We start from the raw sequence: 72089 nt of genomic DNA on the forward strand, positions 1-72089 counted from the left end.
ACAAAAAGATAGAAATCCTGAACTACTGTTAGAGGATAGGACAAAAATATATCATATGGGCTCAAGCAAAAAGCAAATGCTGCCACGCAAAAATAACTAAGTGCCTGAAGCACTGTACACGGAGCCTCCATATTGCTATTTCATTGTCGGTGAAGATCACCCAGCCTTCTCCGGAAGCCAGAGAATAAGTGCTTGGGAATTCGCTCCCGGGCACTCGGTTTATCTCAGAGATACGTGTGTTTTTATTATACTAAATATATAACAAATTATAAGAATAGAACGGCTCCCACCAAGACGCAAATTAAACGACGCTCTGGCTGCCACATCCCATTTCGTTCCTCTTTTGTTTGGCGCAGTTTTAGTTTTCACCAGGTTGATTGGGGAGACATGGGAGAGGCCTTTGCCCTGCAGTGGGCATAGTCAGGCTGATGATGATCATGATGATGATGATGATGACCATCGCGACTAAGTTACCATCAAACTCTTGAGTCGAAATTGCAGTTATATTTCAGACTGAGATATCAAATCGTATGCGAACGCTTTGAAAATAAGGCTCGACCCGTATTCAGATATTTCTACTTTTCGCATGCCATCCCTAATATCTACACAATGCTCGTGTGTGTGGATGTGCGCGCGCGTGCGTGTGCGTGCGCGAGTGCATGCGTGCGTGCGTGTGCGGTGCGTGTGTGTGTGGGCGGGGTTTGGTTTGGTTTATGAGGTTTAACGTCCCAAAGGTACTCACGCTATGAGGGACACGGCACTGAGGGAATCTGGAAATTTCGACCATCTGGGGTTCTCCAACGTGCACTGGCATCGCACCATACACGGGCCACTAGAATTGCGCCTTCATAGAAAGTCGACCGCCGTGGCCGGGATCGAACCCCCGTCTTTCTGGTCAACAACCGAATGCCGTAACCACTAAGACACCGTGGCGGCGTGTGTGCGTGTGTGTGTGCGCGTGTGCGCGATTGCCTGACCCAGAAAATAACTTTATTTGCCCTTAGGTGCGGTTTTTCTTTCAGGATAGCGTCCCACCCACATCTCTCTCAGCGCACTTCCCGCCGTTTCCTATCTTCCATGACCATGACATACATGCTTCTGTTGGTGATGGTGATAAAATTTTATAGTGCAAGGGCATGTAAGGCTATGTGGTGGATCAAGTTGGGACTTCAATTCGGTGACGCTAGATTAATAGGAGTAGTTGGAGAGTAGTTGGAAAACTGTACCTACCAGTGGTGCAGGTTACAGTTTCACTTCGTTCGATCAGCCGTTTACCACGCAAGCAATGACAAAGTTTTCAGGCAGTGCATTTATTTTCAATACAAACATCTGTCAAGCACAAGGTCGTCTTCTGACGTGTACGTCTCATGCATTAGTTTCTCAATAAAGAAAATGATAATATGCAACGGCAAAAAAAATACCTTTAATGGGAACTCACCTAGTCACAGACATTCTGTAGGTTGGGGCCGACTAAAGAGATTGAAGAATAATAATCCCTCGCCCGCACCACATACACATAACAGTTTCTGGTACCCCAGAGACACACTTTTCGATGACTTTGATAGGAGAGCTCGCCGGCACCACTAAGGGATAGCTGGCAATGAAGCAAATCAATTGGGAATGAATGAAACGGGTAGCGTGTGGAAAAATAAAATAAAAATTTGGTAAAAAAGATTAAGGGGATTAAAGTAGGAAAGAAAAGTAAGGTTAGGCTACCAACATAGCCCCCCAGCGAAGAATGAGGGGCGGTCTGTGTTACTGTACTGTATTACTGTACTGGTTGTTTTATAGAATCGGTCTGCGTTTAAGTCAATTTTATACTTGCACCCACTCCTATCTCTTCCAGATTGGACGGATTGCACGTACAAATAAAAAAAACTAAATAAACATATCTTTTTTTAATTCTTCCTTGGCCAACAGTCGACCACGAAAGGTTAATCCCGAGGACAATCCAGTCGAAAAATACAAGCCCTGTCCCAAAACACAAGAAATTATCTTGTCGTCCTCTCACTACCACAGATTTTACTGAAGTATTGATATGTTGTCTGTTGCCGGGACCGAACTGGACCTGTCGCTACGATAAAATACTACCGAAAAATCTGTTATCAGCGTAAAGTTTTCTGCAGTGTTTTTCGATACGGCAGGTTTTACAGTCACAGCGTCCTTTGTCTTTAATCAAGTGTGCACCTTCTCCCCGCATGCCACTCCATTCCGCGCTATCACCCAAAAAGAAGGAATAAAAAGAAGAGTAGCATGTTGTGATCACGTACACAAGTTATGTGAGCAAGAGCGATAGTATCGCACCCCATTTCATACTCAGGCGGTGTACCGCCTTCGTAATATTGCCAGACACACTTACTTATTTAGAGGACTTAGGTAACAAGTTTACTGTATCCAGAAACCTGGGCTCCAAAACTTGCTTGCATGTTAAATAACTACAGACAACGCCACATCATCCACATTTGTCAACGTAGGAACACTGTTGCCCATAGCTTACTGAGGGAATTCCACAAACATACATGCGCAAACAAACACGAGCCGCTAAATCTTGTGCTATGGCTGAGTCGGCAGTCTGTCGACCTGACAGCGCGAAATACAGCACTCTTTCTTCTTGCTCCTTACTGCAGAGTCCACTCTTCATAGTCTTTGCGCAGTCCACTGGCGAAAGCTTCTTGTAGCGTAGTGTTCACAAAACACAGAATGCAGGCGAAATGTTCAGACCCGTTTCGCTTAAAAGGACCATAAAAGGCAAGAAAGGACAGCCTTGATGACCACCACAATGAGGATGTTCTTAATATACTACACCATGTTCATAGTATTATTTACGCACAGGCGACTCAGCAGACTATGGCGAAATTCTGAAAGAGGCCCTGCAATGAAGGGCTGCGTCAGCTGAAGCAGTGTCACTGGCATTCGTCTGAATGGGAGTCGAGAACACTGTGAATACCAAGATTTCCTCTCTTTCTTTTGTTTTGCACTTCCAGTCGGACATGCGACTTTTGGTATCGGCAGCTGGATGTTTTGGTCGGCACTCCTCTGCGTTGTGCACCTAGGACAACGCGAGTAGCGTTACAACCTGTAGGCCATCCACTGAGAGTTCCACGAAAGCCCACGCACCGCACCATTCAACGGGTCAGGAAGCCCGTAGCCGCTAATCTTGCCGTTGGTAAGCGTTGAAACAACGCCACCGCCTTCTGCCCTCTTCTCCGGCACACCGTTCACACTATCTGGATGCGACTGTTGGCTGCGGGCATTCCCTCTCCCTGTGAGGCTCTGGAAGGCCAGCTTGTCCAGTGCAGCAGTGGGGGCTTCGCAGGCAAGGTACGCCATGTAAGCGAGAATGAAGCTCCAACAGAGCACACCGAAGAACATCGTAACCTGCGGATGAAGCAGAAAGACGCCGTTGCTGTGAGCGGATACACCATGGAAGACAGCATGCTAGCTGCTACAGCATCACCCCAGTGACACTTGTATGGCGAATATTACCAGCCGAATGAAAATGCTCCATGTAACTTGCTGCGACGTGAACCGAAGGCAGCCCCAACTCAAACGCACCCTGACCTTACTATCAGGTTACAGTGTCAGGGTACTAATGTAGAATAAAGTAGTAGTATATCGAAATAGCGGTGATTTGCATCTCCCTGTTGAGTGAAACGTTGCTTGACCTCATTCGCTTCATTCACCAGACAAGCTCCTAAAGTCTATAGCGATTCCGCTACTGCTAGCTGCGAAGAGGCGATAACGGTGAAACAGCAGACGGTTTCGTTTCTAGAACGTGTGACAGAAACAGCCTGAAGAAAATGTCTAGCCAGCCTAGAAGCAAGCGGAAATGGCCACGCAAGTGCAGAGAAAACGCCGCAGTAGGCGGCAATCAGGGCATCAGTTTCCAGCAGCCGAAAACCCATAGAAACAAGAAAGGCAACCTTCTTTTTCTGCTTTTTGTTAGGGGGGGGGGGGGGGGGGGGAGAATCAATAAAGGGACTTATTTAATCACCATTCTACAGTCATGTTTCAAAGCTCTAAATTACAAGACGACAGCTGTTTCCCATTCATGACCTTTTTTTAGGTTAAATAAAGAAGATTAAGATTCTCGCGACCCATAGTTGTCTAAAACGGTAGTTTCGTCTCTGCAACAAAGTGGCTGGTTTTTTTCATGAATAATGTGCTTCCAATACTAGCACCATACGGGAACAAAAAGCGTATCTTCGCGCCGAAATAAGCTACATGCGTCGTATTATCTGTCGCGTAGCTTCTTGGAATTGTTTCACAGCTCAAGAATACAGCTCTACGATTAGTTATACCGAAAGAACGGCCTCCACTCATTGAAAAAAAAAAAGAAAACAAAAACGCCTGTGCTTTAAGCCGGGCCCAGAACAACCTTCATTTCGCCCATGCACAGGTAAGCTGGTTCCGTTCATGAAAAGCCGAAGCTACTGACGCATTAAGAGCCTCACAAAGAGTACAAGTTCGGTCGTCTGCAGATTGCTAGTGTTCCTCTGGGCCCAGCCTACCCATATGTGCTTCCACATTCCCACTCTCACTGTTATCATTCTATACAGCGTAACTGCAATTACCTGATTAAAGTGTGACCAGAACAACCGCTCTCTGGCAGCATGCAACATAATCTCCATGAACGGGTAGTGGATGAGGTAGACGCCGAACGACAGCCTGCTGAGCGGCACGAATACCTTCAAGGACAGGAACCGTCCTAGAAATCCTGAAAAAAAAATCGCAACGACTTCGTCAGAGATAGCCAACACAAATATGGCAGGATAGGTATGATGGTGTTCTTGCAATAAGACAGAATCGTGCTATATCTGGCTCATGCTGACATCACGTCTGGTTGCAGAGGTCCGGGTACAACAAAAAGCCACGGCAGGAGGGACGTGCAAGGCTGGCCAAAAGTCACCAGGCCATAGGGTCTTCGTTTGAGCAAGTAGAATGCGTAACTTGTGGCAACTATGAAGCTAGAAAGCTTCATGCCTTGAAAGCTTCAAAGCTTGAACTATAAGGCTCAAATATCAGGCGTTCTGGCAGGGGAACTTTTCACGAACCCTTTACACCATTGAGACCAGCGCGTCCCTCCCTACCATTACGCGTTTCACATAATTCTACGCACAACACGGTCCTCGCTAGTGTGCGTTGCTGTATCACGAATAAAAATTCGTGGTACCGCTGTTCCCCGCAAAACATATATTTACTTAAATAAACCTTGCTAACGAAGTAACGACTATGCTTGAATTCAAAAGTAATATTAGAAGTGTTTTAGAGCGTGTGGTCTTATCAGCTCGTTCCTAAATTCCGCGCCGTCGTCGCGGTCGGCGGCGTCCGCAGCACCACCTGCCACTTTCCACCTGCTGTTTGCCATCTTCCGCCTGCTTCTGTTGGCGGGTAGCTCACCATTCCATCCTCCTTGTACGGCAACCCTCCTCCTTCACCTTCCAAGGTAAATACCCTCCGGGTGGTTGCCGTGCAAACCTGCAACCGGTTGCGCCTTACGATTCGCGCCATACCCTACTCCTTCCACGATACCCTCTTCTGGTTGGCGATTCCTCCACTTTCGCCACGCCCTCCTAATTCAACGGCAACCACCTTAGGACAGTTACTGTGGTAACTACTCTCCTCTTTCCACGGCAACTCTTCCCTGCCTTCCAGGCTAGCTACCCTCCAGGTGGTTGCCATTACCATTGCCAATCTCTATTTCCCCTCCCTCGAAATGTGGCCACACGGACCGACCACGATAAAGAGCCTGTGCAGCGTGCAGCAGCACGTCGTGATCACAATGCCAACTGTGTAGCATGCCAGAATTCATTAAGTACCTGAAGCCAAAAGAACCAAACACTCCGAACTAAAACGAGCCACGAAGGAAGCCGCGAAACCCTCTTTGCTGAAGACGCATATCCTTGTCCTCTGAGGCCACCATGTCTCGAATCATCGCTCCTGGAGGTATATACTCTCATTTCGAGCTCTGCCTTTTCGATCATGTGTTCGTCGCTTGCTACAAATGTCTATCCATTCATGAATGCGATGCGCAAACCTGAAGCGCTCTTGCAAACGAGACAGCCTCCTAGACTCGTCTGCTGACTGCAGATGCCCAAATAGGCTTTTTCGGAGGTTCAAACAGATAGCGTTCACGTCTAATATGAATGCAAGTTCTCTATATATCACCCCCTCAACCTGCAGTGCCGCATGTGTCAGCCACTGTCCCAGCTCTTCTATCCATATTCACGTCCACCCTTGAGACCTATACAAGAATCTCCCTAACGTCATCACCCTTGAGATCAGCCCCACCATACAATTTATATATAAACCTTACACTTCTTAATACTTAGAACTTATAACCTTTAAACTCTCCGGCACGAAGAACTACACTATCTCCCAAGGCGCATTACGTTGCATGCAGAGCCGCACCGTCAAAGCCGCTCTCCTCACGCTACCCTCTGCCTCTGTCGTTCTTAAGTGGATCCCTGGTCATGTAGGTATTTCCAGGAATGAGCTGGTTTATAAGCTTGCCCGTGAACTTTACAACCGGGTTCTGTTAATCCCCAGGGTCGGCCCACTGACGAGCGTTGAGGCATGGCTCTATGAATGAACCATCACTGAACACTACTCGCGGATCCGAAGCGACATGACTCAGTTATACCGCCAACAGCCACCAACTTACCGCCCACGGACACACGTACTCCAGACATTCCGAACCAACACTCTCTTTAACCCCCGCGAAGCTTCACTTCTACAGATTCTGCGCCATCCTCTGTACGTGAACCTGGACCTGCTCCTCTACGAGGTGCCATATCAGATCCCAACCTTCGGCCTGCATCCTGGCGTGCTTGGATGGCGTAGTCTCTAAGGGACAGGAGCGGCTATTGCATGTTGGTGCGGCAACCTATGGATGTTCGTGATGCTGAATAGGCGTCTAAAATGAAGTGGTTCCTTCTCCCAGTTTATTTCATGCTACATTTGCTACTTACGAAGATCGACGTTTCAGCGATGCTTTTGGCAGCTGATCCCCCATTCATGTATTTGCCCCTTCCTGACCCGCATAGGTAAGAAAAATTTCCAATGCTTTCCCACCCACAGCTCTTAGAAGCCCTTGTATCCTAACGAGGCTACCTTCTTCGTTGTCTACCAACTCTTCTATGTTCACCTGAATAACGTCAACAACCATAATCTTACTTTCGCAGCCATGCGTGCAGTGCAGGCATTTAAAGACGTGGGCAATGCGACCGCAGGTCATCTCGACCTCGAGTGTTATCCAGGTATGTTCTTCAGAGCGCATGCAGAAGTGTTGGGCGAAGTGTGAACGAATAAGTGCGAGTGAATAAGTGGGTGAAAATGCGTCCTGCGTCACCGCAGGTAGCCTATGCCCTCTTTCTGGCAGTGCCAATCTCGATGGTTGAGCACTCAGAATACGCTTAACATATGGTTTATGGTTTACGGGGGTTTAACGTCCCAAAGCGAGTCAGGCTATGAGGGGCGTCTTAGTGAAGGGCTCCGGAAATGTCGACCACATGTAGTTTTTTAACCTGCACTGACATATGGCGGTGCTGTGGCATGTCGCCAGCGAACTCAAGACAATATGTCATAAACTTAGCTCCATTCTGTATTCGCAACTTCAGACCTGTCAAAATGAGTCAGAACTGCTCGAAATGCCATCATACCCAGCAGTTCTGGACAAAAGCATTCTTAAACGGGAAAGAGTTGAATACAGTGTTTTCATATATTCTAAGGTTCAGATATAACAATCGAAATACCCGCAGATCTCCTGTAAGCCCGGTTGCATTTGTTTGCTGTCAATGTTTTTTGTTATCGTTGAAAACATTGACCATTCGTTTTTTATGGTAGTCTTAACTGCTAGATGCGAGCGATAAAAAGCTAAAAAGAAAGATTCTGCTGCGCATCGAAACAGTGGGCTATTAGCTTTAGTATTTACATAGATGTACCTTACAATATTCCAATATTCAAAATTTTTGAACAAGACTGGTGGACATGCCTAAATTTTTTTACAAATTTTGTTGGCCTCCAGTCATGTCGATTGATTTGAATAATTTTATCTTATACTTGGAGCAAAATAAATGGTAGTAGGATATGTATACAACAGGAAGCCCAGAAGCCGATTCTTTTGGACCAATTGTGCTGCTTCCAAATTTAATACTCCCAGCCTAGTCAACTGCTTTAGCTGAAATATGGACTCTTTTCTCTGTTTCTTTTTTCAGGCTAAAAAAAATGCGCTGTTTAGGCCAAAAATGCATTTCTCTGTTTAAAAAAAAAGGAACATTTGTTAGGGCAGCCTCACCGCCTCGGCAGGTGGAGCACGCCAGCGTGATCCACGTAAGGAACAGAGACCATAGAATCCGGTCGAAGAACGCCCCGAAAAGGTCCCCGGCTTGGGAGGTTGAAGTCGCAGTCGTGTACCAGGCGAGCTTCATGAAGACGCAGCTCAAGCAGCAGCCTATGGCCACGCACCACCCCACAAGCTGCTTGGCCTAAAGAAAGTCGGTAGGGTGACATGTGCAACACCAGTTATTTCCAATTTCAGAGCCTGCGCGCAGATTACGCTAGTCACGTACCCGGCATCGGTTTTCTTTCGCACGCTCGCGTCGCGTGTGTTGGCGCGTTCCAGCGCTAACCTGTCAGCCAACAGGCATTCCCGTGTTTTGCTCCCAGAGCGCTGCTGCCGATTAAAACTCACGTTCGAGATATCGCAGCTCTCGTATACGTGTTTGGGAAGCAAGACGAGAGAACAGCATCGCCATGGTGTCTCAAAAACAAGATGGGGAAATAAAACACAGCTGTTAATCACCAGCTGTTGCGAAACGGAAATGCCGATACGCACAATTTGTGAAGGCGATTTGTCGGCTGCAATGCACAAAGGGTGCAAATATTAAAGTGCCGCTGTATTTCTATGCCCTTCGTAGTTGAAAGTTGGTAAAATATATATATATATATATATATATATATATATATATATAAATGAATATAAGGCTCCTGACTACCAACATCAACCTTCTGCGGTGCGTCAAAGAGAGGCCGTCGCTTACCTTGTATTTCATTTTGTTTTTATTGTTTTCATGCCACACCACCATCTCACTTACGTCACTCTTTCATGACTGTTTCTTTTCATATACTTGACATTTTGCAGCTCTCGCGTGTTCCGCTTTATGTCACATCAACGAAACAGAAGCCATATAGAGCCTGCCGCGGTGGCTCTGGTTCTGGCGCTCGGCTGCCGACCCAAAAGACACGGGTTGGATTTCAGCCGCGGTGGTCGAATTTCGATGGAGGCGAAATTCTATAGGCCCTTGTACTGTGCGATGTGAGTGCACGTTAACGAACCCCAGGTGGTCGAAATTTCCGGAGCCCTTCACAACGGCGTCCCTTATAGCCCGAGTAGCTTTGGGAGGTTAAACCCCCATAAACCAGAAGGCATATAGCAGTGCCGTTGCCGAGTAGGACTTTTGTCGTGAAAGTGGCGGTGAGGCGAAGTTTTAAAATCCTTACCACACAGTGTGCCGGATGTCGCATATACGCGGGAAATGGAATGTATCATTTCTTTCCTCGTGAAAACTCTTATCCCCTTTTACAAGGGCAGCGTTAACAGCGGTTACGCGAAACCTTGGTTCTTCCTTGTTACACTGCGAGCGAAACCGTGGTTGCACCGCTAACCACGGTGATCGCGAACCAAGTTCCCCTGTAGAGAATATGTTGACTTGGGGCGGACAGCTTGCGCGAAGCGTGACAGTGGAGGCAGTGCTGCCACCGCACGGCGCCGTCGGATGGCACTCTAGGCTCTACCAACACTGCGTTATAAACATCTAAGGCATTCACAAATGCATCTTCGCTCTGCCGCTCATCGCGTCACATCGCTTCTTGCACCAAAGGATTGGTTTGGTTGGGTATATTGGGGTTTAACGTCCCAAAGCGACTCAGGCTATGAGGGACGCCGTAGTGAAGGGCTCTGGAAACTTCGACCTCCTGGGGTTCTTTAAAGTGCACTGACATCGCACAGGACACGGGCCTCTACAATTTCGCCTCCATCGAAATTCGACCGCCGCGGCCGGGATCGAACCCGTGTCTTTCGGGTCAGGAGCCGAGCGCCATAACCATTGAGCCACCGCGGCGGGTTTGTTGCACCAAAGGGGCCGCTCGCTGCTGTAACAGCGAAAGATGGCGAAGTTTCTAACAAGGGCGTATCGTGATTTGCGGTAACGTAACTAGGGCATTACAGGCGTCTGTGCTTACTCCGATAGGACTATGATTCGTACCACGTCTTCGGCGCGTGTAATGGCTTCTTGCGATGCCGCGCTTGCCGCGTATACCGACAAGCTCTGCTTCCGCCTGGCTTCCGGACTTCCGCCGATAGCTTTGGCTCCCTGCCCTGATGGGGTGAATCCGCCAGCAGACGCGACCGAACCCTTCGATCACTTGCTGAGTTTCTAGACAAGTGAGGACTCGTCTCGACCTGGACTCGCGATCTTGGATGCTGCTGCACACAGCCTTGATGTGTCGGCTTACATCCTCGTCTCATGAAATTGTGGCCCATCATGCTCTCAGGCACCTTGGTCACACGTGGGTGTTTGTCTCCCCTTTTCCCTAACGTCATTTCTAATTTTCTATTACGGTCAAACTTTCTTCATTCAACACATGACCGCACACGCAATGTTCGGGTGCAAGCCTCGCGCCATTTGTGCAGTTAGAGTGCAGTTACCACTTGGTGTTCTGTATTAATCCAATAACCATATGCATACACTGTTCACTGAAACACGCACGCTCTTTTGTTTAGTTCTTCAGTTCCACTATAAATGGTGCAACCCCAAATTTAACCCAAAAGATCAAATACAAATTCAAATTCCTTATTTTTTCTGAAATCAGCACAACAAAGATGGGTCCAACACTGTCTCAGACACTTTTTTAATAAAGCTGTTGCAGCTAAATTCGGACATGTCGCCCGAATAAAACTGCGCGCTCTTTATGGTAAATATCAAGTGAAAACAGGCGCATTTTTAGCATTGCAATTACAGTATTACTTAAACTTAATTCTGTAGCTTTTGCATGCTCTGGGAATCCCAAAAACTTTCAATTATAGAGTTTTAGAGGTCAAAGAAACAAAACGGGAGCTATTTTAGATGAGGTAGCGGCATTCAGAACGTGTTTACCATGCTCTGAACGAAGCGCACAACATGATGCACTGGAACAGTTTTGCCGCTGTTCACAGGCGCGGATAACGGCAGCCAGTTCGCGCCTTTGTGCTGCGGCAACAGCCCGTAATAGAACGCTAGCAGGCGGAAATTGTTCCGTGCATGCGCTGCTGCTGATTTCGTTCGCTTCGCTCAACGTCCTCAAACGCTCTGTCATTAAACCAACTGCAAGAAAATTCCGTCACTCTGCACAGTTTTCATTTGAACTTTTTGCGTACCTCCAATGGTTTCTGCTAAGGCGAACGCAAAATATACTGCCTCGATTTCACTGCCGTAACTTGCAGCAGATTCTTATCCTTTGCTGCAGGTTAGCTACGACACCTTGAATAAAAATGCTTCAATGCACACCTCATTGAACTTGCTTCTAGTGAGTGGCTTCAACCGTAGACTTCATCTACCGTGTTGTCCGAAAAAAATTTCCTGAAACTCATCCACCTTACTACTTGGAATATCCCTTTCGTTTATCGCTGTGCACAAGAAACCATATTGCAGGGCTTTCGATTGTAGCAGACGTTCGAAATAAATAAAGCATGATTAGATTTGTACCCAAAAAGGTAAAACAAACTATAGAAAGAATGTCGGTCTTTTTCGTGAGCCCTGCTAACTGTAAACCACAGTCTGGGGTATCGAACAAGGACAGATAGGTACAGTCGTGCACAAAAGTAGAGAGACCACGCGAATGACGGCGATTGCAATTTTTCTGTGTGCAATGGCTTGCCTGGCAGAAGTATGTGGCAAACGGTAACGTATATGGCCAGGCAACTTATGCATATCACGAAAACAGGCGCTCTTCCTTGAAAAAGTGCTGGCACGCAGTTCTGTAAGCTCGCGTTCTCTCCGCTTTTCCGCGGGGTTGTACGTCTTCGACATGAAGTGCATCATTCCAGGTTTTACTGCTGTTAGCTTTAGTCGATGTCAAAGTTAAGCGATTGCTGTAAACTTACTTTCGACAGTTTTCGTTCCCTGAAGTCTTCGATGACGAGGAACGCCATGCAGCCGCTGAAGTAACACACGGCGTGATAGAAGGGACGTATGTAGTATTGATTGGCGGTCTTCATTGTCATCCTAGAGGAAACGGGAGCGCCATACATTGATACAAATAATTTTTTTACATTGCAAACTCCGCTAGAGACACAATACACTACAGTATTCTGGAGCATTCATTTAACTAAATATCATTACCAGCGATTCGGGACAAGGACTTCTAGTCCCCTTGGCTACCACCGTATGGCGCATTCTGTAGCATTAAAACATCACGCGAAAACAAATATTGCGGCAGCAGCTGAGATTCGATCACTTGATCTTGCGGTTCGCAAGAAGAATATTTACACCACTCGGCCACAGGCCAATGGGCGCGCAAATGCGGACAGATTGGCTTTTAACTTACTGTCCGGGATTTTACCCCTGCGTTCTCAAAATGCCAGTTTTGGTTTCCGTTGCTCTGACAAACAAAGGGTTGAACAGTAGAAAGCTGAGTCTCTCCTCTATCTGTTTCCTGTGGCAAAAAGCGGTTGGATCAGTCCATTCTAGACTAATAAAGTTCTCGTGTTCCAAAACACCTTCAAATTTCGGCCATTTGCATTTGCCTCCATTGTTGAAATTAACAGTGAAGGGCATGGGGTAAAAATCTCGATCGGACAATGAGGCGTCGCTGCCTTGAGATGTTCTAGAAGAGCACCAAGAAATCTAAATCATCTCAGAAAATCCAGGCCGATTAATGTGCGATTATTTATTGGAAAATATCTGTCGCCTCCCACTGAAGCGCCATAGACCGATAGGCTCAGCGGCACTGCCGGGCGCTGTCCCGAATTACTGCTAATGATTTGTATCTGGCACGCGTGTACCTTTCTGTGTGTTCTATGAGCTCAAAGTGAAGAAAAATTGCGTTTTCCACTCCATGCTTTTGAGCATGCACTGAGAGAATCTGACATACACAGATCCGTGGTATCGCATAAAAGCTTGCGTTTTCTCGGAGGGCGAACTCTTGCGAAAGAGAGCGCATAAAAAGTAATGCCAGTTGGAACTACTTGCAAGTTTCTTTCCACAATTTCATTTTATCACTTAGTTACTAAACAAGAGGAAGTCAGAAGTTTCGGTATTGCTGCCTGTCTCGCAGTGAAAGTGTTGACAAGTAGCGAAAAAAAAAATAGCTTAGCAAATTAAATGCAACGCGTAGGAGCATGCTTAGAACCATGACTGTTCTCTTGATGTTTGTTTAAAAGTAGGCATTCTGCAAGAGGCTTGAACTCCGCACTTAAACAGATTATTCTCATAGAACAAAAATCTGTTCGTGTCTTGCAAACATCATTGCTTTATCGTCCACAACACTACCAAGAGCATCTAGAATGTTGCCTTTCAACAATACATTATATCAACTGGTCGTAATATCTGGCGCAGATTGAAAAACATAATTGCTTCATGGTCCACAACACTACAAAGATCATTTAGAACGTTGCCTCTCAACAATATGTAATATCAACCAGCCGTATTATCAGGACCAGATTAAAAACATTGGTGCGGCCCCTTCAGTCTCATTAGCATTCCTGCAACCTCATTTTTATTTCCAATTTCTTCCAATTTTTCTTGCTGCTCACAAGCGACAGCCGCATTAAATGCACGAAGTGTTTTGTTTCGTTTCCTTGCACTCTCCATGCGGCCAACTTAAGTTCCGCTGATTATAAGGAGAAAATTCTCGACTTCCTTTAAGTAGCAGGTTATTTGTGTGAGCGGCCAAGTAGAACCTTTCTAAAAGCTTTTGAGCTGAGCTATGCTTATTAACCTTCAATTACAATAATAATAATAATATAGATACCAAGACTCGCGCTGTTCGTTATAGGGCACCTAAGCCTGCCAGTTATTCTTCATTCACGCAAACATCGACTACTGCCCACGGGGCTGCAATTGCATTGAGCTCTGACTTCGTTACTCCGCAAAATGCTTCCAACAGGCCATACCACAAGCGTGAAGCGGCCAAAGTGCGGCATCCGAGATTCGCGCCCGACCACCCCGCGTACTCACTGCGGCGTCTTAGCGGGGAATACGACGAACGGTGTGATCTCCGGACTGGACGCAGTCCACGTTGCGATGGCGCAGCCCACCAGAGACAGTCCGGCGAAGGCTCCCAGCGCCAGCGTTTTCCGGCTGTGCAGAGTTCGTGGGCGCAGATATTAACGATTACAAAAATGTGAATAATTTTCCGTCAAGCAAAAAAGGTACAGAGCAAGCGCAAATGTAATTTTCTCCTCTAATATTAGAGTTTTTTTCTCCTGGATTTGCTTAAAAAACGTGGTTGAAAAGGTTCCTGAAATGAAGCAATCTTCCGTTAGAACACGTGACACAGCAAGCTGACTCGTTTTTCAAAACCATGTATTGCCACAGCCTGTGTGTAGTGGCTCTGAAAAATAAAAAACAGTTGCACGTTAGTCAAGTCTCTGTAGCAGTGAGCGCTATGGTAAAAAAAAAATTCAGGCTGACCATTGATAGCCTGATGGCTAGCAAACCACTGAATGGCTGTGCTGCACCTCATTCATACTTCCTGCTGACTCTGTAAAACGAATTTCAACACATCTACAATAGTGTGCAGTTTAATTTCGTTATTGGCGACAGAAACTCTCGAGGTTGCAGTCGGAAAATTTGTGATGTTTGGTTCTAAGAAACTGGTACATTTTTGGCCGGTTGCAGCATATTTATTAAGGCTGTGTAAGCTGAGATTCGAGTTTGAGTTATTTTATAGGCTCTATAACTTTTGCCTGAATCGCACGGACCGGCCAGGTCAGAAGTTAAAAACAAATTTGTTGAATGTCATGCTTTCGTTTTTTCCTATTTTCCTAAAGCGTTTTCGTTGTACTGAATTTGTTCTCCCAAAAATAGACTAGTAAAAATTCAAGGAGTTCTTATGCTTAGCTCAGTTTTTTTTTATTTATTTTTTTCAAACAGCGTGCCCTTCAGTTCACTGAAAGCAGTTTAGCTTATACACAGATCCGCTTTAACAGCAATCAGAATTGTTTACCTAACATCCAACTCAAGCACCATAACAAAATTCTCCCAACCAGGAGGCTCACATTTCAAATTCCAAGCGGAGAAGATGCTACATTTATAATTTGAAGTTTAGCCACACTGGTATCATTCGATGCATATCGGAAGCAGACCTGCTACGGTCGACGAGCTGCTGAGCTGGCCGAGAGGAAGACTCCGAATACAAGAACAAGCGCTGCTCCAAAAAGAAATATTCTTTTCCAGAATCATCATTGTTCGGAGTCCCAAAAGTTTGAAGAATATTTTATTTAGTTTAGTATAAACTTCCAGAAAGAGAAGTCAAGAAGCGCCATTTCAGCGCAGCTTGCTTGACAAAGAAATCAGCGCGTTTCGTTAGGCTCAGTACGACGTGCAAGCTTACTGCAGCGGCTACATTTCGACTCAAGGTTTCAAGCATTTTCATGCGGCGCTGCAAACACTACGAACTGCGCGGTAAACGCGTAAAATATCGTGTAATCCTGGTGTTTGTCTCACGACTGCACTAGAGGCTTCGCCGTACCTAGTACGTACACTGAGCTCTACTTAGGGCGCGTGTACTGCAGATCCTATCGAGTAAGCCGGTTATTTATGTATGCTCACCTTTTCAGTAGCAGCAGCACCACAAGTGAAACTACGAAAAGCTGGAAGTCTGCCGCCAGGTACCAGACGTGGCCCAACACAGTCTGCAATTACAACGGAAGCCACATGTTGTGCTTGCTGATAAACTGTAGTGCACACGAGAGCAACATCCCGCAAAATAAGGTTAACAACTAGGTACAAATATAGGGTTGGTTGCTTCAGCCGGAGCCCAAATCCCGAAACGTGCAATTTATTTATTTATTTATTTATTTATTTATTTATTTATTTATTTATTTATTTATTTATTTATTTATTTATTTATTTATTTATTTATTTATTTATTTATTTATTTATTTATTTATTTATTTATTTATTTATTTATTTATTTATTTATTTATTTATTTATTTATCACGTACTCCGGACCAAATACAGTCCAAGCAGGAGAGGCAGATACCGAAAATGTATACAGCGCATACTTGTGCGAAACAAAATGAGATGCAGTCACACATAAAAAATAAAAAGCCATAAAAGAAAGAAAGCAATACGCAGCGCCAACGAAATAGCGCATCATCGACAACACCAACTGTCGGTTCAAATCACTCGCCGGGGGCAAGCAAAAGAGAATCATGCGTAAATGCGTTCCGCTGTGAATTCGTATTAGGGCAAAATGAATAATTAGAGACATTCGTACGAGCAAAAATAGGTTCAATATAGGGTTCGTGCTTATCACGAGACATTTAGAGGAGTGTTTAATCATGTATTCTTGGGGATCTATGCCTATTTTCGAAAAATATAAAGGGGTGAAAAATTTGATTTCAGCAATTTTTTTTTCGTTTTTTCAAGCAGTCCTTCTGTGCATCAAGCAACATACCAGAGGGAGAATCCCGGCATTTGTAGTGGTAAATTGTAGATTTTAGCGTCACTTAGACGCTGTACCAATGGCACAAGCTGGGGCGATTAGCAAATGCTAGTTGGATGCTGAAATCTTTAACGCCGAAGAGAAATTTCGGTTATCCAATGGTATGTGCGCGCTCGCGCGCGCGCCTGTGTGTGCGTTCCTGCGAGCGTGTACGTGTGTACGTTTGTGTATGTGTGCGTGCGTGTGTGTGCGTGTGTGTGTGTGTGTACGTGTGAGTGTTGGTTTATTGGGGTTTAACGTCCCAAAGCGACTCAGGTTATGAGGGACTCCGTAGTGAAGGCCTCAGGAAAATTCGACCAACCTGGGGTTCTTTAACGTGCCCTGACATCGCACAGTACACGGGCCTCTAGAATTTCGCCTCCATCGAAATTCCACCGCCGCGGCCGGGATCGAACCCGCGTCTTATGGGTCAGCAGCCGAGTGCCATAACCACTAAGCCGCCCCGGCGGTGTGTGCGTCTGTGTATGTGTGCGCGTGTGTGTGCGTGCTCGTGTCTGCGCGCGTACGTGCTTGGATATGCGCAGGCTTCATGAAATTAAAAAATCGCATGCTTCTTAAATTAAAACGCCTCGCCCGACCATTCGACAAACTATCTTGTCAGCTAAACGGCTACAGCTAATGCACCAGTCTGGCGCTAGTCTCACAAATGCTTATTGCTGCTAATCTCAGATTACAAGCAAATTCAAAAAGAGGGGATTCTCCGGAACGGCTCTTATTCCACCATAACGTATTGTTAAGTCGAAAACATTTAGTTTTATTGCACACGCCTTCTGCGGAAAAACCATTTGGCTGTAATTTCACCACACCGTATGGCTAACTCAAAAACATTTGGTTTTATTGCACACGCCTGCTACGGTAAAAACCATTTCGCTTCCATTCCACCCTTGTCCCGCGGTAAAGCACACGTAAACGTTCGTGGAATTTTCAGGTTCACAAACTGAGGGTCGCATACACGAGTGTCGTGGACTTCCTTGTTTAAGCGAAAGGCATCCACACCAAACATATGAGGGAATTTCTTCATCTTGCCAATAAGTGGCGCCGAGCAACGTGCATGGGCAGCATAATAACCTGATGTTGTCACCATTTACCCGAAGGCCGTGCCGTCGTGATACGCTGGTCAAAAATACTAACAGGTTACAAGATCCGCATTTGCGCAGACGTGTTTGCCAGCCTACCATGGTTACCAAATCGTTTGCGCATTGCCACCGTCCTCTATGTCACCTGTTCTCCAAAAGTACTCGCTCTTCATTTCGTTACTCTTGATGCGTCATCCTTCTCTCTCAGACTTCTTCTTTTACGTCACTACGACACTCAAGCTGCAGGCACCGGGCCTCATTGGACAGTTTATACTGCAGAGTACAAGCGGGTAATGCCGGCTGCGTCATTGTAACTGTTAAGACAAAGTACCCGCTGCACTGGCGCTCTCTCCATGCTTTGCTTTTCTGTGTGTGCTTCTCAAAAACCGTGAAGACCGACTCTAAAATTTTCCTGTTAAAGCACGTTTTACATTCCCTTAGCGGAACTGTTTGCTTTTTTGCTTTTCGATTCGTTTGCGGCTTAAATCACTCCGAAATAAAGCCCCAGTAAAGTTTTTGTGTTGTGTTGGGTTTAATGGCGCATAAGCAGCAAAAGCTATCATGCGCCAAGCTGAGGGTAAAGCCCCAGTAAATTATCCGATTTTATGGTTCCCTGTTGCAGAATGGAAGCCATTGGAAAGCTATGACTGAAAACATAAAGGTCCAGTGTTGGTAACAGCAGTACAGGTGCTGGATTTCCTGCTCTCTTTTGGGGGTAGTGGTAACTAGTTATGTTTTTTTTTTCAAAGGTAAAAGAAGCTGCCACTGGCAAGGAAACAAAATAACTTTGCAAAGTCACGCCACTGATACAGTCAAATTAAAGACGGGTGACAGGGTGCTTACGTATTGGTTCAGCTCGAAGTAGTTTCTAATCTGAAGCACCAGTTGCCACCAGTGTTCTGCCACGTCCTTGTAAAGTTTCGTGTAGAAATCATCCATGTCGGGCCCGGTGACGAACAGTGGAAGCAGGTAGAGGCACATTATGATAAAGAATAGTGGAATGCAAGTCCTGTAACACAAGAACACAGACGAACAAGACATCTATAAATTACTTTGGTACATTCTGTGTCGCTTCACTACTGCCACCCACTGGCTTTTTCTCTTCATGCCGCTGCGAGTTCCCTTTTCTCCCACCAATCAAGACAATTCGTCATCCTCTTCAAGAGGAAAACTATTAGAACATCGTAGCTCAAAATTGTATTTTAATTTTCTGAACTTTTCGCGAGAGAAACGTGAGAAAACCAACGTGAAGAATGTCTGATTTTGCCTACGTCACATTTCGGCCCACCATACCGCTGTAAAGTGGGAAAACCCCCCAGTTACTTCTTCATTGTCGGCTTTGTAATATCGACCTTTCGCTGGCAGGGCTGTAATTTGGTTGAATCGCCTGAGAACGATTTAATTAAGCAATTATTGATGTCATATTCAACAAGCGTTTACTTTGCTGTGTTGTCACAATCGCTAAGGATTTCATGCATTTTCCATCCACAGGATATTGCAACAACAAGTCTCTGCAGACTGCCCTTCGTCGGCTCTATTTTGCGATATGACAATCCCTCTAACACGAGTAAGTTTCAGCTTTTAACTTCTATTCCAGAAAGGTGAAAGATTCTTACCTTACTAGCCTTCGAAGAAGAGCAATTACGAAAACCATAGGTCCATTCCTTTTCTGTCGCATAACAGTCGCGCAAAGAAAGAACCCACTGAAAAATGATTGCAGGGTTGTTATCATAGTTATTAGAAACAATCTGACTACTAGCAGTCAGTCCTTCAGTAGTCAAGTATAAAATGTTTCAACTACTGCGTAGGCATAAACATATCCATGAAGTCCTTCACAGTTTACAAGAAAACACACCGAGCAACAGCAAGCAATACACAAGTTTTCCGCAGACATATCGAACAGTCTTTTCCAAGGCAAATAAATTCCAACATGCACAGCATACGGTCTTGCACACAATTTCTTCCACGGCAGGTAGAAAGCAATCAGATAGTTGTACAGAAGTACACCGGAATAAAATTACTGCGTTTTGCAGTTTCCGGCAAAAAAAAACGGAAAGAAATTTAATCTCTGTTGTTGTAGAATTCATATAAGCATTCAAAACACTTTGTTCGCGTGTGTCACGAGCTAATAATTATGCAAAACTAATCATCGTTCATCCTAAAGCTCCTGCTTAAATGAAAGAGAATAAATTTCAAGCGCGAGAACTGAGCACGCCTAGAAAGTGATGGCAGGTTGGCTGTGTTGATCGGGTCCTAGAGGAAATCGAGCTGGCAATGGTTATTTATGAATAAGATGAATGATCTCTCACCCACACTGATTTCCTAACTGGGACAAGGCAGAACTAGAATTTCATAGCATATTCAAGGATTGGCGGAATTAGTCAAGCTTACTCTAGTAGCTTTGAGTCTGGTCGGGCGAGTCGAATGATACATTAAAACAAAGCTCAGCTTTCTTGACTAAAGAGTTGCATGCTGTAGTTTGATGGGCTTGCCTTTCGACGTCAGCGCAGAAATTAATAGCGACCAAGTTTTTGTCCATCAATTACTCTTAAAGCCTCTTTCTGATAAGATGATAAAACAATGTAAATGAGACTTCTTTTTTTGCAAACTGTCATACAGATGGTCTCATCTAAGTTAGCCGTCACTTTTCAAAGTCAAGGCAATTCTGGTGCGTACACATCTATATCATCAGCATTAACACAACTAGGGCCTTTCATAGAAGATGCAATCAAATTCGGAACTGAGCGCCGCAGCGTTTATGTCACTATCTCCTTCATTAAGAGCGAAAATACATTGTTTTGTATTATCATAAGCAATATTCTTCAATTTCTTACATGTGTTTGTCTGTTTAAAATCAGGCATTCAAGGTAGAACGATACCTGTCAAAATTTCATGACTAAACACCGGTTGTCTGACCAGCAAATTGTCTCTTAGACCCGCCCACTCAAAGCCTTTATATGGTGCTACATACGCGCATTCCTTCGCAAAGCATGAAATCTTTTGTATATAGACCGACGCAGGCGTTTGTCCGGCGCGCCCAGCGCGCATCTACCTCGTGATCAGGACTGGTCACTGTTTCCTAGCGTTTTGTTTCCTAGTGTTTTGTAGTCAGTCACTGTTTTCTAGCCTTGAGACCAGGACAGGGAGAAAACAAAATTGCCCTTCAGTTACAAATTATTTGTACACTTCTCGCCCTATAACTTCGGCGAAAATAACGCCAGGACTTCCGCGCCCGTCAGAATCTACAAGACTGGATGGCGGACGACAAGAATGAAACAGAATCCAAGGAGAACAATCACTATCTTGTACTTGCCCAAGGACTAAACAATGTAATGATTCAGTTTCTATTTTTCGTCTTTCGGCGTGTTACCCCTCCGCTTTGGGCCACTGGACGCGGCGAGAGAAAACTCTGGAGTAGATCGAAGGAAGACAATTACTGTACTGCACTAGTCCAGAAAGGCGACTGTCTATATGGCACCTAGGATCCTTGGTAGCCAATAGCGTGTCCTTAACTCGTCCGTGATAGTGCACTTGCAGCCAGTTTCTGAGAGAAAATTGTCGCCCCAGTATTACAGAAAAAAAAAATACTAGTGGACCAAGAAACTTCTCCGGCGACCGGATTCTCCGCGCCCCCGCACAGTGTCCTCTTGATTTCAATGGGAGTCAGATAAACCGTTTTCCACAGATCTAGCCCTTGCCACTTACCTATGTTTGTTCTGTTCGATTCGTTAGCCTTCGTACCTGTTCCGCATTGTATAACACACGAAATGCCACGAAAAAAAGGGTAAACATATTTTTGAATTTTTGTTTTCGTTTCCTTTTATATGCAGCGCTTTATAAAGCATCAATAGCTCGCCATGCCCGTGCCTTACGCTGCGATGTCACCGATGTCAGCCAAGACTCTCCATGAGCGGCACCATATTGCGATGGGTAAACGGGCAGTGGCGTCCAACGAGCCCCACAACAACAAGACCGATGCGACTGGCACTGAAGTAGAGTAGGCGTTGGCCCAGACGAAGCAGCCCCTTCGACTCACAATTGAACTAGCGCCCCAGTACTACACTGCTTGCGTTTCGTAGTGTTTTGCACGCGATGTAGATCTTGTGCGGAGCAGCCTCTCAAAAAACGCGTTTGCAAGCCAAATGCAAAACATGCATAGGCGCAATCGGCACTCCACAGAGACAGGACATCGAGAAAAGCTGCTTGAAACATAGGAAGTATAAGACGAAGAAAGATATTGAGCGACACCTGCTAATAAAAAGTGCCAAAGGAGGAGCAAATATGTTGATGTATTTCGAGCTGACTGAGACAAAAGCAGAAATATGTTTCGGATGAATTAAAATAAAACGAGGATATCATGCAGCACTGCCAAAATAGCCGGAGTTGATGGCAGACGAGCCGAACTGCGCCCTCAAAAACGTCTACAACGCCATCGTGACGCCTGCTTTCCAAAAGCCGCTAAAAAGAAGTTACAGGGAAGGCATCTATGGACAGCAACCAGCATATTGTGACGCAAAAGTCGTAATGGGAAAAGCAAAGGCGGAATCGAAAGAATTGTGTGCGAAGCAGGTGGAGTTGAGAAAGGCGTGTGCAGTGTGTCGAAAGCAGAAACTGCAGTCTCGGACCGCGAGATCCTTTCCTGTAATTTCCTAGAAAGCAAGCTTATACTTCGATGACTCCGAAAAAAAAAGAAGATCGTCTGCGGTATTACCTTCCGTTAGGGTGATAAGATTTTCCTTCATAAATGCGTTCATACATTGCGACGTGTGTGCATCCGCATTGTGAAGCTATAGCTGCCGAGTGCTGCAGGAACTAAGCGAGGTTCTCAAATGTAAGCAACAAAGATTACATTTTATGGAAAAAAACAAGCTTATGCACTGTCATTTGCTGACTTGCAATCGCGCGCGCGAGGCTGAAGGAAAAAATTTGGTTGTAGCACGGGTATATTCATATACCCGTGTTTTTAAGTACTGAACCATCTTAACCTGCGTTTAATTCCCCATTTGTATGCCTTCTCCATTGTTGCTCTAGCACGCGATTTTCCAAACACCACATGCGTTCACTTGCCTGAGGAAAAAGAATGTGTCCACGCTGCCGAATGCCGCCACTACCATCATGTTTGACCATTCGTCAACACTAACGAGCATGTTAAGAAGACGAGCTGAAAAAAAGAGTAAGAATTAGCACTACATCCACGATAAAAAAAAACAGCTCAATTAATGAAGGAAAGTGAATTTAACAGCACGCACTCCTCTCGCCTCAATTTAGGGACATGCCGCATTGTAAAATTACTAAGAGTGCTAATTCGTAGGCCACCTTATTGGACCCAAGCTTGCTTTTCAGCGCGCCACGTCCCGGAACAGCGAAGTTGCGCAATATTGCACGAAGTTCTATTTCTGTTTCCTGCACTTATAGCCTACGATTAGTTAAAGGTTTTCTTAAGCATGCACATTTGCATACAGAAACTTTAGTCTTATTCACCTGGTGCATGAGAATTAAGAGACAGAAAACTGTACCGGAGCTACGTTACGCAATAGTTGTCACTGCGTGCAAGAAGAACAACCAGTGTTACAGCGCTAAAAGCGTTTTGTTTTGAATAAACTATGACAAGAGAAAACGCTGACAAGAGAAAATTATATTTTTACCAGTCCTTTCTCCAAATAGACAAAAACAGAGCAATATGAAAAGGGTCTGAAAGGTTCGTACTTTCCTCTTCCTGAATACACTTAGGAGCGCATATGAGCTACACGCAACCCAAAACCATCTCCTTCAGTGAGAAGAAAATAATGCGCACTGTAATTCACGTGTATTATATTTCATGCTTTTAACAGGGCTAGTATTACTGCAGTGCATGGCTGTAGTTGAGCTAGCGTAGTAAAAAGGTTTCATTTCGATTCCGCTTTATTTTTTGCGCACTTTTTGTTTGTTTTTTCTAAATCCAAGCATTTCCGGGATCATGGCGTGATTTGTGCGTCTAGGAAGCAGCAAGAAAACAGCAAAGAGAATGGAATTGAAAGGGAATTCGTATATTACACAGGCGTAATTGTCTTCTATTCCACAACGCGGCATAATGCTACGAATCGTTCCTCTCAGGTGAGCCTTACGCTCATAAAGTTAGCGTTTACTTACTTTAAAAATCATGGAGCGGTAGGTGCCCCTGCGTTCATGACGTAATTAATTTATGCCATTACTTCTAAGCGCAGTTGTAGTGAGTGGCAACATGCGATATGCACACATATGTACAGGCATGAAAGCAGAACTGTGGGCATCCTTACACCACGTGTCCGACATGACTTGATAGCTGTGGCCGAGCACGATGTAAGCGAGGCTGAAGAATCGCAGGCCGTGTAAGAACTGCAGCGCAAAGAGGTCAGAGTCCTTTTCGGCAGCCTTGACCAGCGCCTGAGTGTTGGCCGCCGCCGAGAACGCCGTGACAAGCGGAGCCAGCGCACCTGTGATGGAAGTGCGCGCCTTTTTAACATGAAAACGGCCGGTAACAACAACCAACAAGCAAGAAATTCTGGTCACCAGGTTCCCAATACAGCTCACAATACAGAGATTCAATATAGACAAACCATTCGTTCCTAAGATAAATTCGTGAATGGAAGAAAGCTTTGCGCGTCGCCTAATAGGCCAGAGTGGCTAGAGAACAATCAGGCTAGAGCCAATTTCCAGAACTCTTGTGCTGAAATAAGATTGTAAATACTCATTTCTCTAACAGCCAAGAATGTAAAATGACAAGCAATAGAACCACTATGAACGAGAACGCTGAGTTCAGCATAGAGGGTGTTGTCACTTTTTTATGGAGTTATATTACGCCGTAGTGGTAATCATCGTAGGGAAGAAAACTATTTGGAAAAAACTAAACAATGTGCCTTTTTGCGCGTACGGCCTAATTATTGGTTCAATAGTGGTTTCGGTATACCTGAAACATGTTCAAACTTCGACTTATTGCCTCCCTATGTTGCGGAAAAACACCATTCGTTAATAAAATACTGTAAAACTTGACCAGTCTAACAGAATTCTATGTTACAATAAATAATATGATGCTTGAAGACCTTTCGATAACTGGTCTACCCTCCGAAAGGTAAAAAGCAGTAAAAAGTAAAGCAGGGTCAGGTTATGGCCCGTCGTGAAACATTGCATGCAGTTACGCGACCAGAAGAAGGCTATTACTGGTAGTATTGCAGTCAACCCCTCACCTCGGCAAACGTTATCTTTCATTTCAAAATCATCGTCCACTGTAACTGACCGTATATATGACAACGTCCTCAAAACACATTTTGATTGTTATCTTGTCAAATATCTTCCAGCAAGAACCACATATTGTCGATAAATGATTAGTGCTACTTGACCGTTGGACTTGAAAGGGCATGCCAGTCCTTAAGATGGGCGTCAATATCGTTCAAATAGTCTCAACATATCTTCCAATAGCACCTTCTCCTAGATCACTGAAAACATCCATTCAAACAGAGTGAACTCATTATAGGTTACTTCTCTCAGTAGTATCGGCATGGTGTCGTTCATGGTTGTTGCAGTGATACTCAACTCGACTTTTTCCTTCATGGTGTCCACTCGTCTCTCGACTGTAACTTTCCCAGTGTAGTCCTTTTTCTAAACTTTTCGCCCCGTAGGTCTTCCCACAGAATGTTCATTCCCGCTCGACCGGGAAATGTGCTTTTCCTCTCTGTCCGTCGCACCTCCAGTACCGGCCATGCAATTGCTGCGGAATTCGCACACGCCGATGTTGTAGCCCTCAAGCCGCCATTTTGAGTGCGTAAACTGTCGGCAAGAGTGGCCTTGCGACCATAATTCCACCGTCACCACCGAAAAGCCAACTTCGATACTGATGTCCATGATGCTTCTGCATGATTTGATGTTCAATAGAGTTTTCCCGTTGCCAGTTTTTTTTTACCACCTTTCATTCCTTTGACGAAATAACAAAGCCACCAGCGGTGAATAGTTTGCTTGCATTTCTGACTTCTGTTCTCAGATATTGAGTTTTTATCTCTGTTACTATCCTTCATGCACAGTCGCCTTTCTGAAACAGCATTCGCGGACCTTGAGCTCGCTGGAATGGCATTGCGTTCTATAACGCACCTGCGACTGTTTCTTTATATAAATTTTGCCTAAAGCCGGCACACTATGTGCACGTGGCCTTCACGAGTTCAGCTTTAAAGTGACGCTCCGTAATCGACACGCGCTTGTTAAGCTGTCTTCAGTGCACTGCACGCGAGAGAAAAAGTTCAAGCAAAACCTTATTCACTTACTGCGTTTTCCGCCAAGTTTTCGCTTGGACTGCATGAAGAGGTCGACACATGTGCAGCCAGTGACGGTGGCGACTAGGACACCTAAAAATATCCTGCAAGCCAAAGCACCTCTAAGGTTATTGCATGTGAGCAATCGCATATGAGCAATTTGTCAACTTGTAAGTGGGCACGTGTATCCATAAAAGATGTTAACGTGAAAGGCACAATCAAAAGGGCTCACCTTCAAAAACCCCTAATCTCGCCCTAAGTATTAAATGACGTATCTCCTGCATGATTCCGAAATTCCGCTAAAAAAACGCTCTTTTTTACGAGAAAGTGCGGCATGGAAAAATTGCTACGCCAGTTCTTTTGTTTCCTATCGAAGCCAATGCACCCATCGTCGATTGCAGAGTGGGACGTAGAACAAAACACTCCTCTACCTGTCAGATCCAATAGTACAGATTCTAGTGAGTGCGGCGTCAGCACGCACCTGGTTGTTGACCGCCGCACGAGTACCGCCTGTTCCCTCTTTACCAGCAGCATTATAGTTATTTCGGCGCCGATGGTGCGTTCTGCGAATAGTTAAGTTGCGCCTTTTAACTAGCAGGGTTGCATGCGCAGCCTTTTCTGGTTAATTGGGTATTCGATACGGAAAAAAATCTAAGCCAAACATTAAAAAGGAAGCCCAAACTTCATCGCATCAAAATGCGGCAAGGTAGCCAAATCTACTGCGAGCGCTAGCAAGTCAGGTATCAAATTTTCAGAGCTGTTCGCATATTATAACTTCGACTAATTATACAGTGCCTTGCTATCTCACGCAGGGGGTTATAATTGTGAAGGCTTTTGCGTACTAGACAATCACCAACTCTTCCTGCGCGGACTGCATTGAGAATTTGGGCCCTGAGTTTCTCACAAACACCGTGGCCTGTGGCATGCTGTATAATTTTAGCGAGGGTAACCACATAGGTAGCGACACAACTGTACGTGGACAGTTCACTCTACTGCTCTCATAACGGCTTAAAACGTGCTTTTGGGGCGTTCAAGAAACTGCGAATATGAAGATGAAGGAACTGCGCCTCTGCCGGTTGTGAGCTTTCATTATTTCGGTGTCCGTATTTGTCTCTGCTAATTTCATGAGTGAAGATTTAAATTTGGCTGTCCATGAACCTAGGAAAAAGTGGAGAGGTTGAGGGGCGTGTGACAATTAACAGGGGGAAAAAACTATTCTTCTTCCTAATACTTATTGATCATTGCTTTTCACAAGATTTCGGTAGCTTCCGTGCACATCTATTCAACAGTGGCAGTACCCTCATAATATTACAATTTCATTTCAGTTCTGTTCCTTCATGCTCTACGCCACAAACAGACGAGCCACCACACCCTCGTCATCACCAAAAGCAGCCAACTGGCGTGGCTGATAAAAATGAAAGAGAATCGAATCAAGATATTGGCGCCAAGGTTCCTTGCGTGATGAAGAATGCGACGAACAACGTGAAAATGCAATATTTTAAATCGAGTTTCAACAGCTGGTGGGAACGTCAGGCATCTTTAAAAGAGAAATCGCTTTGGATGTGAACGAGCTTTTGAGTATAACATCAAAATAAGGCCGCCATACAAAAAAAACGTTTAAAAAGTACAAAAACACTCTTATTTCCTTAGTATCAAAAAAGGGTTACCAGAGCCAATAAATACACAGGAACTTGCCTTTTTTTCTTATAGTTACGCGCTCAAGTGCATGCCACTACAGTGCTCAGCGAAGCACTCATTTTCAAGGCAGCATAGAAATGTGAAACTTACACAATTGATTTCTGGGCTGTACTCCATGGTTCACGTTCCGCGGTGAGGCAGTTCGAAACTTCAATGTCAAGTATTGAAGGCTTTACTGAAGAAAAGAACACAGGATGAAAGTGTTACGACAATGTCAGAAACTCGAATGTAATCGCCGCCAATAGACGCAATCCGACTATTTTTTTAAAGCCTGCTCTTTACTTTAGCCTTCTTACGTTGAAGAAATGATCGTGTCAAGCACTCCGGAACAGCACTGCATAGATTTCTTTTAGTACTACCGATCGAAGCCAGCGAGCATAAGTGCCATAAAACCTCCCGCTGCCCATGCGGAGTTTTAATATAGTGAGAAACTCCAGCTTCGGATAGTCTCGGAGAGCCTCGTAACCTTCGTCCCAATTTCCCTAGTGCATGCATTCTGTAAGCATATTGCAGGATGCTATTAATGAGCTACCGTGAAAAGTTGTGCACACGCAGTAAACAGCAGCACAGGAAGAAGGAAAGAAAACCACTCAGTTAAGGTTGGTCTTTCACTGACAGGGTCGCCTTGCCTTCTAACCTGCACTTCAGAAAACTGCGCTGACATAGATGGTATGAGCGCAGCTCTTACTTGAGCCCCATACAGCACTGAAAGCAATTCTATCATACGCCGCAAACCGATCAATTCCATCTGTGCCGACCACTGTGAGGCTTAAACCTTCGACAGTGTATTCGACCCTATTTTGGTTTCTCTCTTTTATCTCAGAAAGACAACATCCGCATTTCGTCGCAACAGCCTTTTCTATTCGCAACGTGAGTACGTATGCCACTGCAATGACAAAATATTCCAGATCTCACCTGCTATGATATTACTGACTCAAATGTAAAAGCCTTAGCTGCCTATGTGCCATTAAACTCAACGCAAATATAAACTCAAATGTAAAAGAAAGAAATGGACTTTCAGTTTTTAATATCAGAAAAGAAGTGTCATAATTTAAAGCAACCAGTGTTTGTTTGCACGGAACAATACAGGACTGCATGGAAAAGCCATGCATACGTGCTATGTATTTCTAGGTGGTCTATTCAAGTTCTTGGAAGGCAAGACGTATGTATACCCTTCCTTTTGAGATTACCTTTGCGCAAGGGACGTAGCCACGTTTTTAGTTTCAGAAGAAGCCCAAAGAAATTCTTGTATTGGCGTGAGGAAGGTCCGGGACCCTTCCTTGCTTGCCCTTGGTTACATGCCTGCCTGCCTTGATCCCCAAGAACTTTCAGTAACTTATCTAGTGAAGCAGCGCAACGGCACAAGGCCAAGGGAAGAAGAGGACAAACACATCGCTGTGTTTGTCCTCTTCTTCCCTTGGCCTTGTGCCGTTGCGCTGCTTCACTAGATATGTCAGACCAACTCGCCCACCAGTTCACGTTGCAGTAACACATGCCGTGATATTTTCTTTGATCCTGAACAGCAGGAAATATGTAAAGGTTTAAATACGACTTTGATATCTGATGAACGTCAGCGGTCGGCTTCACACATCAGGATCTGGCAAGTAATTACACGTTGGTAGATGAGGAAGGAAAGAACATGAAGTTATGTGGATGTTAGCATAATGATGTAGCATGGCGAAGCTGATAACGGCGAGGAACACTCCTCATAAGGCTGTTGAATGCAGCGCATAAATATGCGGAAAATCAAAAGCCGCCCTCATCGCCTCAGAAGCATATTGTGGGAGGCCATGGCGTAAGGAATGACAGGTTGTCATAGAGAGCCAGTGACATCACCAAGAACTGTCGTTCTTCTGAGTGTTGCGGGCGTACACAGTGCATATGCTTTTCTGTCTCAATGAGGTGCACACGCCGCATTCAAGAAATTCTACACGGCCAATAATGGGAACATGAATCTAAGTGCGGCCGCACGTTGCTGCAGGCCGTGAAGCGCGCTTCCGTAGCTTTTCCGTGACGCAGCAATCCTGCCCCCTCTTCACTGAGACGCACATACGCCTCTTCTCAACGCGCTGCACCCGATGAGATCCGCACCACTAACGCCTCCCTTGTGGCACCTTTGGGCAGCTATTAAGCTCATACTGCTATTTGTGGCGGTGGTTCAGATGAGTTCAGTGATTGGCGCTAGTCACGTGTTTACAAGCAGTGACTTCTAACTTATACCAGTGCAATTTTTTACTGCCAGTATAAGGATAAAGCCCATAGAACCTGCAAGAACTGCTTTTTTGCTATTCTGTTAAGTGTAGCAGCAGCCTTCAGGTAACTGAAAGGTATGAAGTTGATGTGGCATGGACGTCTGTGGCGCGTAGCAACATATTCAGTGTGATGATTGATAACGTCCCATCTCTGAGATTCGTGAAAAGTCCGACCTGTTTAGTGTTTTTCTAACTCTAGTGTCCCAGATGTGGTCTTTACAGATCCTTGCACCGTCGGCCATTGACACTTGAACAAAAAAATTACTAGCCCATTTACTACGTTTAACTGGACATTGAACTAGAAAAATGACTTGACGTACTTCTTCTGCGCAGAAGTAACTATTAAATGGACAGCCTTAGGCCTTATGGATTCTCTCAAGAAGGTATCCTGAGATGCGTTTCACATCCTAAGAGTTTGTCAATTTTGACCCCTTATTTCTCTGAATACTCAGTCTATTGCTTACATCAGCATGTTTACTTTTGTGGTAATGTGCAAGACCGTTTTTCGCTGCATGATAATTTGTCTAGACAAGATTCGGGCCGCAAGTCGTGCTTAAGCACCCCTACAAGCCTCAATCCGCATGTCGGTGTTGGAAAAAAACTAAGTTCTTGAAGTTTAGAAATAATTTATCCATTCAGGTTGTGTGTATCAATGGTCCTCTCTTCTAATGGTTTTCACTCCCCGGCCATCTGCTCCCAAGTTTGTTCTATACGCTGCTATGATTTAAAGTGGCAGTAGTATTGAACAGCTTAATCTTACTTGCACAAAAGGAAAGAGGGAGAAAATATGTGGCCAGCCGTGTATTTCCTCTCCTTTCTGTATAAGTATATTGGTGCATACCTCGACATAAGCATGAAATTGGTAACGGAGGAAAGCAGAAGTGTACGGCTCATAAAACATTGCGTCCATGGCTGACTCTCATTTCAGTTTATTATTGTCCCAGAAGACACGTGACTAATACCCCTGTCACACGGCCCATCGAGCAGAGGGCCTTCGAGATTTTCGATCGCCATCGAACTCGAGAGAATTGTGGTGCTGCTACACGGCATATCTCAAAGGCCATTGAAATGGCTTTCGCGTCTTACGCCAAGCTCGTGTGGCGCCACAATCGCTACGTTCGGTTTCGCGCAAATAACAAAAATATTTTTATAAAACCAAACTAAATGTTGAAATACATTGTTTTTGCAGTCATAAGGCGCGTTCACACTTGTCCAAAAATACGGCGCCCGAAGCGAATTCGCTCGCCGCAAAAATTAGGACCTGTTCTCATCTGTTGACGCCCGGGCGATGTGGAACTGCCGCGCCGCTGCTGTTTCTCGCTTTTGCACAACACGTCGCCGCTCGCGGAGTACACAGATACAGTGAGAAAAGAGCATAAATTTCTGCTGTCTACGCACCACAAGCGCATGCATGATTACGTACGCTAAACGCAGGCGCATTCCCACAGCGTATGCTAGCACAGGCGCAAAAATAAACTCAGCCTCTAGTGGCGCCGGCTGATTGTCAGGACGGGAACAATTACTGTCAACAAACCGTCAACAAATCCTTTTGCAACTTTTCTTCTCTCAAGCCTAGCAGCGGCAAAATCGTCAAAATAAAGCAAATTTATGACTTATACGTTTTCTTATAGGCAAGGTGAGACGAAGCGAAAGACCGGTGCCCCATTTATGACTATGAACGGTCTGAAGAAGGCAGCAACAACGAGAATTCAGTCCGAAGCGAGGGGCCCGGCTTTGAAGGGCGCCGCCATGTTTGTCGCCGAGAGCGAAAATCTTTCTGCGCCGATCGGCTTCTGCGATGAAGAGCATAAAAATAATGCGCTTTAAACCACACCGATACATTTTTTAAATTAATGTGCAGACTAATAGTTAACTGCTTGCATTAAAGTTTGAGAGAATAATGTTTGTTCAAGCTTACGTATCGTGCACGAAAGTGCGCATTGGTGCCGTTCGAAGGAATGCTAGCAACCTTGGGCAACACTCGTAGGCCCTCGAAATCTCGATAGAGTTCCGGGCTGCTCCGTTGACTCGGTAGACTAGACTCGATGGCCATTCAAACTGGCCGATCGCCTTTGAGTCGATAGACTATCGGTTCGAGGGCCTTCGAAATGCCCGTGTTATAGGGGTATAACATAACCAAAAATTGTTTAGCTTTAGTGAAACAGAAAGAAAACACGATGGAATGGTACTTTTGCAAGTTAATGGTAATGCTAGTCGCGGTGCAATATGCAAGAGGCAATGTATTAAGACAGCAACGTATAAGCGAAGCCACTAAACTTTGCAAAGTAGCAGTGGCAGTCTCTTCTACTTCTGCAAACTAGACGATACTAAGGAGCATTGGGCTTTTCTTTCTTTATGTTCTCCATACATCACCACAGCTAATGATTAATTCCGGAAATGGGACCGCATGTTTGAGCATTCGCTTAGTATGCAAGAGATGCGGGACTCGATGCGCAATGCCGCTGGGTAGCTACTGTTTTTGCAGGGAGTAGTTCCGGCCTGGTGTTCAGGTTCTCTATAGGGAAATATTTGGGACATGGGTAAGTGATCCTACCTGACGCAAACAAAACACGTTAGCAATGATGTTCTTTAGCTAAGTTTCTATTGCACTGTTAAAATCAAAACATTCATTTCGGAAATTAACCGGTGGGCAGTAAGAATGATACAACATTAGCGTCATTGAATTACACAAGTGTGTTCGTCTCGGACATTTATGGAGCCACAATATGTGGTCACCACGCAATAACACGTCAAGTACTTTATTTCAACCAACAACTGCTACTTTTGAGTTATTTAAATCAAGTGAGCCATTTTAAGCAAGATCAAGGATAGCGAATTTAGAACAGAGGGTGAGCACAAATTCAAAGAACTAATAGATGGACATGAACATACTAAAGCATAGACACTAAAGGCGACATTGCAGATTATATCTAACAAGTGCCGCATACGTGCTTCCCGGTTTTCTCTTAGCCGAAATGCCTTAGTGGAACCGGCGACTTATTTCGCTACTTTCAAGTTACAAATGTCAAATGCATAGAAACCGCAGTAGCATGCACTGCATAATCAACGCACCTGAGTTGACTAATTCTTGTAAATCCCGTTGAGTACAGTCATCTATAAAGCAGATTCCCAGACGAATCGTATGGGTTTCCTCCAAAAAGAAGTAATCTTTGAAGTACTGCATCTATAAAAAAAGCAAATGGAGAAATAAATACTCAAGCGACTCCACACAAACACAACGGAAAGCAAAATATATTCAGTTCCCGGATGTTGGCTCTCGGTCTCAGCGTGACGTCAACACACTGCCGACAACGGGAGCTAAAAGCATTTCATGCTTTAAAAAAATAGAGCATTTTATGTCCCGCACAAATACGAGCGCTTATAGCATAAGGTCTTCTGCTGCAAAATATGATCCATTAAAACCCTAACCGGGGAACCTTTTGCTGAATACCCCAATATGTACCCGAATTTCAGCTCACAAAATATTGTCAGATCTTCACCCTCCAAATTCCGGAAAAAATAAAACCCGAAAATGAAGGGCCCCACGCATCCGCAGCATGGTCGTGAAGCGTGCTTCGGACCGCGGCGGACTTACAGTGGGATGCAGGACGCTCAAAAAGGGCTCCATCTTCCTCTGCCAGGCAGTAGCATTCTTAATGTAAAAGCGTACGTTGCAGTATTGGCCCCGGGAGGTGATGTGGCCAGATGCGCCAACCACGTTTGTCTCGAGGCACTCGTCAAAGGCGCCTAGATCCACACGTGTCCCGTGGAACAGGCCCGTCGGGTACTTGCCGGACGCATCGAACACTGCACACACAAAAAGATAGTGTGACGTGAAAATGGTGCACTGAGCCATAATTCTGATTGGAAAGAACGTTATGCAAACGTTAAAGCATATAAAGTTGGCGCCCAAACAGAAAACTCGGCGCCTCTGTGTGGACGCATTGTGCCGCTTCCCAACCGAACAAGGTCCACGCCCTACGTGATGGACTAATTTCCTAACACTTCCAGCTCATACATCACAAGCACAGGCTAGTAGGCAGTACGAAGAACATTGGGTTAGGAAACTTGCACGCACGTTGCTTTCCATCAACACCATTGTTATCCGAGACAGAAACGAGCAGCCAACGTTAAGCACCCGTATAATCACTATGAAAAAAATGCCGCCAATCATGCGAAATAATGAGAAATTAAAACGTAATTAGAACACAAAAATGAAGACCGCAAAAACCTACTGACACGCACAAAGTGGCCCTCACCGCATTTCAGCTCGCAGAATTTAGCAGCAGTACCTGCGAGTGAGTGTTTGCTGTTGCTGACGTCACGCATGGCAATTAAAAACGGTTAATCAGGAAAATTGTCTCTACAGAATAGGTCCCAGGAGTAAAATCCGCAAATAAGTTCGTACACCTTGTAGCACAAGAAGTATTTGTGATCATCCAGCGTATGAGTACGAGCCAAACGGGGTAGCCAGCGAGACTATATGAAAAACGTTGGCAGTGATGTTGGATCCTGCCCAGGTCAGTCACAACATCCAGACTGCGGTGTTAGCAGTGGTGGCACGGCTGTGGCTGACGTACGAACAGCTTCATTCATTCCCCAATGTCATGCACCTTCTTGTAAATCCCGATAGTTTCCCTTAGTATAGACAATTTTTTTCCGGCTGTAGGTATGGACCAGCTATTGCTCTTTCTGAACTCCCCCCCCCCCTCTCTGTACTTTTTTTTTTGTTGCTGGTTGAAGACATGATCATGGTGGCGGTGGACGGAGTGTCTTATCACAAAGGGTTCGAAAGCAAAGCTGTTTACCAGTGGTCTAAAAATGAAAAAATCAGCGACGGGTGAAATCGAGAAACTGTGAGTGATTGCGGTTACCGAGTGAATTCGGCTCAGAGTCGGACCTTTCTGTGAATAGTCACCATTCAGGCATGGACACGCTAATCTGAAATTACGAAGCGACGACCAAGACCTACATATACCGGCAGCTCCGTGCAACCAGGAGGACACGAACCAACAACGACCGGCAGGAAAGGAGACATGGAAACAGTGCAACCGACTCACAGTAGAGTGTCAAACTATGGCTAGGAAAAACTCCACAACTCCCAACTGGCAAGACAACTCGTGGAAATTGTAAATTCTGTTTACCGTGCCGAAAGCGACACTTGGGCTAGAGAGACGTCGTAGTGGTGGGCTGCATAAATTTTAGATCACGTGGTGTCCTTTAACGCACGCTGACAGCACACAGCACACAGGAGTTTAGTATTTCGCCTCCATCTAAATACGGCTCCCCAGCAAGAAAACTCGTAGACACCAATCGCATACAATTCGCAGCTTCATGCGCCAGGCCTCTTCAGGTTTGCGATCCCCAAAGAAGCAAATTCTTTATCCGGAAAAGTCTGCATCCTTCACTCACCGGAAACATGTGACCTGGAAAATTTTTACGTGCATTTTGAACTCCGCTTTTATCATTTCAACTCTTATTGAAATTTCTCCATGCGTCCTTTCCTCTCTGCTCTAGCCATTTTTTCTGTCTTTTTTTGCTGTGTGAGAGCTATGCATTTAAATGACGAAGTCCAGGAATAAACTGCGAGTTGCTAACGCTGTGATCACCCGTACATTCTTATTCCTTGGTGGCGCGTTGCGTTGTACTTCAGCCATTACCGCTTCATCTACAAAAATCCTGAAGTTCTTATTAAGTTTGTCTAAATTGTACACTTAACTCCAACATTAGTGTCATTTGTCAAATTCGCCGGCGAGGTCGTAACGAAATATTGAACCGAATTTCTCCTTCCATGACGCACAAAATCGCGACATTGACTAGGTGTGCATTGAAAGTAAATAATAAACACATATTCCACCACTACCGAGGTCTATTGAGCAAATAGTGAGGAGGAATAAAGAATAAGGTTTATGGTTCATTGGGGCTTAACATCCCGAAGCGACTCGGGCTATGAGGGTCGCTCTAGCGAAGGGTTCCTTTTTATTGCACCTCTCAAAAATCTTTAAAAAAACACCAGAAAAGAAAGGGGGAGGGAGCCCGGACCAGCAACGCTTTGCCAGGCTTAACGCCAATCCAAGATAAACAAAAAAACTACAGAGAATGTTTACTAGATTCGAATAGGAGCGAAAGCACGATTTGTGGTACGTAGAAAGACGACGGTGAGCAGGCAGTGCCGCGGGACGCAGGAGGTGGAAGTTGATGAAGACGACGCTCTACAATGCACAGCGCGAGTGTGGCGCAGTTTAACACGAGGCGCCTCGTGTTGGCTGCGGCGATAGCCCAGTTGTCTCGCTGAGTGGCCCTTAAAGGAGATCTTTTCGCGCAACCTCGAGTTCGACTTCCTAGTCATGGATATCGATTCAATTTCTTTTTCATGGTTTGACCTCCAACTCGGCTGAAAGTCGCAGGTAGAGAGACAAAGCACAGCGTGCGGTCCACGATGAAAATCAGGGAAGTAAAAACATAATTAAAACAAAACCAAAGTCACAACACGGACAAGGTCACATTCGCACAGGCAAATCACAGTGAAGGGCTCCGGAAATTTCGACCCCCTGGGGCTCTTTAACGTGCAGTGACATCGTGCAGTACAGCAGTAAATTTCGTCTCCACCTAAATTCGACCGCCGCGGCCGGGATCGAACCAGCGGCTTTCGGGTCAGCAGCCGCGCACCATAACTACTGAGCCACCGCGGCGTCGTGGGCTAAATTATCACTGAGGAAGATAATTCTGTAGCCGATGTCCTAAAATGGTAAAAGATGTCTTTCTTCAGTGTTAGTGGCGGCACTCCGCAGTGTTTTTTGTCTACAAGACCCCACCGCATTAAAAACAAAACGCTTTTGACCCGTTCCCAGCTGCCATTTCCTATTGGATTAAATGGCCAGAAGATGCTGTAGAGTGCACGTCCGTAGGGTCATTTGTTAACTGCATTCAGAACAATGACATAGGTATTGAATAGCCTTCCTTTTTTGTGTGTGTTTTAGATGGCAGAGCATCTATTTATTAATGTGTGCGCGTGTGCGCGCGTCCGTGTGCGCGCGTGCGTGCGCGCACACGTGTGCCCGTACGTGCCCGTGTACGATGTTTTGTAAACACTCCTGCATGGGCCCGAAAAGAGTCTGCAGCAGTTTAAATAAATAAATAAACAACAAAACTTTCTTACCATCTGTTATTGCACACTAATAGCTTTGTGTTCACGAAGCGCACACCTGACAATAAACATGCACTTCGAGTGCTCATCTAGCAATGTTAATCACATTCTGAAATCCTGAGAGCTGCCAGGTCTCCGACGAAATAGTACCTGTTAAACCGTATTCATGTACAAAGCTTTTTTGACGTATAAACTCATGTATTCAAGTTAAGTTTTGCCCCATAGGCATGTGGTGCCAAACTACATTCTCTCATACCTTCAAAACTATACTGCTCGCTTTATTCTCTCAAGTTTCTCCCGCGACGCTAATGCTATATATGTAAAACTAATTATTGGTTCATCATCATCACCACCTTTATTCTCATCCTAACATTCAAAATTTACAAAACCTTTAGGACCAATAGCCAAAGGCTAGTGGCAAGTCCGACACAAAAGTAGAATACAGGTAACGAATAGAAAGGGCGAAAGACATGACAATAAGCAAAATTCAAAGAACATTTGGTGCGTGGTACATCGTGGGTACTTGCTCTCATTTCTGCTTTTAAAGATGCCCAGCTTCAATAGGACTCCCAGAGACTTGGTACTTTTCCCGCAATCAAACATACACATCATGCCACATCAGCATTTACTTTGAATAATTTATTCCATGCACAAATGCTGACTATAAAAACCTCCCAGCCCCAAAGCTGCCACTCGCGAGCCCGTTCCATTCAAAGGAGTTCAAAAAACTTTGTTTACCTGAGACACGCCTATTTATAATCATCTCAGCCCTTGAAAACATGAAGATAAATTATTTCTTAATCAACACATAAATAAAGTGCGCACGTTTAGGGAGCATTAAGCAAATAAAAGAAACTCTAGATGCTTGCAACTTTCAAAAGTGTCGTGAGTGTTCGACGAGCGCGGAGAAGAACGACCCTCCAGACGGGTGGCTGAGAACAGAAAAGCCTTTATTTTAGAAAGGGGCGGGCGAGCAGGGGCTCGCCCTCCGACGGGCGCCGGGAGAGGAGGGCGCGTCCGCTCTTTCACATTACTTGGCGCTCGGCTGTTACACTAGCCGGCGGCACACCACAAGAAGCATCTTTTTTATTTGCACACAGTCGCGTTTTTATACACACTGCGGCAAGCCAAACGTCACAAAGTGAACGATGGCTGTGATATAATCCTGCGCCAGCGTTCTATCCTGTTCCAGTGTCCGCCTCAGTGTCCTCTTCTGGAAATATTGTAATAAATCGCCTGCTTAATACAGATGGAGCTCACCTCCAAAGTATTTCGCTAATTGCCGTTTTCAAGTAGCCTGTTTTTGTTTCGTACGTCTGTCAGGTTCGAAGTTCAAAGTCATTTATAATTTTCGCTAGAATCAATGAAGATAAGAGCAATCAATGAAAGCGCTCCTAAAGCTTTACCTGCATCGACGGGCCAGCTTTCAAAAAATGGAAAGGGCTGATTCGGCTTGTGCCGACTCCGTGTGTACGCAGATAGAGATGTAGTGCTTCGATAAGTGCCTGAGCCGTCGTTACTAATCCAGACTTACGACAGGGTGTGGGATCTGCTTCTAACCTAGAAAGTAGAGTAATGCAAACAGAACAGCCGCACAAACAAGCGCTTTACTTTACTGACGGTACTACCTCACTAGACCCATGCGGATAGAGTGCGATGAAATCGAAAAAGGCTTGATACATCAGCAACGCGTCGAAGCTACGCTAACTGCTCTCAACGTGAGTTGGCGGCGTGCCAAGGCCTCCTTTCAAACGCGGCTTTCTGATCGGAACAGTAAAAATCTCCGCTAGGTGATCACATGAGGGTGTAATACTTAAGTGGCCTTCATCGCCGTGTTACTTGGTTTTGACATCCGCAGCGTAAGTGCCTTCAGTTGCGTCATCAGGAGAGGCAACAGTGTGACACGGTCACAATAAAGAAACTTACAACGTTTACGCATGTTACGTAAATCGCGAAATTCAGTGATAGCGCTTGGTTCGTTGTGTGAGCATCGCCACATCTTGCCCGCACATGCCGTTACCGGGCATTCTCTGCGGCACGCTCATCAGGGTTCGCATTCGATAACTGTTTCCACTTCCAGTTTCCAGTTTCCAGCGTCCAGTTCTCCCGTTTCGAAATGGAGAATGACGCGAGCTTTACGTCGTCCATCTATAATAGCCAACTGTCCCGTGGTTCGGTGACACGACCGCACGTCCAGTCCCCGCACAAAGCTACGCAAATTTTTATTCCTCCCTACGTCACGGCAGTACAGTACGCCCGCGGTGGCACTGAGCAAAGCTCCGTGCATCTGTGTCGACGGTCGCTAGCGCGCGCAGAGCGTCGATCACCGCTTGAGTTGGGATGATGTCATGAAGTTCACGCCGTGCCACGACAAAGTTTCGAGGGTAATACAAACAGCTTCTACATATGGATATACCCCAAAGCATTATGTATGTCCTTCCCTAACACACTACTCTACAACGGAAGGAACGCCAGTTAAAACTTGTTAGCCACAAAATTGGGCCGCCCATTTACTCAAAGATACCGAGTATTGCTTTGTCTAATCACGTGGTCGATGGACGACACGCCCGGTATTAAGTATAACGGCGTATCAAAGCAAACACAAGGTGATGATTTTTAAATACCGCAAAATCGGCAGCACTGAGTTGGAAAACAAACTTTGCTTGCCTGACGCCACCGGTACAACCATATCTACCCGACTTAACGCACGCCTCCTTGCACTCCATATAATAATTACACAGCACAACAAGAAAGCAATGATGAAATTAACAGTGTAGAACACAAAGGAGGACAAGAGGCGAAGACGCGACGAGCGCTGGATGGAAGATCAACAAGCCCAAGCTGCTGCTCTGGCAAGAAAGCAATGACTGCAAAACTATAGACAACCATCAGCATGAGATGAAGGCGCTTGTATATTTCCAGAGGACGTATTGAAAAGGTGCTGAAAGAAATGCGCATTTAGGAGAATACATTTTTCGGGCAAAGTTTCTTTTGTGCGTTTCAAATGGCATTAACGCTGTCGTGATAAGGTTCTCCGTTGAGCGGAAAACCCGGCGTCGCCCCGGCGGCGTTGTGTTGTAAAGCGCACGTCACGCTTGACGTCACGCATGTATGCCTAAATTAATCAGAAACAGGACTTGCAACGTGAATTAAAGGTCGGCGCATGTCTCGAGCGGCTTCACTTTTCAAGGAGTTGATTTTAGGGAAAGAACGATTTGCATAAATTTTAGTCGGGATCCGAACAAACGACCGTTTGGTTACCAGCCAGGCACACTACTGATTAGGCCACGTAGGCACGTTGACTCGGCTGAGGAACAAGGGGGGCGGGGGAGGGGGTGATGTGATTGTAGTGTTCGCTTAATTTCAAGCTTATTAATGTGATAATTAGTGGAGTGAAGTAGAAACGTGCTCATTAGTGCGATAAAAATACAAATTATAGCAACATTACGCGCGTAAACTGCAGTGTGGAAGAGTTGAAAGGGAAGAATATGGAAGCTGTAGTACGGCAATTATGATAAATGTGGTAATGTAACCAAAGACCAATGACTGTCTGTGAATACAAACCGCTGAATGGGGGTATTAACGCTGTCGCGTCATACACTTAAAGGCGGAGCTTAAGTGTCCTCCTAGTTTGTTGATAAGATGCATTTCCACGACACTTATCCGATGACGGCAATCGACGCGTTGTAGCTGGTGAGAATGTATTTTAGAAAAGAATGAAAAAATTTATGGCACGGCCGAGACCTACTAGAGTCAGGGGCACATCTGATCTGTGCAGTGAAAGATAAAGAGTGAAGAAAAAATTATGAAATGACGTGGAGGAAATAAATTGTTCACAGTGAAAGGAACAAGCTGCGAATGCGTCCTGAAATCCAGATTGCTCAAAAAAATTAATGTTACTCCCAAAAAGGGTCGGGCAATCCGAAGTCTCACTACGTCGCAAACAATTCTTTCCGGCGCTCCTTCAGCGCGGAAAAACTGACACGACCTGCCCCCACGAGCGACTAGGTACGAAAAACACACGACTATATTAATGTTAATGTTGCTCGGCACATCCCCACGTTTTGCACAAGTCGTCGTTCTCCAGGCCGACCCTTCAGAGTAGCATGTTCATAATCGCTCTACAAAAGCCTAGGTTCCATGTGCGCCTACGTTTTGAAATACATCGACAGTTCAAGCAAAGGATGCTGCAGCGTTTTGTAACTCCTTTGTGGCTGTAGTTTTGAGGATATATGTATTGTGTCGCATGAATGGAGTACACAGCAATTATGATTTCGAGACGTCATATTGCTCTGAAGATGCAGTGAGGGAGCCGCCATCTTCATTCACTCGCGTCCTCCACGCGAGAGAATGCATGCGATGTTTCACATCGGCCCTAGCTTCCCACGTGGTGACCGATATTGGCTATGGTTCTTGTAAATACGTGAATATGAGTCCATACAATAAAAGGGTTCTGGCGCCAAGACGGACAGCACACAAGAAAAGAAGACGGAAGACAGCACAGCGCGAGAAGCCTTCTATTCTGTCTGAGGAAGCTAGCCCCGCAGCTCTTTTAAAATATATGAGGCCATTTTTGAGTTTAGTGGTGCTTGAAAACCGCGAAAGTGATTCGCGGCGACAAGGGTTATAGGCCAAACCAAACATACCGTATTTTTTATTTATTATTCAGACAGCGCACCTTCTGGCATAAAGTATAATTTTACAAATAAATGTGCATGCCAGATTCCCGAATGAAGCCCTGCAAGGTCCGGTGGTGCGACCGCAAGATCCACTCTTCTACATTCGGCGGTAGACGTGGGGTCGGTCCGCCTCCGAGCAGGTGTTTCTTCTGGATGGCATGCAAAGAGGGGCAGGTCCAGACCAGGTGTCTATTTTCCGCCTCTCAGACAGGAGCGGAACAAAAGGGCACAGATGCTTTCTGGACGAATTTTAGAGCGCAGCTCTTTGGCGTCCGTTCCTGGGTTTCGCGTCGTCGTCGGCGTTGTCGTCGGCCTCGTAACCAGCTCCGCCCCCCTTTCATCCCCCCAGCGCTAGCAGCGACCGACTGATACCGCTGGATGCCGCTGACGCCGCTAGAGAGTCAAGATAACGTGACTGCATAGAACACCGTCGCCGCCATGCAGAAAGAGGAGGAAAGGGTCCCCCCCCCCCCTGTTCTTGTGTGGCGGATAGGGTGCTCTTCAGTTGCCGACGCGCCGGTTATTTCACGTAGGCCCCGGCACGTCGACGAATACGTGACCACCTTCCCATGGCTAGACCTGGTTCTTAGCGCTGCGGAAGCGAGGGTATCATATTGTTTGTGTCGGCATCGGCGGCGTTGTCCCTGAAACCAACTCCGCAGCTGGGGTTGACTCACTATCGAAAAGGTGAAACAGCTTATTTGCTGCGCTCAAATTTCGCATTAGGAAGTAACGTAATCGTCGGTAATTTTTTTTGACATCTGAACGGCAAGTTGGTCGAATGTTTATGGGTGTCCCCTAAGGCGAAATTGATTTGTAATAAGTGAGTAACCACTGATTGGCATCCATCCAAGCGCAGCCATACGGCTACATACGGATGTCGGGATGTTGTACAGAGAATACATTACGAAAAAACTACCTTGAGCTGCGGCCTCCCATTAGTGCCCGCGATGAAGTCGCAACGAGGCTTTCCACGAGAACGCTCTGTGATCACGTTCTTGCGTGTCGCCCTTTTGGAAAAGGCCCGCCGCTAACGGCGCGACTCAGTCAATGTCATTTGCGTAGTTCGACCAAATAAGCGACCTCCATAATTTAGAAACAAGCCATAGCTTTATGCCTCTTATTGAAATGCGTCACAAATTTAGATCTGCGGCCTAATATTCTCCTTTTCCTCTTTTCTGTCTTGTGCAGAGTCCAGTCTCTGATTAAACTAATTATCGGATTAAAAGATATCGTACTTTGGCATTAGTACCCGCGATGAAGTCGCAACGAGGCTTTCCACGAGAACGCTCTGTGATCACGTTCTTGCGGTTCATGCCGAAATAAATGCAAGACGTTGAGTTAGGTTTGGTTTGGTTTATGGGGTTTAACGTCCCAAAGCGACTAAGGCTATGAGAGACGCCGTAGTGGAGGGCTCCGGAAATTTCGACCACCTGGGGTTCTTTAACGGGCACTGACATCGCACAGTACACGGGCCTGTAGAATTTCTCCTCCAAAGAAATTTAACCGCCGCAGCCGGGATCGAACCCACCGCGTCTTTCGGGTCAGCAGCCGAGCACCATAACCACTGAGCCACCGCGACGGCTGCGTTCAGTTAGGTAGCTGTCAGTGCCTCTCTCCATGCACACACACTGATGCGTGTGCTTTTTTAGAGGCTCGTTCGGAAGCAGCAATGCAAAAAAATGCTGTGCGTTTTATCTATTCCTGTACACTGAGACCCTTAAGCTATGAGATGATGCCGGAAAATCAAGCAATGGCAGTGATCATAGAGATGTAGTGAACTTGGCGTTGGTATGTTTCGTCGACCACAACTGTATAGACCTTTTCACATTTGCCTTCTTGAGTGCAGCCTTATTTCCGCTGGGCTGTGCCAGCAACGTTCTGGTTGGCGAATTTCATGCAGACATGTACAGCGCATACGTTTGAATTTGCATCTTTAAATTGTTTTGTTAAAAACCGCGGTTGTTTGATATGTGTGCTGCAATACGCATGCTCGCCATTCCCTTTATATATGCTATGTATCAAAACTTGAGTGTACATTTGGGAGTAGCGCTGGTGAATGTTTTCTGTGTCTTTCCTGCTGATTTTAGTCTAGTTTTCGAGCTGACTTCTTCACATCATGCCGCAAAAACTAGGCCGGCAGCATGCTCTCCTGAACTGCACCATGCTCACAGGGTGAGGACAGTTTGCTGCACTACAATCGGTGCCTTTTATTTGCTCGTACTTTAAACACGTTCATGGTGATGTAAAATACGTCCTTCTAAAACGCAACACGAAGCACCATCTGCCTTTCAACGCGCACGTATACTAAACAGTCGGACCTAACCTCAGTTTAATATTTGACATGGAACTATCAGATTTGCGCGTTTGCTTACTGCGGCAACAGACCGGTTGACACCACAGTGATCACCTATGGCGCTTTCATGTTTGCATATGAGTTGCAAGCGGAGTAAGCGGGTGAAGCAGTATGATCTTTTGTTTACTTTCATGTGCCGACGCGACTCATGCTCATGGGCTATGAAGGACGCCTTAGTGGAGGCCTCCGGATTAATTTAGACAACGTGGTGTTCTTTGACGTGCGCTGACAATGCATAGCATACGGGAGTTTTTGTATTTTGCCTCCATTTAAATGCGGCAGCCACGACCAGGATCAAGCCCGCGACCAGGATCGAGCCCGCGACCATGATGCCACTGACCATGATGCCAGTCGAACGCCGATGCCACTGAGTCACCACGGCGGGTACAGTAATGGTATGGTATGGTATGGTATGGTATGATATGGTATGGCATCGTATGGTATGGTATGGTATGGTATGGTATGGTATGGTATGGTATGGTATGGTATGGTATGGTATGGTATGGTATGGTATGGTATGGTGTGGTTTGGTGTGGTGTGGTGTGATGTGGTGTGGTGTGGTGTGGTGTGGTGTGGTGTGGTGTGGTGCGGTGCGGTGCGGTGTTGTGTGGTGTTGTGTGGTGTTGTGTGGTGTTGTGTGGTGTGGTGTGGTGTGGTGTGGTGTGGTGTAGTGTGGTGCGGTGTTCTGTGGTGTGGTGTGGTGTGGTATGGTGTGGTTTATTACTTTTTACCGCCCCAAAGCGACTCAGGCTATGAGGGACGCCGTAGTGAAGGACTCCGGAAATTTCGACCACCTGGTGTGGTATGCTATGGCTACAGTAGGATAAAAGTAAAAAAAAACATCAGTTAGAGGCACTAATGGCCCACAGCACGCTGCATTACACTGCCAACCAACCACAGGTAGCAGTAAGCGGCGCCAACATGGCAATGTTGCACTCTACTAAAGAAGTCAGAGACATCAAAATTATTGCGCTTTTAGTTTTGTCTTGTTATTAGCTTTTTGTTCAGGTAACGAGAAGTGCTTAAGAAACGACGGTCTTTTTTTTTGTCACGAAGGAAGAGTGGGAGGCGCTCATGAACGGAGCTTCCCTGCAGAACTGAATTCTATCCAGCCACGGTTGGATTTTCATTAGGAAACAGCTGTACTGTTGCGTTAAATGAAAGGACTGAGACAAACTAGCAAAGAAGGTCCGCTTTATAAAAGCTAGGCGAAAAAAAAAACATATTACTACTTGGTTCTAGTAAAATAAGATGCTTACTCAATGTTTACCCATGCCACACTTCATTCTGTTTTACTCCTTGGTTCTCTAATGAGCATGAGATGCGAATTGTGCACTTATGCTTTTTTATAGTAAGTGACGGTTTCGTGCCAGAGCCGGCCTTGTGTCTCTCAATCTTGTCGTTCATCGTTATAGCTCTATGCAGCCTGTTAATATGTTCCTCCATGACACAGCCGGCTTCCTTAACCTGTCTTTCGGCTTGGCTTTATGGGGCTTAACACCCCAGAGCAACTCAGGCTATAAGGAACGCCATAGTGAAGGACTCCGGATAATTTCAATCCACTGGGGTACTTGCACGAGCAAGTAGACGGGCCTCTAGTGTTTCGCGCCCATTGAAATGCAACCGCCGCGGCCGCTGTCGAATCCACGTCATTAGGGTCAGCAATCTGACTGCCACAACCACTGAGGCACCGCGATGGCTCAGGCTGACTTGAGTTCATGCTGTTTAATCACAGACGGAAGACTTCCATCGGAACTCTGATCAATAATTGCCACCTGTGCCGGTGGCCGACGCTGTGCCGCCTCTCACGAAATGGGCAACGTTCGGGATATTATCCAAGTTTCGTACATTTCGAGTTGGGAGAGCAAGAACATGTTCGCCATTATATGTGAGTGGATCCAAAGGGATATCTCAGCCGACATCAGCGGACAACAAATGCAAATAAATTCATTTTTGATGACGATAATGTTATTTTTTTCGCCTCACAACGTGACAGGCAGCTGTTTCAAGCACCTCAGGCTATTTCTTTTCAGGAAAAAAAATCCCACTAAATACTTAATGGACGCCTCAAGAAAGCTAAATAGCCAGTTTCGGAATGCAAAACATCACTGGTTATTCATAACGGCCTTTACAAAATTTAGCACAAAATGCCACACTGTTTGGAAACATGCATTGGAGCTCTAGGCTTTGTCACATAGTGAGCTTCCAAGGATTATATATTTTTGTTAGATGACGCACATGATGCTAGAAATGGAGAAAAAAACGACGTTATTACGGATCACAAAATCCGTCTGCACAATAATGTCGAAGGGCGTGTTGCTAAGCTTACTTTTTTGAGGAACATTATGTACTGCGTTCTCTAGCAAACATGAAAATGCACCCCAGTAGTGGCACGGTGAGTACTAAATTCAACTAATTGTGTATTTAGTGCCTGAAAAGGTCGATCTCCGCACACAGTTAACGTCGTGCAGAAATGGGTGCTGTTTATATTCTCTGCAGTATAAAAGTAGCGCCGTTACGAATGGGAACACAGTATTCGCATCCAAGTAATGGTGACTTCATAAGCATGAGCGAAAAGTACTTTTGCGTTTGGTGTAAATAAGAGTTCTTAGTTTTCTGTGATCAGATAATGCAATTGAGAAATTTACACCTTCAGTGCAAAAATCACAAAAAAAATTCGTTCCTCTCTACTAATTAATGGAGATTACCTTTCATAATAGAGCTATTTGTACACTTTGTTCTCATTCAGAACAAAAAAAAAAGATGTCGTCGCTAAGACCATAGCATCATTTATGTGTAAGCAAAGAGAACTATGTTCATTCGGCGGCGGGACTAGCATTAGTTCAATAGCAAATGTCGCGCAATGCAGAGAAAAATGTGAGCCGCGCCGTGACGTCAGCCTCGTCCTTGTCCTTGCGTCGAAATCTTCTGAGCGATGGCCGCTGCCGGTGTGCAGCTTTCCCTCACTCTGATAACTCTCGCTTTCCTCCCAAGGTCCATCGAGTACGGAGCACCGGCAAAAGTCAAGGACCTCCGCTGGCGATAGCACCCCAGAGCGGGGTTTCCCCTGCCAACTAATATGAGAGAACCGTCAGCCGCGAACGCACCTTGACTGTCACCCACGTCGTCTCAATCAGCTGTTCTTCCTTCCTTCCAGCCAGCAAACACGTTCACGGCTACGGCTACGGAAAGGCTAACGATCCGATAAACTCCTCTCGCAAATAGTTTCGCCAAAATCGCGGAAAATGTCAAAGCAGCGTCAGGTGTGCCACCGTAAGAGTCTCGGAAGCGCACATTAGCATGCATATTTGCAGCACACTGCTTCAGTTTATGAATCATATTCTTTTTCTGCACGCCGGTTTTACCCTGTATGTTTCCTGCGGGCTGAGCTGTTCATAAAATGACTACAAATGTGATGGGGCTCTAAACGTTGCTGGCGGTGACAAAATAGTACCTTACAAATTACTTCGCAGCGGGACAGACAGAAAAAAAAATGCGCTATATTAAATTTTATCTGCATTTCATTTCTGCTTTAGCCTTAAGTTTCTCTTTTCAAGCGGTTTTTCGTGCCAAAGAATTGCTTTAGCAGTTCACCAATGTAAAAAAAAACTCTTTTTAAGAAATCTCACAAAAACGACATCTGCGTTTCATCGAAAACGCTGTTCTCAATGTATGCAACGGTAGTTGAGCCAGAAGTATCAGGAACACAAAGGCCTTACCTTTAATCAGGTGACAACATGAATACCAGTACAAGGACATCGTTGCGTTTCGTGCACTTTCTTGAGTGAGTGTGCAAAGAGCAGGAAATTCATGGTCCACAATTTCTTGAGAGGATGATTTGGATTTCTGCACTAAACTGTAGTAATATCACCGTAGTTCTCGGTGTTTCGTGTGGTACAAGCCAGCAGGGATCTACTCAAGGCCCTTTAAGTTCATTAATGGGTATTTCTTGGTTTTCAAAATTTCAAACATTATGGGTGTCAGTGGGAAGGGCTTTTGTTACAGGACAACTGTAGCAAAAAACAGAATTTCATGATTTGGAGGCGCATATTACGCTTTTTCTTTTCCGGCTGTTTATTTTTCTTGCAAAGGTAAAATCAGCATCAAATGCACCAAATTATCTAAACAACAGGTGCAAAACATAGCCGCAAGTGCAAAACGTGGCCACAAGTAAACAATGAAGCATTCAGACTCTTACATGGGATAATGAGTCACGAAGGGAAAGCTGGCAATAAATATCTGAATTACTAAATTTTTGAAGCAAATTTGCTTAGTTTCTCGTGAAATTTCTGAGGCTGCCTACGCCAGAGGATAAAAAAGGATTTTTTTGCGATCCTACATGGAGAGTTGCGTGATGGTTTCAAACAGAAAAATTTGTTATCTAAAAACCGAACTGAACGCCGCTGCACTCACTGCTATTGTACCGTTATCTTTATCTGACAGCTTGCGTGGGCATCACCAAGAAGAAAATAAACAAAGCCGAGAAAGAACCCTGGAATGTCTATTAATGGGCAAGTTTCTAGGCAACGTTTTCCACAGTAAGGTCGCCTGTATTGCGCAAATGTTTTAAAAATAAAGACAGGAAAAATAAATCCCCTTCATCATGTCATCTGGCTCTTTTATTTGGTTGGTTCTCGGCAAATAGTGGAGCATGATGGTGGAGCCTTCGATTTCCACTGACGAGAAATTTTCGGAAGCAAGCCTCTGTTATCCAAAACAAAAATCCACGTGGGTGCAAGAGCCATACTTTGTTTTATTTCGCTCAGAAGGGTATTATCTGCTATCCTCGGCAGCTCACCGCGCCTATAACAGCTCGTATTAACACGAACAGCGATTTTTTAAAAAAAAACTGTGGACAAAACAGCTCCGGAAGTACTTGTACTATTTAGGATAGTTGACAAGACCACAGGTGCATAGCAAAGCGTTTAGCTCTGTCTTATCGAAGTTTTCATTTGAAAATTCAAGACGACACATCCGCGAGAATGCGGATTAAAGAAAAAAGTCAGACTAATTGGTACCTTTGATTAACTGGCTGCGACATGGTAACTAGCGTGTTGTGTTTTTAGCACTAGTTACTATGTCGAAGCCAGTTGATCCGCAGTAAATCTCGAATATTTCCCCATCTGGCCGCCGAACAACTGCTGAAGCTGGGGTAGCCCGGGTAGGTGAGATCATTCTTCCTTTTGACTGGTTCACTATGTAATCATGCAGTCGAAGTTGTAAAACATGGCTCGGGAAATTCCGACGAGAGGTTTCTCTCTCTAACGCACAAGACACTCATGAACATTAAAACGAACATTGGAACGTATTCCAAATTTGTCGACTAGCTGTTTTCCAATATCCCATTTAAGCCAAGCGCCGCGAGGAGAGCAAGAGATTCTCTGTAGCTGAAGCTTTTGCTCATTGCGCAGAATGGTGTTTTTTGGAACAGCGCCCTACTCACATTTGATAGCCCACGGTTCGAGGTTCCGGGCGCCGCTGAGCAACTTGAGCAATCCCAGCGAGCATTGGATGGACACGTTGGCGCTCTGCAGCTTGCGCATGAGGGAGGGCGGGGTCCTGGCGATGGCTTCGCCGATCTTCTTCCGCATGTCACGGGCGTACTCGTCGAACACGTCCTTTGGCGGAGCACCACTGGACGACGAACCCTCTTGGCCACCGTCGCTCTCTACACAGCGGCACAGCTGCGGCGCGAACGCGAGAAACAAGAGCGCCAAGGAAGAGACCAGCATTTTTCGGCGGTAAAAAACGTCCCTCACCATTATGTGCCTGTTTCGTTTTTTTACGCCAAGCAACAACAGCACGCCGTTCACACGCTTTAGAAGACGATAGACCTGTCAAAAGAGCGAGCGCAGCTGTTCGCCAATCGCTTTTTAAACGGTCCTCCGACCGAAACTCGCGTGAATGAGGAGAAGAGGTGATGCGGAGAGGGAGGGGGAAAAAACGTAAGGGCATCGTTCCGCCGCTGCCCTTGGTTTAGACTCTCGAGCGGAACAAAACAGCATTCGTCGATTAACCAAGCCCCGGGCGCCGATGCCAATCGACCGTTCATCTCGGAGGGGGCATGCCGGTTGTGTTTATCTGCGATGCTCATTAATTTGTGGCCACTCTCTCCCCGCCTGCCCCACCACACACGGCGGCGCACTTCCTTCTCTCGCTAGTGAGGCTGGAGTGAAGGGCGCGTCGCTGTTCATTTTCTCTCTCTCTCCTCCCATCGTCCGCTGACGCGGCTTGAGTTGTCTCCGTTGCCTGCGCTAACGGCACGCTCTCCGCGTCGTGATGCGGCTGGCAGCCGCCGGCCGGCTTCGGAAGCCGAAGGCAGCCGGTCGTGCGCCCCCGGTTCGACGCGAACGAAACGCTCGAGAATTAATGGAACGGCCGCGAATTCACACACGTATCGGTTTCAAAACTGAAGTCGAGCGGGGCTTGCGCAAATACCAGCTTGCCGCCGTCACCCTAAGTGGCTTGTCGACCGAGTGAGTCCTTTCCCGGAGTGTGCTGCAGGGAGCGCGCGGGGCTGTTAACAGCGAGGGACGAACATAAAGCCTCCGTCCGTCCTCACATAGTAGGCTACAAACAAGTCCGTTGGCCGCCGCCCGTGCTCTCGCTCTTTCTTGCTGCGTCCGCTGCCTTCGAGTACTCGTAAGGTGCCCTTTTACTCACGTACTTCCAAGAAGTAGGTCTGTTTACGGCGTTAAAAATGTGCTGCATCTGACGCAAATAAAAATGAAACCTTAGCTCAACCGAAAAGACGACCAAAGTTTCTTGGAGGCAAGGCTGAGTGCAGCACTTTCATGTGCGCCCTTGAAAATATGGGTAATGGCGGCCCCATGGACTAATTTGGATATAGAAATTGATACGTCGTTGTCTGTTCGGGAAACGGCTGTCCTGTGGACTGAATGTGCTTATGAGCCGGTGGATTCAGAGAATAAAAAAAAGGAGCGAGGTCAGTGCAAACACCCAAATGTCTGAATATGAAAAAAAAAATTAATCACAAAACGGCTGCGCAGGTTAATGGAAAAAAAAATACAAGGGACGATCAGACATCTGATACGCCAATTCTGGGAAAGCGGTTCGATTTACACTCGATTATTACTTCGATGTTTTTACTCTGAGCCAAGGCTTCACACACGCGACGAAATTTTTCTGGGGGGTGAAGGTGGGCGGAGGTCGCTTCTGAAGCGTGAAGGCGGGGTGGGTTAGGGTGGCAGTGGATGGGCGGACAGCCCCTCAACTAGGTGGATGGGGTGGGGTGGTGGCTGGTCGGATGTTCTTCCGGATGGCAGCTGGCTTTCCCACTGCGGCTTTGAATTTGATTTCGCCATCGCTTTCTCGTTCCGCTTTGTGTGGGATTCTACTGCTTAGATAGGCCTTGTGCGCTTAAAGCACACACATTGTTTAAAAGATTGGAAAGTTAGGCAAGTCAGTTTAAACGCGTAGCTGAAAAAAAAGTTTGAGAACTCATGTAAGCATTTTACATGCGTTTGAATAGTGTTAATTGTATCAGTCTAACTTCCATGGGATTGACTGATACGGAATTCTAATTTTTAGCCCTTGAGTACTTTTTCTTTATACGCGTGGTGTTTTATGTGATGATTGCTGCCTTTGTGTTTTTTTAAGGTTTGGGTTCACATTTATACGTGCTCCGACCTCGAATAAACTTCATTTGCGAGTTAGCGCCTGTCGTCGTAATTCTTTTACTTCGGCCTTGTGTTCCCTCTTACGCATTTTTCAGCTATGCATACACATTAATAGCATATATACCCGCAGACGAGGCCATCTGCTTCAACTCAATTACGCGAGAAAACGTTGAATCCATTAGAATCTGAACGCTGATATCTGCTGTAGTACTGTAGTTTCTTCACATTCGGGTTTCTTCGGGTAGTTTCTTTACATCAGCAAACAACGTTAGGACCTATTTAAAAAAAAACATCAGTGAGTTCAGATTTGAATGACACTTCTGATAGAACCAACACATGAAGAAAGAACGGAGAAGGGGTATGGCTCCATTTATTGCAAATCGTTCCCAGAAAGACATACAAATATGTTTAGTCTGGAAAAACGCGGCGGCATATTAAAGCGCCCAGTGCGAGAGAGCAACAGCGACAACTGTGAGAAAATTATTGTGCTGTAACGTTGCGCAAAGAAGCAAGAATTCCCGGAAAAGGCACAGGCGTTAATATTTTCTTCATGTAGGAAGGTAAATTGGAAACTTAATTTCATTTTCGAAGCATCGCTCGTGTGTAGATAACTTAATAATATAATCAGCAAGCGAAATGATACGGAATAGATTCAGTAGATGTAGTCGAGGTTAGTTGTGCAGAATATGAAATTGCAGATGCCTACTCGAGGTTAAAGTGGATAAGCGTTTCAAAGAGCAGGAGTTCAAGAGATCACGGCGGGTAAGAAAAGCTGAAACGAGAATATATTATTAATTGGCACCTGCCACATCTTGATAGTGCTTGTTTCATTTCTTTTCCAAGTTTCGCGCCTCAAAATATTATCTTCAGACTGTGTTTATTCATGTACACCAACTGACCCTACGCAAAGTTTAAATCACAAGTCGCAAGAGAAATATCTAAGAAACGATTTCAACATAACTAGCAACGCCAGTGTCAGTGGGAAGGTGAGGTAGACCCACAAAATCTTTCTGCCAAAATTTCTGGACGCTAAAGCTCTTTAAAAGCAGGAAAAAAACTGAATTCTGAAATCACGGCTGACGCCACCCAGCCGAGCTCTTTCATTTCCAACGATATGCACTACGCCATCAATAGTTAAAGAATTTTGAACGTTTACAGTACCTGCCTCGGGCTGTGCAAGAGAGCCAAGTTCAGCACACACTAAGACTCCCACGCTCAAGGCTGTCTGCATTTTTGCATTTGAAGATCAGGACAAGATTGATTGTTACCTTAACCTTTTTATTTTTACATCTGGAGAAACGTGGCCAGAGCTTGGGTGGTTGGTGCTAACCAAATACGTTCGATATTTGGCCATCACGAGCGTGTGTGCAGGCACAGAAGGCCTCAAGGCTGCAGCCACACGAAAATCATGCCACTTACGTCGCCGTGTTTTAGGATTACATTATACGCCAGAATAAGTGAGCCTGATGTCTACGCGTCGTGCAGCGACGAAGTTACCGTGATGAAACTTACTACCACGCGGCCCTGCAGTTGACGTTATTCAAAGGTTTCTCTGCCTGCTCTTTACCAACACCCTGTTTGCAGCGTACCCTATAATTACATTGCTGATGCGCAAATGCTTAATACTACACTCATTAAATGTCGCATAATTGCATTTAAATCATCAAGCGCAATCTTAGTTGCAGTGTCACTTTCCTTACCTTCGATCAAGGACACGTTCCATCATCCACGTGCAGCAGGATACGTTGCTGGGCAAGTGTGTTCATGAAGATAGAAAGATTGGTTGCGCATAACAAGATGTTCATGACTCCTCCCTTCTGAATCTCCTATTTTTGCGCAACCTATTTTTTCCGTCATCCACGTGCAGTTTACCGCCGGCGGTATATCTCATGTTTCACAGTCATGCCCATCGAGTCACTCGAACTGTCACAGAGATAAGTGCAGTGTTCACTGCACCTTTGTATAGATGCGTAAGCGCGCACGCAGAACTTTATGTACGTACAGTATACGTGCATTTGATGCGTCCTAGCTTTAGTTCTGCTGATAACCAGGCGACTAGATTTTTACAGTGTTTTTTAAAACAAAACAGCGTAACTTCCTGTTATCCCTGCAGTCCTCAGTTCAGAAGTAACAAGCTCGTCGATGTTCCGGTAATTTCACTTGTCTTACAGTCAGCGTCAACGGGCTCGTTTCCCCCAGCACTCTTCTACTGGGCCTTGCGCCTAGTTTACTCCGCATTTAAACACCGCAAATGTTTCTTATTGCGCAAGCACTTCCCATAATTGCTTGAAATATCTCCCTCCACCGACTAGTTTTGAAGTTTCTCACAGCTCACCATGCTATTTTAGTGCGAAAGTATTGCTAATCTCAGTACGAGAAAAGCCGACGACTTGTGTTGGTGTATTTTCGTTTGTACTCTCAGATGGCACAGACAATCCCGGCGATGGCGAAAATAAAGAGGACGAAGTCTACAAGCGGCTGTAGGACGCACATAGCAAGCCGAGAGCCGCCATTCCAGAGAATCATGTACGTGTCGTTCGTCTATATATACTTCCCACTGGTCGACCACAGTGTGGCGCCAGTTTTCCCAACAATCATCGTGCCAAAACTGTTACGCAACCGTTTGTCGTGCAGCGCCCCGGGCGGTGTCATACGATTTCTCGTCGCATATAGCTTACATGTGCTAGTCAACTTGGAGCCTAGCTTCTTACAGAGATTCGAACCGAGGACATATGCACCGCCAATTGTATGTCTTGCCAGAATCTTTACCTCTTCCCCTAAGGCACGGTTCAGTTGTCCACCGAGATGTGAGACAGTTACTGCGCCAGTTCTTTTCCTCCAAAACCAATTTTCGAATCAAAATGTTATGCAACCATTCGTCGCACAGCAATGTCGGTCGTGTCATACGCGGGTGTGTGGGTGGGTGTCAATGCACCCAGACGGTAATGTTTTCACATTCCCTCTTGCGAATTTTATTTTCACACTCAACTACCCCCCCTCCCCTAACTTTTTTTTTTATTTGGAGCATTAGCTCAGCTGCAAACATTGTCAACTCCTTTTCCTCAAGGAAAGCGCAGAGATGGCTGTTTAGCCTGCACAGCCATCACCGTCAACTGAAATTTCCTCATCACGCCTGCCCAGAACTTGTTTTACGGCTGCAGCCTCTCTATGCCAGCTTTCCTACAAGAGGCATCCGCCGGCGTTCTTAAGATGCTTCAAAGAAGCCTGAACATGTACTGGCTGTCAGCGCTATAGGCACGAGAAAAGCTACGGGTGGCAGGTGCAGAGGCCCCATTTTATTAAATTCTGATGCCCCAAGTGACATGTTTAGTTTCACACAACTCACGCTTTGCAAATTTTCGAGAGATAAGCTTACTGTGTTTTTGCACAAAAAAAAAGGTAGGAAATAGTCTTGGCATATTTTCGCACAGCTACAATGCTCACAATGTTTGCACCAGCTCCTGCTTCCAAAGTACGAATTGTTCCTGGGCCACTTTGGCGATCAGATATGCCCACGATTATGCAGTCGCTCATTTAACACCAAAGTATTGAGCCCAGAAAGAATAATAGCCTTCCATGTCGCACAACGCTAATAATGTGAACGTGGCATGCCAGCAACATGAAAAGAAAGCTTCCTGAAAATCTCACTTGGCTTGGTTCTGCGAGCGGCATAGAGCCTCTAACATTTTAATGGAAACAATGAGATCTTGTGCACTTTCAATGTAGAAGACGCCCGCCTTGGGCTCAAAAATATCTGGCACTCGCTGCGGCTATAAAAAATCATGACAGTATTCTTGGGAGTCGCTTGAACTATGTAGTGGCAGTTTTTAGTTGGCAGTAACCTAAATCTATAATAAGTTTAAATTAATTCTATATTTTCTGCATGCACACCACAAAAAACTGTCTTTGCAGCATTGTAAATATTCATGCGCAAGAATAAATAAAGTAGATTCAGCTCTGCATCAAAGGAAAAGCAAGCACTTCCAGACTTTCCGTCTTTCTAACGGCCAAGAAGGGGCACTACTAGCTGTGCAGCACCTCGCACCATGAGTTGCACCAACTCCCATGCCACCGCTGCTCGACCAACACTGCGTTTACGGCTCAGACTGACCTGGACTATCTTCATTCAGGACACAAGCAAATGCAAGTCTTTGGTTTTGTCACAGGAAAATCAACGGAAACAGCGTTATTAACCATGAAGGAAATTATGTTAGAGTCATTTGAAGAAAAAGAACTAACTCTCGGTATTTTCGTGGATTTTTCCAAAGCATTCGACTCCATAAATCACCAAATATTATTTCATAAACTTGAGCACTATGGATTTCGCGGCACATTCCTTCAGCTTTTAATGACATATTTAGAGCACCGCCAGCAACGGGTTGTAATTAACAATTCTTCATAGCACTTTAGATCCATTCATTCTGGCGTGCCGCAAGGACCTACACCTAGGTCCTTGGTCCTAGGTCCGTCTTGGACCTACACTGTTTAACATCTATATTAACGACATTGTGAACGTTGACAACAGCGCTAAATATATAATGTATCCAGATGACGTCAACATATTTTTTAGGGCTAAAACACTTAGTGACTTGACATTAAACCCTAATGAAACTCTGCGCAAACTGGTCGAATGGAGTACTGAATATTTGTTGAAAATTAACGCTACCAAAACTAAAGCTGTACTGTTTAGACCTAAGAACAAACAACTAGAACATTTGCCTACACTAACGCTTGGTTCTCAAAGCATTGAAATAGCGCCGTCAGTAAAGTGTTTTGGTGTGACACTGCAGTGCAATCTTTCATGGGACATACACATCGACAATCTGGTTAAGAAACTTGCAAACTGCCAGGCATGTTATACAAACTCCGCTCTTTACTACCTCTGAGTGTCAGACGTTTAGTTTATAATGCACTATTTCTATCTAACCTTTCATTTTGTCATCTGGTGTGGGGTACAACAACATGGTCAAATACATATAGGTTACAGAAAATACAGAAAAAGGTCATTCGTATCATTGCAAATGCCCCGTTTACTGCTCACACTCAACCTCTTTTCGCATCATTAAAAGTAACTCCTATTAATGACTATATAATTTATTGCTAAGGAAACGATATGAAAGAAAACGGAAAAATCATGACGCATTCTTTGATATCACAGCTAACTTACGGCCCAAAGCTAATTACTACCCAACGCGTAACAATGACGTCTGGTATGTGCCATCCTTCCGTACTAATTATGGTCGTCAAATGCTGCTACATATAATTCCAATTCTTCTTAATCGGCGCAATGAGCCCTGAGGACCTAACGGTACGGTTTTTTTCTTACTGCAAGTTTTTTCCTCCTTTATCCCGTTTTCTTTTGTGATTGTTACCCTTAGTTTTCCATTTTTCAGTGTCTTTGAGCGTTGCGTGTTAATCTTGCCGACTTCAACTATCTATTATTGCAAGAGGATGTTCACTAATCTTTATTGCATATGATATTTACCCATGCACTGTAGTCTTTTTTATTGTTCTGTCCGTGTTCTGTTGCTGCCGGTTTTTATGTACGGGGGTGCGCCCCTCTGTCAAGCCAGTCATAGGCTTTTTGGGTGTACCCCCTAACATCCCTGATGTTGAAATAAAGGTATTTGTATTTGTATTTGTATTTGTATTTATATGTTACGGCACACACTGTCGCTGTTTTTCTTAGAGACAGTTCATCAAGCAATTGTTGCCGTCGAATTCATCAGTAAGAGAAAAAAATACGAACACGTCTAAAAGCACCGCAAAGTAACCGGGCGGCCGCGGTTGCGAAGAAAGGGGCTGGTGGCGGAGCGGCGACGCTGCGGTCGCCAGCCATCGACGGGCGGGAGGGTAACATGCGTGATGTGAACCTGTGCCGTTGCTGCGGTCCTCTGAATGACAGTAAGTCTCCTGACAGCATCAGAAGCGGTAAGGCCAGCTTGGTTACTTGGTTACGGTTAAAGACAGCAAGTGGTTGTAGGAAACCAAGAAATGAAAAATTCCGATGAATAATAAAGAAAAAAGCGAGCCCGGAACATAGGCAAATGAACAGAAAGATTACAGAATGCGCGTACAAGTGGTTGAAGTTTTTACGGTTGGGTTCAGTTGGATGCGCTAAGGTATCTTTTATGGCTTACCATGGCGCAACGGCTGGAGGTCAAGCCGGGAAGAGAAGTGTGGCCCGCGATGTGTTCCTTTCTTTAGAAGGAACTTCGTCGAAAGATGACATCGGTGCTTGGAATTCAAAAAAAAGGTCACGAAGCAATGCGAAGTGGTGAATAAGTCTTTAAAAGGGGCTAGTTGGTCGAACGTCTTAGCAGAGAGGTGCGGAAACTATACTAAAGAAAGGAAATACAGAAGGGAAAGTAAACCAAAAAGAAACATAAAGGGAAGGTTTCGTTTGGTTTATGGAGGTTTAACGTCCCAAAGCGGCCCTGGCTATGAAGGACGCCATAGTGAAGGGCTCCAGAAATTTCGAACAATTGGGGTTCTTTACCGTACACTGACCTCGCACAGTACACAGGCCTCTAGAAGTTCGCCTTCATTGAAATTCGTTCGCCGCGGCTGGGATCGAACCCGTGTCATTCGGGTCAGCAGCCGAGCGCCATAACTGCTGAGCCACCGGGGTGGCTGCAGGTAGAGGTTATAATAATTTGTTTGCATATTACAATTTTAAATCATGTCGCGGAAGGCTATACACGGTGCTGGAACAGTTTAGACCTAACAAAACATTTATCTTCGTGAAATACGTTACATCTCTCGCTTGTACAGCTTCAGGGCGTGTCAAATCTCGCTTTCTGTGAATTTTCACAGCAGCGGGTTGTTGTTACCCGCACAATCACTGTAGATTAAAAACATTTTGACGACAGCGTTTAGGACGCAGGTACAACCAGCGTGCCAGCGCAGCTTTGGCGGACACCCCGGACTGCTCCACTTGTGGCATTGCCTTTACTGTGGGGCATGCGCTAGTGATTTCTCCGGTATATGCGCGCCAAAGGTTAACGTTTGCTGCTTCCTTGAAGCGTTTGGACAACAGGCCACTCTCGGAGGGCGGACTGCTATGTGCTTGACAGCAGGGTTGGCAAGCAGCCCAGGCAATGGGGACGTTTTCACGTTTTTTTTTTAGTGACACAGGCTTCGACTCGCAGTTGTGATGCCATCAAGTGCGCGTGCACATACACTAATCTCTCTTCTCACCCCAACGTTACCCATCGCGACCCTCTTTCATCTACTCCTCCCCTTCCCCAATGCAGACTAGCAGACCAGATATCAATCTTTCTGGCCGACCTCTTTGCCTTCGTTGCATTAAATTTATCTATCTATCTACTGGGGGGATAGCAGCCAGTTGCAACTGCTCTTGGACGCACCACATCGCATATGTAACAGTATAGCAGGAACTACGCGCCAAACAAGACATTCCAGCGCCAATAGCTAGCTTAAGAGCAAGTAAGAAATTTTGGTGTGGCTAAAAACCTGATGCCCGCTGTTTACTGCCGTTTCCTGGTGCTTAGTGCGTAGTCGAACTAGCCCCGCTGACAGCGTGAGATACGAGAGCAGGGATGAGATGGCTCTTGGCGAACGATAGCCGGCCGAAAGGCCCATCAGTCGATGTGACGTTAGTTTCGGGTTCAGATTAGCTACGATGGCGCATAAAAGGTTTTCGTTGCACTCCCGGGGCATTTGAGCTTTAAATAAGTCGTTGTTTACGAGCCAAGCTTATCTGATGCTTGTCGTAATCTCATAGAACTGTCACTAAAGACGGCACATCAGATCACATGATTGTGCGAGCGCTGGGACAAAGAACGCAAGGGAAGCACACGCAAGACACACCTGGTACTGCTGGTGCCGTGTTCGGCGCTTTTTGTGTATTTTCGATGTTGTCTCGCGTCTTTGCTGCGCTGTTACGGCCTTGTAAAACCGATGAACCAACTTTCCAAGATCGCGTTACTGTCCGCGTTGTGCAGCCCAGTGATGTGTACAGTTCGTAATCAAAAGACGACGGACCAGAGAAAGAACACTGGACAAGCGCTTACATTACGGAATCGTAACTACAAGTGTCATCTGGTGAAGCATTGTCTAGGATGTCAAGTAATGAAAAAGAAAAAGTGCAATACATTGTTTCATGACACATGTTTATTATACACCCACAAAGATTAGACAACCCGCGAAGCGGTAGAGGCGTATTATATCGCAAAAGACCAGCATAACTGTATAAGCAGACGAACTCTTTTTCTGTGTGACCCGCCGCGGTGGCTCAGTGGTTAGGGCGCTCGGCTGCTGACCCGAAAGACGCGGGTTCGATCCCGGCCGCGGCGGCTGAATTTCTTGAAGGCGAAATTCTAGAGGCCCGTGTGCTGTGCGATGTCAGTGCACGTTAAAGAACCCCAGGTGGTCGAAATTTCCGGAGCCCTTCACTACGGCGTCTCTCATAGCCTCAGTCGCTTTGGGACGTTATGCCCCACTAAACCAATCTTTTTCTGTGTGATAAAGAGGTTGCATTTCTCGATAGTCCTTGAGAGAGGGGGTGTGTGCTGTTGCACGTGCCGTTTTCCTGCTGCGTTTTTAGATTTTTTGGTTTCATAACTGTGTGTTCCTTAGTTGCCTTTAGTTGCGAGTCAGGGCTAGTCCTGTGTTCTCCTCTTCTCCTTTATTTGGTCCGTCCTCTTTTGCGCTGTTTTATTATGAATCCATACCAACTAGCCCAACTCAAAGTTTTGCTGATGTTTACGGTTGTAGGTTTTTGTAGGTTGGCGCTAGCTCCCCAACGACAAAAGTATAACAACGCTTATTTTAAAAGCAAAATCACCTGTCGTTGATGATTTCTTTTCGGTGCTTCCATCTGAGAATCGCCTCTTGCGCCATGACGCTTCAAGGGTGTTAGAAGCAAACAAGCACGCCAGCTGTGATACGAGTGATGTTCAAGGCGTTTAAGGCAATCAATCATTCGGCAGCCTTCCACGCCGCGATTGTCTTCTCCGTTGAGGCCGTGCAAAATTATCTGCCTCCTGCTCTTGTGCAAAAAAGCGGATGAATCGAGGTGTTTCATACTTATAATACTGCAAGGAGCCCACTCATGGTACGGGTAGCTGCGTATGCTGAATTCGACACGATAAGAATTGGCAGAAGTTTATTGGGTGCCTTCAGTCTTCTCTTCCAGGCAACGGTATTTCTTGATATCGCCGTATTCATGGTACGTTGCGAAAATGACGCATACAACTTATTCACGGACGCGTTTCTGCATAAACAAACGTAAAAAATTAAGACAACATTCATTTGGGTGTTCTCACGAATTTTCGTTGTCACCGAAAAACGCCTCGGCAGTGTTGCTTCTCAGCTTATACAATAAACTAAGGAGTCCGAAGCTCGGACTTGTAGTAAGACGATGAGTGACCATGGGCCCAGGAAGCAGAATCGGGGGGGCACAAGCCTGATGGTTTTTAAGATCGGCTTCCATGCGGCAGGGGGATTCATTCTCGACTCCGTTGTTGGCTTGAATGGCGAGTTCACGGGCATCCGCGAATTCTTAACCAATTTATCTAAGGATGGCTTAAAGAATTCGGCCCCCTAAGATTCGTAAATGGAGATAGAAGGCTGAGGAAGGTGAAGGAGATTCGTCATGCATATTTAAGCTCGACTACCGGGACAAAGGACCCAAAAATGAGATGTGGAGAGAGCAGGGAGAGGCACAGATAACAAGCATGGAATTTGTAGGTTTATGTAGACCTTCTCTGAGTCCTGTGCGCTGCAGGTATTTCAGCAGCAGTTGAAGAGCTTTATGCGTCATGGAACAGTCGGGCCTCGGTACAAGCTTCTTGACCTTTAAGACGGATCAATTATTTGGGTGATTTAAAGACGTTCGCAAGCCAGAGGATGCCCTGGATGGTTTCTTCTCACCTGGACCTGTTGCACACGGGATGGCTGACATCCCAAACATATACGAATAGGCATTTCTAAGCCTTTCCCTCAGCCCACAGGCGTAACAACGCTTCGTCGGATCACGGGAGGCTGGGCAGCAAGTGAAATTTCGATAAAGGATCGAGAGTGCGGATGCGATAAGGTGATATACGCTTACAAGGCCACTCAGCTGAAGAGATACGTCGTGCAAGAATAAGTCTTCTGGCAGCATTTCTTCTCGATAATGGTGTCTCGACAGCCTGCACTGCGGCATGGCTCACGACAGGGGGACTTTGTCGGCGAGGTCGTTACCAACGATACCGGGGTGGAGCAGGAGCCACGGGAAAACAATGTCACGTACAGTTTTGAGAGCGTATTGCTACACGTTTCTTATTTTAATGACCAGCTGTTCGTGAGTACTGTGAGGTAAGATTGACATGAGACTCTGAACGACTGCCTGAGAGTCACAAACCAAAGCTCATCTGCAAGGTGCTCTCTGGCTGATACAACTAAAATCTGCATTTGGAGTGGTCACCGTACATGTCTATGCTGGCATAAGTTTAATTTGATCGCGGCTTGTCTCGCTGATGTGAGGAGGACTCCTGCAAAACTGGTCGGACGTACAAAGCCAGCTGACAACAAATGCACGCATTCTACGTATAGGTGTAAAGTAAGAACGGCAGGGTGGTCTGCTTTGAAACTAGTCGCGACAGGATGTTCTTCTCAATTGTCTACCTCATAGTGGCACACATAACGCAGCCTAAGACATCAGAAAAAAGGCAATAGCATCGCTGAAGGCGCATGTTTTTATCCGGAATGCATAATTCGACAAGCCAGAGGCACTGAGCTGGGAAACCAGGGCGCATTGTCTCCTTACCAGCAAGGAACCCATCTTTTGGCATCTGGGGGATAGGCCGAATACGAACTCTCTGTGACTCGAAGGCTATGTATACCCCAAAAAATTTGGTACTTGTGATAGCAATGAAAGGAGGTCTTGAGACTCCGTAGTCGTGCAGGGTTAATCAAAAGCTCCCAGGCCATAAGGTTTGCTTTTCAGCAACGTAGTCGGGCATAGAGCGCCCTCGAAGGTAAAAAAATCTCTGTAGAGGGTAAGGGAAGCGTCGTTCTGACCTCTGAGAAACTTGACAGCTTTATTGGCATGTTCAGTATCCGCATATACCACTGAAAAGCAAACCCTGTGGCCTGCCATCTTCTGGTCATACCTGTGACTGGCACGTACCAAGAGCTTGTCCTTGCACACATGGCAGTGCGCGAAGGCTGGTTAGGCACGTTCTTCCTAATTTAAATACCGTTAAGACCCGAGCGAGTATTACACATAAAGTGGAAGGCGACAGGGGAGCTGTGCAACAACGAAAAAACAACGCATACGCAACAGAAGAGAGAAAAATCGTTTTCAAAAAAGCTTTCGTTCGGTTTTATGGGTTTAACGTCCCGAAGCGACTCAGGCTATCAGAGACTCCGTAGTGGAGGGCTTCGGATATTTTGGACCACCTGGGTTCATTAACCTGCGCTGAAATCGCACAGTACTCGGGACTCTAGCATTTCGCCTCCATCAAAATGCAACCGCCATGGCTAGGACCGAACCCGCGTCTTTCGGTTCACCAGTCGAGCACCATAACAGCTGAGGCTATGTATACCTCACGGCAGTGCTTTTAAAAAGGGAGGAAGGCACCACAATAAAGGCAATATACTCGTGGTTTAGGAAGACATCACATGCAATCGACAGAGGCGATAAAGCGATGAAAGGGAGCAAAATAACATTACAAAGGTGTTCCAATATGCTTCAGTTCAACGTTACAGCCTTATGTAAAGTAGTAAATAAAAATAAGGAGAAAATACAAACCATAAAAAACTGTAAGACATTGAAGTTTTGACTTAAAGAGCAGAACACGATAGCGTTATCGGGTCCCGTTTGCATCGCTTATTCAATTACCTAATTCCCAATCAGCATAGTCATAATTACACATTTACGCATCAGAGCATGTCTGTGAGTAACTCATGCACTAGGCCCACATTTACTCGGCTTAAACCAATGAGATTTGCGCCTATGGGTAGCGTGCCCGTCTCGAAATCTGAACGCCATTGATTCGGTTCTCACCCGAACAAAACTTAACCCTGCTTTCTTTTCAGCTCAATTCTATTCATTCTTTGGTTCCATCGGCATTTTCCGCTCATGGCCAACTACGCCGACGACGGTACCGACTTTTCTGCGACACTGCAAACTTAACGCTGCCGCGTTAAGAAGCAGTGAGTATTAGTCTGAATGGATGATTCAGCCGCGAAAAGAAGCGATGGACTGGTGTGATATGCCATGCAAGAATAATATGCGACATTTATCACAGGAAGAGAGCTCGGTGCAACTGAAGCATTGAGTTCACAGATATACTTCATCTTGACACGTGCTGACGCGTGTTATGGAACCACGTGTCATAACGTTTGGTCATAACATTGGTTCTTGATTGGCCAGAGTTGTAGCTACCTCACCGCTACCTGACAAGACTGGTCAGAACTTTATCAGGGCCATTCACTGTTTTGTTTGTTAGAACAGGCGAGATCAGATGTGCCAAAACGATTTACATACGATAGAAGAGAAAGCTTCAAAAAGCCTTCTTCAAATACATGAGCCGTTAACTTCACACCAAGTGAATTTCAGGATTTCAAGCATATCAGATATTGTCTGCCTGGGGACCGCAAAGAAAAACTATCTCTTGCGTAAGTGCACTGCTTGATTAGCCAGCTAACGAGCGCTCGTCTTAGGTACACCGCAGCCCAACCGGTGTGGCCGCCGACAAACGCGTAGGCGAATCACTATGAAGGTCATTGCGTCCCTGTCGGACGACCAAGGCCTATAGATTCTGGGGAAGATCGCTTACTTTCCGAAAAAAGTGGAGATGAAGGATAGCAGAACGAAAGGATAGCTATGCTGACGTGTTTAGTTCGGCCTTATTGTAAACATGGGCGGCGGTACAGTACTTCATACGAATAGGTTAAGCCGCGGATGACCTCCTTGGAATTGATTCTGAATGCGTAAGAGAAATTTCACGATGCTATCTTCAGAAGCAACCGTTGCTCTTCTGAATATAAACTGCGACGTCGATGAGGCAGATGCGAATCATGAAAAGCTCGTAATAAGCATGGTCTAAGTTGCGCGCACTCCGCGCGTGTTGTGACTCATTAAGCCACGTGTCCTACTTTTTTGTGCCTTAATAGCGAAGCCCAGCGTTTCCAAAACACTTTCTTCTGAGCTATGTGCAGCCTTTCCCTGGCGTTATCGGACAAAGAGCTGGAGTTCTTGGCAAGATGCAGAAAAAGATACGTAGCTTTGGTTTTCAACTTGCGCATCCCACCTGGTTCCATCTGCCATGCATCAAGCCATGTATAAATTCATGTCCATTTCTGCAAATAAATCAATTGTCACTCAGCGCCGAGTCTGTCTTCTTTCTACGTCCTCGTCCCGTCCTTTGCACTACCACTTTCTTCAGAGGGTGTGGCCAATATTTTTACTGATGTCGTTGCTGCAAGCCTCCTGATGGGCACTGCGCTCCAAGTCAAGCCAAATCAGGACCCAGCGAGCCTGCTCGGAAAGCTTGCTAATTTCTTCGACCTTAAACACCTACTCCTCTTGTGTTCTAACAGCAGTCTCAAAACAGGGTGTTGATGTGCTGAAACCTGAAGATTGCCAGGTACTTGAACTTCAACATATAACTGGTACAATTTCAATTACGCTTCTTGGAGATGGGATACCTTTCAAATATGAGTACAGCCGCACTTAATTTAGCTTGTAACATGCAAGATGTGGCCAGCGTCTCTACACTAATCAGTGGGAGCCTCATTGGGGATGAGAAGCTTTGCATCTATTTCCCAGATAAATGGTGGGATTTTCTTCATTGTTATTTAAGGAGCGGCGCACATGAAAAACGAAAGGACAGAAAGAAAGAGAGGAGCGCTCAATTTACAACTAAATTTTATTCAGGAGTGTACCAGGATAAATATGATACAACCAAACAAAAAGTACAAGACGGATAAGATACGGACCCTCTGGCAACTATAATGACAGTTCACTTTCGCATATCCAAAAATGCTATCTTTTTATTTTTTGAAAGAAGAATAGGCAGAGTGCTGACTCATGAAGACCCTGCATGAGCTATTGCCATCGCTTCCATAATCTTCCTTGCTGCTTTGCAACGGATTTTGTATAGGATTTTGCACCTGGGATAGTCGAGTTGGCAGGCAGGTGTATGTTCACAACGGTGGCAATGCTTTATGGAAAACCCTGATGTAGTGAACTTTTCATCATAGGCATGCTTGCATAACCTTTCGTTAAAACACCGACCGGTCTGGCTGATGTACATGTTTTCAGAAAACTTTATTTCAAGCACAAGACCTTGACCACATAAAACAAATGGTTGCTTATTCTCTATTGTGCATCCGGCTCTAGGCTTTTTTTTAGTTTCACTGGGACTGAAAAATCTACCTTTACGTTGGCCTTCTGGGCAATCTTCTTGAGGTTGTGTGATATGTTATGAATATTAGGTATGTGTACAACATTTTGTTTTTCAGCTTCTTTTTTTTTCGTTTAGAACGCTTTCCGCGATGGACACAAAAATTTCACTAAGGGAGCCGGCGGCGCTTAGGCGGTCTGACTGTTTCAATTAGGCTTTCTTCAACTGTGTGGGAGCAGGACTTGTTTAGGGCATTGCAAAAATTTAACCCAGTGAATTGTTGATGTTGGTCGTGGAAAGCGTTCTAAAAGAAAAAAAGGCGGAGGGTTAGGTCATGGGCATCAATGAGAGAACGAGAGAAAAAGAACTTGAAAAGCAAGAAGTTATGGTCGTACATTATATTCATAAGGCACCACACAACCTCAACAGGATCGCCCAGAAGGCGAACGTAAAGGTTGGTTTATCAGCCCCAGTGAAACTTATGAATCTGTATAAGGTGACGAACCCCGAGAAAGAAAAAGCTGAGAACCGGATGGAAAATAAAGCTTAAGCAGCCATTTGTCGCATGTGAGCTGGCTGCTGTGTATGATATAAAGTTATCTCATGGACACCAGCACATCGACCAGACCAATTATGTCTTAACGAAAAATTATACGAGCATGACTACAAAGTAAGTTTCACTACGTGAGGGTTTCTAACAAATCATTGCCACCATTACGAAGACAAACCTGCCGGCCAACTCGAATTCGCGGCTGCAAAATCCTATTTAAAAACCAGTACAAAATTACGGAGAAGGTTATGGAAGGGAAGACAATCGCTCAAGCAGGGGCTTCGTGCCTCAGCACTCGTTTTATTCTTGTTTCAAAAAAAAAAGAGATGGCATTCCTAGATGTGCGAAGGTGAACTTCGATTAAAGATGCTGGAAGGTACGTATCTTATCCGTCTTGCATTGTTTGTGAGGTTGAGCCATATTTAGTTCCACATGCTCCTGAATAAAATTTATCTATAAGTTCAGTGCTTGCCCCTTTCTTTCTGTCCCTGTCTCTTTCGCACTGCTCCTTCATTATGGCGAACCAACTAGCCAAGTCTTCCGCATCACTTTCCTCCAGTGTGTACCACGACGCAGTCAGTTGACATCGAAGGCAAAGTGTACTGCAGGCACTGCCAGAGCGTTCCATGTGATGCTGACAAAGACGCTACATTCACGCCGACAATTAAGCACTGCTGAAAACTTCACTTCGCGCGAGTTTACTAAGGTCGCAGTGCACCATTTACTGCACTGAACAAAACTACGGCAGGTGCGCCTTAAACGAAATGTATTGAGAAACCGGTATGTCTTCCATGTTTTATACGGCGATACGTAGCCTCAATGTAACCGAGTATGTGCCCAAAAACAGTTTTATTGGTGGTGTCCGAAATTTATCCACAAAGTGAGAATGTACATAAAGGCTCCATTTATTCATCTTAGGAACCCAGATCGATTTCATGCGCATTATATCACTTTGTGCCGCAACCATCTTTTACTTGCTCTGCGCCAGGGCGACTGAAAGTTACCGAAGTTCATAAGCGTAATTAACATTTATACCGACCTCGCTCACAGGGGAGTCAGGGCCGTATTTACTCGAATCGAGGCTGACCCCGATTCTAAGCCTACACGTTGAAGTTGAAGGCGAAATAAAAAAAAAACTTTCCTCTAATGTAACTTGCAAGGGTGGAAGAGCGGGCTAGTTGGTAGTTCATCTTGAGGATGTAAACTAATGTAAACTTGAGATGTAAACTAATGTAAACCAGCCGAAAAATAATTGAAAACGACAGCAGGGACAGCACACAAACGGCTTTTATTTCCATTAACCTGCTCCCGGTCACTCACCGTCGTCATCACTGTCCTCCTTATTACTGTCCTCTTCGTACAGTGCACAACCTTCCGCGCCATCAAGTGTAATGGAAATGCTACACTTTCGGACCGAGCGTGCAACCAAGCTTACTGGGATGTCACCTTCACCCGGCCCCCACCACCTGCTCACCTGCCCTCGACCATCAAATCATCCCACCCGACATCCAGGGCCGAATGAGCATCAAACCTCTATCCAGAAATATGAATCCTGAGCTACACAGTGGCAGACGCCAGGCTCAAGCTTAATGTTACAATAAACACTACACAAGTGGACCTGACATCCTCTACGTGGACGCGGCTCAACATACATTGCCAGGCTATTATACCGGTGTAGCCGCCTACGAGAATGGCCCCATCAAGGCCGCAGCCGCCCTCCACGCCAAAAACCCTACGGAGGCTGAGGGTGCGGCCATCGCCTTGGCACTCATACACGCTACACAAGATTCCAACATCACGTAAATCTGCACCGACTCCCAAGACTCGTACCGTCACTCTCAGCAGTGCATTATCACACCAACCGCCCGACGCATTCTCGCATCAGGACACACGATTACGCAAGAGATAAACCTTACCTTAGTTCCTGGGCATTCCTAGATCCCCGGTAATCAGCGCGTTCATGCGCTGGCTCGAGAACTATACCTCCGGGCCCGGGGCAGGAAACCTCGCGGGCTTTATCCACATGCCATCAAATCTTCATCTTTACAAAAACAGCCGCTTTACCCTCTCACCACCTCACCATACACTAGATTCCAAATGCAGTGTGGTCAGGCGGCAACTGCAGAAAAACTGCTACATTTATCCTTACCTACTTCATCGCTACCACCTTATCTTGACTCTCCCACCCTGCTCAATATCTGGGGCGGCCAAGGCCACGCTCATGCACCACCTGTGGGAATGCCCCAAACCCATGGCAGTTCCCCTATACCCAACCCATCCCCCTTCTCATGGGAGCTGCTCGACCAGCTGGCCAAACATGGCTAGCGGACAGAGCTCCCCGTGAGGCCCAGGCCTATGGACTCTTGAACAAGTAGAAGCCCACCCTTGAGGGACTTCTGTTCTTTTTTTTTTTTTAATAAAGTTGTTTCTCTTCCTCCTGCTCTTAGCGACGAGCGCTTGAAACTTAGCTCCACTCCATTGGTTCCGTGGAATGCCGCGCTCTCTAGCCAGCTCTCTCGATTTGTCATTTTGGACTTCTGTGGCCACTGGAAGTGCCACTGACCTCCGCGATTTCACGAACTCTGCCACTGCTTTTTCCACTTTAGAATGATGGCCTTTCTTCTGGCCCGTGAATGCCCTCCTCGTTGCGGCGCACGCAATAAGTTCATCACGCTGTCCCCTCCAACGGAGAACATTCTTTTAGTCCAGTGCAATGTCCCGACCAGCTTGCAGGTTTGAAGACTGATCTGCAGCGAGCATAACGTTTCGCTTGAAGGCGACACTATACAGACACCGTCTGATTGATGCCATGATGTCGGGGAAAAACCACGTGTGAAAAAGTGGCAGGGTTTTAACGCATTTATACCGAGTAGACCCGTGAAAGCATGTGTTTAGCCTGGTTGGCTCATAGTTTTTCTTTGCTGGGTCGTCAGAATATCTGGCGACGATATTAGTTTGATAGTAGTATTATACCCCTGTCACACGGGAGTTTCGAAGGCCCTCGTACCGATAGTCTAGCGACTCAAAGGCGATCGAGCGCTGCTACACGGGTAGTTTAAATGGTCATCAAGTCAATATAGTCTATCGAGTCAACGGAGAAACGCGGAACTCTATCGAGATTTCGAGGGCCTTCGAAACGTTGCCCAATGTTGCTTGCATTGCTACGAACGGGCCAACGCGCACTTTCGTGCACGATACATAAGCATGAACAAACATTATTCTCTCAAACTTTAATGCAAGCAGTAAACTGCGCAATAAATTAAAAATTGTATCGGCATGGTTTAAAGCGCATCAATTTTTAGCTCTCCACCGCAGAATCCGAAAACGTCAACGCTGTCAGTGTTGCCAGAGCCATATAAAATTGCGACAGCTGGTCGTACAAAATGCAGAGCCTTTCACGACAACGCAACTGGCCTTTAATAATAACTAAAAACGTGCTATGACTGCAAAAGAGGTTTTTTTTAACAAAATGCCGTTCCGGAGGTAGAAGGCAGGCATGTTTCGAGGAAACTGTCGAAGTACGCCAGCAGCTGGGCTCTCCAGATAATCAGTGACAGGTCGCAGGTCTGCGTCAGCTCGCTATTCAGGCACTAAGTTTACGTCGGTAACAAGTCCAAGAAAACCACCCTCGTTCACCGTGCTCTCATCGGCTAATACGGCGGGTTCGCGCGGGAGTACGCTAGCGTCTTCGTGCATCTGGCCAGATTTTACACAATGGGGCAGTCGAATTCTTAGAGGTGGAGGCTCCATCGGGGCTAGGCACCCCGATGGGTCGCGAAGATTGGCCAGTCAGCACAAAGAATGCTGGTCGGTAACCACTTTGAACGGGCGGCCGAAGAGGTAAGGCCGAAATTTCATGGTTGCCCACACAACCGCGAGGCATTCCTTTTCTGAAGTAGAACAGTTTGTTTCAGTGCGAGAGAGCGTGCGGATTGCATACGCGTTGACACTTTCCACGCCACCTTGTATTGGACAAATATAGTGCCGAGGCCGATGTTACTGGCGTCGGTGTGGACTTCGGTGACAGCCACTTCATCAAAGTGCGCAAGAACAGGGGCTGTTTGCAGCCATCTGCGCAGCTCTGCAAAAGCCTCCTTTGCTGGGCGGCCCACATTAACTGTGTATCGTCGCGCGTGATGTGAGGCGGTACAGGGGTGCGGCAATCTTCGAAAAGTCTGCCATGAAGCGGCGGCAGTATGCGCACAGACTCGGGAAGCGTTGCGCACTTTTCTTGGTTGTAGGAACGGGAAAATCGTCGACAGCAGGATTTTCCTCGGGGTCGGACCTAACGCCATTGTCACTCACAAGATGACCTAGAAACTTCAACTCTTTGTACCCAAAGTGGCGCTTCTCGGGCTAAGTCGGCCAACCGCAGGGCACCTAATACTGCGCGCAGGCGTTAAAGGTGTTCGGCAAATGTTTCGGAAAACACGACGACGTCATCGAGGTAAACCAAACAAGTTTGCCATTTGAGTCCAGCGAGAACTGTATCCATCATACGCTGTAAAATTGCCTATGCTGAACATAGCCCAAAAGGCAGCACTTTATAGAGGGAGAGATAAAGAGGAGGGGGGAAGGCAAGGATGTTAACCAAAAGGGTATTCGGGTTGGCTGCCCTGCACTAGGGAAGTGGGATGAGTGAATTGAAAAGAAAAAGAGATAGGGGGCGATGGGTACAGCCACAACTGGTCCCTCAAGCCGATCGCCTTCAGGAAGTAAAAAAGGCCTTGTAGGCCTTCAGGGCAGTCAATTGCTGTGACCATGGCCCCAGGACCGTATCCTCAGTTAAAGGACGAGGATCGAGGCGGTCCAGGGCACAACGCAGCGTACGCCTTTCGATCGCCAAAGCAGGGCACTCCCGCATGAGATGTGCAATTGTCTTTCGCAGCCACATCTTTCACAAGAAATTCTGTCGACTATCCCAATCCGCAACGTGTAATCCTTTGCAAAATCCAACGCCCAGCCACAGACGGCAAAGCAATGTTGCTTCACTTTAAATTCATACAGTCCGTGGGGGTAACGAAAGCAGTTTTTTCGTGGTCACGCTCGTCGACCTCGATCTGCCAGCACCCGCTCTTCAAGTCAATTGGGGAGAATTTCTGGGCGCCACGAAGTCTGTCGAGCGAGTCGTCGATACAGGGCAGCAGGTAGACTTATTTTTTAGTTATGTTGTTCAATTTCCTATGATCTAAGGAGGAGTGGAGGGTCTTTTTTTATTTTCTTCACCAGCACGACATGTGATGACTACGGGCTGCTGCTGGAAGGTTAAATGGTTCCATCATGAAGCATCTCCTTCACCTGCGTTTAGATGGCCTCAAGTTCCGTCGGTGACATACGGTACGGCAGCAGGCGAATACTGCGG

At 45.8% G+C, this 72089-nt stretch overlaps 1 protein-coding gene and 1 long non-coding RNA gene across 2 annotated transcripts; one reads left to right on the plus strand and one right to left on the minus strand.

Annotated features, from left to right (window-relative positions):
• Positions 1-718: 718 nt before the first annotated feature.
• LOC149353729 (nose resistant to fluoxetine protein 6-like) lies at positions 719-50188 on the minus strand. The gene is made up of 15 exons (XM_089582754.1): positions 49621-50188; positions 33591-33802; positions 33068-33179; positions 27834-27918; positions 26058-26149; positions 24063-24239; positions 22855-22948; positions 19404-19490; positions 18631-18796; positions 15813-15895; positions 14217-14339; positions 12143-12263; positions 8297-8486; positions 4575-4717; positions 719-3378 (listed from the first exon to the last, which is right to left on the minus strand). The coding sequence occupies exons 1-15, from the start codon at positions 49937-49939 to the stop codon at positions 3070-3072; spliced, it is 2313 nt and encodes a 770-aa protein (XP_089438880.1). The 5' UTR covers positions 49940-50188; the 3' UTR covers positions 719-3069.
• Positions 18409-23357, plus strand: LOC149353730 (uncharacterized). The gene is made up of 3 exons (XR_016291038.1): positions 18409-18474; positions 19279-19354; positions 21618-23357. It is a non-coding gene; the product is annotated as an uncharacterized LOC149353730 (long non-coding RNA).
• Positions 50189-72089: the final 21901 nt, after the last annotated feature.

This window comes from Amblyomma mixtum, chromosome 3 (assembly GCF_055824585.1).
Source record: "Amblyomma mixtum isolate Tamu chromosome 3, ASM5582458v1, whole genome shotgun sequence".
Classification (NCBI taxonomy): domain Eukaryota; kingdom Metazoa; phylum Arthropoda; class Arachnida; order Ixodida; family Ixodidae; genus Amblyomma; species Amblyomma mixtum.

What these genes read in the sequence shown, in the direction of transcription:
- LOC149353729 (XM_089582754.1), bottom strand. Translation starts at nt 49,939, where the DNA reads ATGGTGAGGGACGTTTTTTACCGCCGAAAAATGCTGGTCTCTTCCTTG. An exon ending in TGAGCGTCCTGCATCCCACT is followed by an intron (nt 33,180 to 33,590) that starts GTAAGTCCGCCG and finishes CTTTTTTTATAG; the next exon opens with ATGCAGTACTTCAAAGATTA. An exon ending in ACAGCCCAGAAATCAATTGT is followed by an intron (nt 26,150 to 27,833) that starts GTAAGTTTCACA and finishes TTTGGCTTGCAG; the next exon opens with GATATTTTTAGGTGTCCTAG.